We start from the raw sequence: 72089 nt of genomic DNA, 5'->3' as shown, positions 1-72089 counted from the left end.
ATACAAGGAAATGGAATAAGAGAAGAAGAGGAAAACAGCTGATTATGAAGAAGAGAAGGAGAGGAGAAGGGTCAAAGCTCCTTTCGTAGAGACTTCGCTCCTTGCTTCCTCCTATAACCTCTTCTCTCTCTCTCTCTCTCTCTCTCTCTCCAAAAAAAAAAAAAAAAAAACAGAACAGGGCTCTTTTGCTGTTTTCCTAAAATATCCAAAACAAAATTCAAGTTTTTCTTTTATTGGAAACTAAAAAAGGGTATATGGTTTTTTGAATACGTTTTTGATATAATTGCCCCGACGATTCTGTGATATTTCAGGGTATTGCCATTTGAATTTTCATTTGGTTTTATGCTCTTTTTCACCAGAACACCCTTCTCCCTTCCCTTGCATTGCAAGTCAACCAACGGACATACTATCGAACGTTCTTTGTTTTTCTTTTTCTTTTTTTTCCTTGTATATAACTAGATTACTCTTTTGGCCTTGAAGTTTGTTGTCGCTTGCATTTTGACTCGCTATGTTTTAAAATTTCCATTCTAGCCCTGATTTTATTTACATATTAGTCATTCCATAATATATTTTCCTGCCTACAACAATGAGAATTAACCATTTTAGAAATAATACTTCATAAAATAGTTAAAATGAAGAGTATTTAACGGTCAAATTACTGACATAAATGAAATTGGGCTAATGTGAAAATGAAATCAAACATGAAGTATCAAAATAACTTTTTTGAAATGTATGATCAAAATAAAAATAACCCCAAATTTTAAGTTCTAGAAGTGTAGTTTTTTTTTTTTTTTTTTTTATAATAATATTTTTAAATCTGCATAACACCTTTTCATATATTTACAGGTTATGACTTTGGTCTTCTTTTATTTTCCCCAATTTTACCATCATTTTTGTGGTGATATATGTAAGCGCACAAAAAAAATCATTTGGACTATCTCATTTACTATTTCTAATAGAAAATCAATTCCGCCGCATGAGTATCTCGATGGAGGATTCATTGGATTGGGCATATGATGTAAACCTAGATATTCCAAGTTTAATTTACCATCCTATTAATATATGGGGTTTTGGGAGTATCTCATGGGCATGAAGTAGAATAGTAAACCAAATGTTAGAACACCGCTTTTATATATATATATATATATATATATATATATATATATATATATATATATTCAAGCAAATTGATGTTTATATGATCTACTTCACATAAATCTTGAATCTACCTCTAACACCTACGTAAAGTTTGTGCGTGTGTTTTATGTCCATTTTTTTACAACTTTTTTTTAAGAAAGATTTTATTATTATTTATAACTAAGATTGGACAAGTTACGATAGAAATATGTTTTATTTATTTAAATAAAGTAGTTTAGATTAGTATTATTTTTATGAGAATGCCATATTTACAAAATTTTCAAAACAAATCTTAAGTGATAGGTTGTTGTTGGCTATTATTGGTGGGTAAAACAATAATTTTAGTGATAGGTTTAAATTAGTACAAATAACAACTTACCACCTAAGATGCGTTGTGAAAATATAGTGGACGTAGCACTTCTCCAAAACAAACTTCCAAATAGATAAAGATAAATTAATATTAATTTCTAGAAATCTATTAATAAAAATAGAGAAGTGCTACGTCTACTACATTTTCATAATTCTTTCACAACAAATATAAGTGGTAAGTTATTGTTGGTTTCAATTTAAATTTACAACTTAAATTACTTTTTGTTCAACCTGTAACAACTAATAGCAACCTGCCATTTATGAGTTATTGTAAAATTATTGTGAAAATATTATAGATATAGCATTTCTCGTTTGTATTGTATAAATTCAGTTGTTAACATGAAATAAAAATAATAATAACCATGAATTAATAAGTTACAAATTGTGTATTTAGTCAAATGTCGAGGTCTGGACTCCCTGGACCCTCTCTAGTCGTATATTTTATCAAATTTGAAGGCCTTGATTTTCTCAAAGTAACCAACAAAAAATTAGGTACATAACTACTTTCATCAAATAAGCAAATCAATAAGTAAGTCATCTAAACACATACATTTTTGATACACTAAAATAGTGATTACATTAGAATAGGAATTGGTATTTCAAAAATATACAAGAAGTTGGAATGAAATATCTAGTACAATTCATTTGTTTAGTGACAACATAGGAATTGATATATACCTAATTAAGTTTGCGTTCCATAGTTTAGTTAATATGATCAGCTGGTGGCATGAAATCATACCTCAGTCAAATTTCTTAAAACACCCCTATTTCAAAATTATATTTACCATTTTTGGGGGTTTAGATTAGCATTTTTTTTAATAGAATTCTTAACTTAGCATCTTATTATGTATAAATTAAATATTTTTAAATTATTTCTATTTTCCATTGTTCAAAATAAGTATATCCATAAATATAAAAAATTGATAATATATTATATGAACCTTAAGTCTACATTCACCTACTTTAAAAAAAAAATCATAATGTCATATAAAATCAGTTTAGATTTTTTTTAGAAGTGTTTCCTTAAAAAAATTAATGAGCCATCTTTCAGAAGAAAAAAAAAATGAAATCAACACTAATCATTAGAAACATATTTAAATAAAATACAAAAACTAGTGTGTGTGTGTGTTTTTTTTAAGAAAAGTCGTTAATTTTTTAAAAATACAATACACACATTTTTTTAATATCAATAACATAAAACGTATGTGAGAGAGAGACATCCTTTGGAGTTTTTATGATTTTTTATCTTTTAAATAAAGCTGTTACATGAGTTCAAAAATAGTTATTATATTCTTTTTAGTAAGCAATAGTAGACTAGTTATTTATAAGAATAATTATTCCCACGTGCTAAATGTGTCCTTAGTTTTTATTTGCTTGCAGTATTTTCTTTTAGATTTTTAGTTTATTTATTTATGTACAATATTTTAAAACATTATTTTTCTAAATACAACTACTACTAAAACTAATTTCAACATATTATAAAATTATTCATCCAAAACACACACTAAACTACCTTGAGATAAATGTCAAGAGTGTTGTAATTTAATTTGTTAGCACTTTTTGGTGTGTTGGTGTTCATAACATCCAAAGTTTCCCCCTCCTATGAGTTCCAGTTAACTCAACTGGTAACGTCACTTAATGTCGAATAAAAAAAATCTGAGGTTCTACCTTGCCTATATCAGAAACCAATTAGTGTCTCCATGAGCAATAATCAGTAGTGAAGTAGTAGAGTACTCCACAGTGGATTAGTAAGAAATGATATCCACAATTCATTGAGGATGTAGGATGTGGGTTGTGGATCATGACAATATGTGGACTGGTGGCATTACTCATTAGCATAAAAGACTTTTGGTGTACTTAAACCAGCAAAATAATTAGTGTTAAACAAAAAAGAATGGATATCTGGTACAACTAGAGACAACCATTATTTCAAGTGAGCGTTAGTTGAGATTTCTAGTCTATCGAATGCTCGACATGCTTTCCCAAAAGCTCTTGATTTGTTTGAGTGTTTCCGTTGGGTGAGTGATGAAGGTGTGCCCATCTTGTACGTAGCTCAGAATTACAAAGGAGGAGTTTGACCCCTCAAGAATAGGAGTTTGCCTTAGTGGCCCATTGGTGAAAAGTGAAACTATTGATTCATGACTACTCAAATTACTAACATCATTTTCGATGTTGTGGTCACCAAATGCATGATTACTTCCGTTAGGTTTTGTGCAAGTTCACCAACTAGTTCTTATGTAGTAGTAATTTTTCTTTCTTTTTTAATCTTCTATTTTTCTTGCTAATTATTTGTTTTACTTGTCAAGCCCTACGTATGCATAGTAGGTGATATAGGCAGAGAAATAACCATAATTTCAATTTTAGAGCCAAAGCTTGAACCATTTTTTTTTTAAGAATTCAAGAATAAAAAATTATAAAATTTAAAACCTAAATTAATACATAAAAAAAGTAAAAGTTTTATCCATTTAGAGTTAACCAAATATAAAACAAAAGGAAATACACAAAATAAAACATTCTTTTAAATCCCAAAACTCAACACATATATGGTTGATTACGCATTAAATTTTTCATGAATTTTCCTTTCAATGTAGAAAATCAAAGAGCCCTTCAAAAAATTATTATCCATTTGTTGCGAAACCTTATTTGTCTATATTTTGGCTGAAAATGTATATTCCACAATTTTGGTATGAACTTTAGAAGAGTAAGTATAACTTGTATAAGTACAGTCACTCTAAAAAATATTGATTGAATAAAAAAACATGTATGTGCCTTGGATCTATTGCCATCATTATCAAATTCTTGAGGGGAAAAAAACCAATATGAAATATATTGATTTTTTTTATTAAAAAAAGAAAAATTGAAGCACACATAATATGCTATTCAAAATTAAGGAAGGAACTACTTGCTTTAGAATATAAATAAAAGAAATGGAGTGTGAGTTTGAGTTTGATCATGTATTTTAATATTTTAGAGAGTAAAGTGTAATTTGGGATATAGTTTAAGGTAAAAAAAAATGTAATTTCTTCATAAAATTATTATACCCATGAACAAAAAATAGAAAAATATGATAGGTAGAGGAAGATTGTATATTGCATAAAATTATTAAAACCACCCCTGATCGAAGACCAAGGATTTAAGTTGGGTGTGAGGGTGAATAGCTTACGAGTGCTCTCCCAAAGCTAGTGGTGTCACATTCTTTTTGTTTACATTTATCACTTTGTAGTTGGTCTTCATTTTTTTTTTTTGGAAAAAATTAAACTTTACCGCCTTAAACTATACCTCATATTTCATTTTGCACGTTAAACTTTTCAAATGCATATTTTGCACCATAAATTATGAGTTTTATTACACTTTGCATCATGCCGTTAACTTTGCTGTTAACTTGGATGAAAATTCAAAGTTAAAGGTGCAAAGTGTAACAAAGAGTATAGTTTAGGGTGATAAAGTGTAATTTATCTTTTGTTTTTAAAGTATTGAGAAGATGGGCAATTAGGTCTTTTTATGTAGTGTCATATTTTTTTCATCTAAATTAATAGCAAACTTAATATTGGAGTGCAAAAACAAATGTTATAGTTTAGAATGTAAAAATTATATTCGAAAAATTTAGGATGTAAAATATAATATAAAATACAATTTAAAGTGATAAAGTGTAATTTTTTCTTTATTGGGTAGCTTTGCAGGCCCTGCTTCCGTCTTAGAATTATTGGATTCTCTTAAAAAAAAAAAAAAAGAGCAAAGGGTGAAACTGGAAAATACTACTTTGTAGTGTATAGGAAGGACAAGGGTCTGGTCAAGTTCTTTGCCAAACACATTGGTTCTTTCAGACGGCAAAAGTGACCTGATCTATATATATATATATATATATATATATATATTCTTAGACGTGTCAAGAATTTATTAGTGTAGGCTGGCTGTGACTACTGAGTAGACCTTCTAGAAGCCAGCCAATAACTTTGTAGTACATCCTACATAGTTTATACATGAGACCAATCGACAATCGTTAAAAAAGCTTTAATAGATGATCATTCAGCAAAACAAAAACAAAAAAGACTTTGATAGATGATCCAAGCCGATTGAGGAGCTTAATACATGCTGATACGGCTCGGTCGGAGAAACTTGAGGGATCATTTGGTCATTGCGATAATTATTTAAACAACCAAAAAACAAAGGAAAAACATCTATTTAAAAAAAAGGTTAATTTGTTCATTGTGATAGTGATATTAATTATTAAAGAGAGAATACAAATCGACAAGAGCTCAACTTGTTGGTATTTGCTATTCAGTGTTTCCAAATCAAATGAGACATCAGTTCAAATCTTCCTGATGGTTGAATTATTTAAATAAAACAAATGATTAAAGAAATTTTAGTTTATAGTTGTTTGCCTCTATTTAATAAAAATTAATAGAATTAGCTTCTTTTTTTCTTTTTTTTTAAAAGTTAACTTTTATTTTTGTCACACATTTCACGTAGCTACCAAAAACTATGTTACTATATCTTTTATCTTATATATAACAAATAAACTACTGAAAAATTGCGGAATATCAAACAAAAACGGGTTCTATTCTTAAATCTGTTGCCTATGGGAAGCATTTTAGCTGATTTTAGCTGCAATTGGGTGAGTCTAAAATTCTTTTTAGACAATGTGTGAATATTATCATGGACACTATTTAGAATACCACTAATTATACTTAAATTCTTTCTCAACAAAATTATACTTAAATTTTCATTTTTATGTTTTATAAATAACATATGTCTATAATCATTTTTCTTCATGTCTTAATAAAAAATTAATGCATTCTATCTTATCATTACTATATGATGTCGTTTTAGATTGTCATCAGTTCTTAGAACTACCTATATGTTCCGCAATTCTTGAAATCAAAACATGCCTAAGTTCAACTTATTCGGATAGCATGTGGACGATCCATGGCCACGTGTTATGAGTCGGGTCAAGTCAACCCAATTATTTACATTAACATAAGGCATGCCTTCGATAGTTGGCGGAAATAGTTTGTAAATTAGGTGTCATCGACAATAGAAGTTCTAATTTTTTTTTTTTTAAACTACAAAGGTGCAATTTGTTTAACATAGTAGTTTGGATTAGGATTCCTTCTATTTAATTTGAAATAGAGAGTTTGTATTTCGTAATCCAAGTTTAATTGTCATGAATATAGGATTGTATATAATGAGGCCTCATTCAAAATTTAGTTTTATCAAATAATGAATGATAATTGATTTTAAATGATGTAATAATATATTCACCTTTAAATTGTTTAATTATTAAATATTTATTATGAAATGTACTCCTCATATTTCAAATTAAATCAAATGAATGAACGCCATTTTCCCTTTAATACATTTTGAGATGAAGTGCTAATTTTAATCCATTGGCATTTTATTATTGGACTACTTGTTGATCTTATCTTTGCAAAAATCAATGATTCACCGAAATTTCTCTTGAAAAATTGTAAAATAAACCTAGCCTAAAGTCCACTTTAACAATTTTTATCTTGTCTCACCAAAAATTCACACTCTGTTAGGAACCTCACCTACTCTTGTGTTTGTATTGAGTTGTATAGCAGTTAGTATATTTTAATGGCATAGCAATTGTTACACGTGTGTGTTGTATTGGGATTGTATATCAGCTGATGTATTGAGATGATTAGTTGATTAATTAGTGTTGATTAGGAGTAAGTTAAGTAGTTAGTTAAAGGGGGGGGGGGGGGTTATTGATAAGTGAGTTGGCTAACTAACATTCTGTTAGTGAAGCTGGGACAGCTATAGATATAAGTAAGGTTCATTTGTATGAGGGGGTTAAGCAATAATACTCTCAAGCATTCTCTCTATTCCTATCTCTCTATCTCTTTGCTATGGAGGCCTGGTCCCCTTGAAGTGACCAATCTTTTTCTTCTTCTTTTTCATCTTCCTATAAGCAGAATCTTAACACACTTCCCTCACATCATATGTATTCGGGAGACACCAAGAATCCATTTGGTTGGAGTGAAAATAGGAAGAATAGAAAATGAGGTAGAGAAAGTATGAGAGAAAATGGGGAGAGGTGTGATTGGTTGGGAGGAGGAAAGGGAAAGAAAATGGCGGGGCCTGATATTTTTCTCTCATGCTCACTAAAACTCCATATTTCTAATTTGGAGAGAAAATATGATGAAAAATAAGGAATAGCTTTTTGTTATTTCGGAAAAAAATTACTCTAGTGCCAACACCAACTTTCATTTTTTTTTTTAATCTATTCCTTCTTTCTTTTTTTTTTTTTCTTTTTTTTTTTTGTTGCCTTTTTCTGTTATTGTCTCATTTGTTTCTCTCCTCTCTCTTTGTTTTTTGGCTCATCTATTTCTTTTCTCATTAGTTGTGTTTTTTTTTTTTTATTAAGTTCTAGGTTCTTGAATTTCTTCTATTTTTTAAATTTATAAATGAAGTGCCCATTAATGCACAGTTTTTTTTAAATAAAAATATAATATTTACTTTTTATTTAATCTAATAGGGACATAATGGTAAATTTGTATAAATTCTATTTTTTATCATCTCATTTTTCTTCACACTCAAACAAAATTTTTTTTCTTTCATATTTTCAATTTTCTACCCTTACAGGCAAACACCATGATGGAAAACTAAATTTTTTTCTATCCCTCCACTTTTTCCATTTTCTTCCTATTTTTTATCCCCCACTTTTACCTCCAACTAAATGGACTCCAAGAGTTTGTTAGACAAAAATATTTAGCTTTCAATTTTTTGTTTTGCGTATTATTATTATAATTATTATGATTTTAATTTAGAAAATTAGCCTTTTAAAAAAAACTAGTTTTTAATTTTTTTTATCATTCATTTACATAAAAGTTACTTAAAAATTGTGTTTTTTTTTTAAATAAATACTATGCAAAAGTTATTAAAATTCAGAAAGTAACGATACCTATACGGACACAAATAACATCTCCTACTATCAGTGGCGGCGCCACTCAGAGCCCCGTGTGTTCCTAGGAACACCTTGGACTTGAATTATATATATATATAATAATAATAATAATAATTTGAATTTTTTTATAAAAAATTTTATTTACCCTTAAAAAAAAAAACATAGGAACACCCTCAAAAAATAGCAGGAACACCCTCAAAATTTTTATGCCAGACAAAATTTGAACTGAAATCTAAAAAAAAAAAATTGAAACATGAATCTGAAAAAAAAAAAAAAAAAATTTGTTGTAACAGAACAAGCCAAAAAAAGCCCAACATCAATCTAACCAAATACCCAACAGGCCCAACCCAAACGTACTCTAAAAATTAAAAAAAAAAAAAAAAAACAACCAACCAAAACGGCAAAACCCAATACAAATATGTGTCCGCCTCAATCATCAAATGGTAAAAGCAAAACTTAAAAATCAAAAACCTTTCCTAACCTAAAGAAAAAAAAACCTAATCTGATGAGGCTCATCAACGACAATACACGCCTCTACCTGAAACCTCATCATCAAGCACCATAGGCGCGACACAGCGACGGCGCCTCCGCCTGAAACTCGAGCAACAGAGCTTGGATCGGCCATTGGAGATCGGAGATCGGTTTGATCGAATTAGAGCTTGCGACGCCGACGCTTGGCCTCGAATCCTTCCTTGCCTCCGACGCCTCGACGTGCTGCCGCGGCCCTCGGCGTCGCCCCTCAGGCCTCCCTCAAGGTATTTTACACTTTACTTTTCTCTCTTAATCTTTGGGTTTTGCTCATTTGCTGTGGAGTGTGCTGTTCTATTCTGAGAGAGAGAGAGCTCTCTTTCTTTTTGAACTGATTCTCTCTCTTTAAGTCTTAATATTTATAATTATTTAATTTATTTGCCTTTTTTTTGGCTTTATCCGTTGGTGTGTCACTGTGTTGGTCTGTTGGTGTGGGTGAGTTTGTTTTTAGTGTATTGTGATTTGTGAATTTATTTGATTGGTTCCTCTGGTGTGAATCTTATCAATTGTTGAGTGCGGGTAGATGGGGCCATGGGGCCGTGTGGTGTGGGTCAGGAGTAGGATATTTGAATTGGGGAATTAAAGGTATGTAGAGACAGGGGTGTGTGCTAGTGTTAGTAGTTAGTAAAAAAAAATTAATGAAGCAATTAAATACTAATAATTAATAATTTAATTAACTAATGCATTATAAAAGACAAACAAATTAAATTATGTTAGGCTAAATAATAATTAATAATTTAATAATTAATGAAACAAAAATACAACAAATTATAGTTTATAAAAGACAAACAAATTTATGAAACAACTAAACAATAATAATTAATAGTTTTATTAATATTTTAAATGAACTTATAGTTTATTGTACAGGTACCTTTGTCATTTATTTTCTTTTCATTTTTTTTTCCTTTTGAGATTTTTCGGTGTACAGAATGCCAATTTGTATTTGTTTTAAGAATTTTTTATTTTTTAAAGCACAAACTTCATGCTGGCCAAATCTTAAATTTCAGCTGGTATTTACCGAAACGTCCCGAAACACCCAAAATAGACCGAAATGACCCGAAATTTTTTCAAAGTGAAATAAGAACACCCTAGACAAAATTCCTGGAGCCGCCAATGCCTACTATGCAAATAATAATAATTATAATAGTATGAGATCGCCTACCTTAAATTATTGAAATTACTTACTATACTACGGACAGAGAGGCCTCTTGTCTAAGAGATTATTAAAGGATAAACTATAAAGGGTTGACTTCAAACAAATTTAAAAAAAAAAAAAAAAAAAAAAGTTAAGGAAACTGCAGAAGGGTATTTAATTTCAGTCGATTGGGGATTGATAATAGGGACGAAGAAGCAGCGTCAAAAGCGCCGGCAACATTCGAGTTTTAGGGTGCCGGTCAAACTCGACAATTTTGACTTCCGAAATTCCATTACAGACATTTCCCCCCACACGCTTCAAACTAGCCACCCCATTCAGATGCTTTAGATATTACCGTTAAAAGATTGAGTAATTTTTAATTTTTAATTTTTAATTTTTTTATAAAAAAATTCTATCTTATAGGATATGCGTTCCCTTTAATTAATAAGTTTTCTTTTTTGGCACAACAATAATTCATAAGTCAAAAAAAAAAAAAAAGAAGAAAAAAAGATAATGGTCAAGTTCACCCCAACTGTGTGTAATAAAAATATAATAAAATTTTATCGTGTTCGTAAACTTCCTTTTGTACTTTGCTTGCTTGGCGTTTTTGGATGACGTAGATTTTAATTGATAGTGACGGGAACATAGGGTCTGTTTGGATAGAACTTATTGTTGAAAATTGAAAACTGAAAACTGAAAACACTGTAGCAAAATAATTTTTAAATGTGTAAATAGTGATGCGGGACCCATTTTTAATAAAAAATTGATAAAAAAGTACATGAACAGTGTGCATACAGTGCATGCACAGTACGCGCACAGTGGCACACAGTACGCGCACTGCACATTGTCCCTGAAGCTGCAGCAGAAGAAAAAAAAAAAAAAAAGCAAAATGTGAAAACGAAAAACGTGGAAACGTAAAAGTTGTATCCAAACTCCACCATAATGTTTGAAGCTTATAACTACGGTGAGGGTTACATTTATTTTTATTATTGAGCAAATTGAAATTTTAATTTGTGAAGCTCTCTAAATCATTGTGTGGGAAATGTAGATGATGGGAGAGGACAATGGTTGACACCAATAAACACTATGAGGTGAATGGCAATCCTTAGGGGATTGTCTTAAATCACTCTAAACGATCAAATATGTTAATATATTTTAAATTAAACTAGTTGCTAATTTGTGCGATGCACAGAAAAACTATTGATTCTGAAAAAAAAAAAAATCTAACAATGAGTAAATTAATATTATGAAAAAAAAAATTGAAATTAATCCAAACAAATAACTAATCAACCAAAATATAGTTTTTAATAAGAAAACAAAAAATTACATGAACCTAAATAAAAAGTATTTAAGGTGAAAAATTAAGATCAAAATACTGAGACACAAATACCAAAAACCCCAAACCAAATCCAACAAATTTATATATAACATACTAAATAAAAATTTATTGTTTCCTAAGTTGGAAGACATAAGTTGCATCTTTATTTGCCATGTATAATAAAGAAAAAAAAAAGTAGAAATTTCATTTCAAAAACCAAACCCACGATTATCAACGTGAGTCTTTTTTTTTTTTTTTTTTTGAGTCTTATCATAATTTTTGTTTTTATATAGATTATTAACGTTTGAGTTTGAGTTTAAGTTGAACTCGTTAGAGAGATAGAATTTTACTCTTTATTAAGTTTTGATTAAACAAAAATAATTTTATTTAAAAAAATGATAATGATGAATTTGAGTTTAAGTTAGACTTATTAGAAAGATAGAGTTTCACTCCTGGTTAAGTTTGAACTAAAAATAATAATTTTATTTAAATATTGTGCTGGCGTGAAAAATTGTGAGAGTTTCAAAGGTTTTGGTTTTTATATATATATATATATATATATATATATATATATATATATATATATATATATATATATAGATTACGTTAAAACTTAAATTGTAATTAACTGAAGCTTATAAAAGAGATGAATTATTTAATAATGTGAAGTTAATTAAACAAAGAGTAGCTTTATGTACGTTAAATTGAATTAATAAAAAATGAGTTATCTGAACTAATAAATATTACGTAGGTTATAAGAGGATATTGAAGACTAAATATAACTACGCCTTCTGACATTTTTTTCTATCAAGACTGAGGAAAGAAAAAATTTAAAGTAAGGAGCTCTCTCTTATTTTTCTATAGTAATTGTGAGTAGTGTGTGAGAGTGAGTGAGCTCAACAATATTTCTAATCAATTGAGAGATTTCAGTTCAAAAAAAGATATTTCTTTTGGTGGAGTTTGAGCTCAACCATTTTTGCAAAATTGGTCCAAGTTATACAATGAACTGTTGGGCTGTTATATTTTGGAGGGGACAAGTCAAAAGAGAAATTTTGCTACATTATTTTTTTGGGTTTTGCCAACCGCAGGGGGCTTAGATCTCCTTAATAAGAGCGAGATTTTCATGTCTCAATCCGATATTTTTGTTAAATTTCTAATTTTATTATACCCAAAATATCATTTTATTGGTTTTTTCTCCAACATTAGTGTTTGTGGGTGAAGAGGATAAAATTAAGATAGACGGCCAGATTTTACAGAAACAAACATGGACGACTATGCTGGGTTGACGGACCAAAAGAGGAGGCAGCACAATGACATGCATGGTAAGTGGACGGATTACCCTTGTTGAACGGACAGGGAGGTAGACGGATACAAAGTGGACGGTGGCAATGCCACGTAACGCCCACATGGTTTAATTGATCCTTAAGGAACTTCAAATGGAAACGACTTGTGCTCCACGATTAACCTTAGTCAACAGAATCTCTATATGGAAAGGATCCTGTAAAATACGCGTATTTATGAGGATCTTTTCTGCATGGAAATATTCCTCTTTGCCAAGAAACTAAAGTCGGTTTTACACTACTATAAAAGCCCAAAACCCTCAGAGACCAAGGTACGCATAATTTACCCCCAGCTCTGGCACTCTAAAGTTGTGAAAATCTTCTAACTTGACCTTTAGAGGGTATTTGGCCGGTACCACACCGGTACTCTTTGTAAGGTTTTCTTCTTCTCTTTGTGTCATGCAGGTCTTGTCTAGGGTAAGGGAGGATTGTGTAGTTTACTGACGATTTTCAGCATCATCAGTTGGCACCGTCTGTGGGAAGCTAGGTAAGCCATACTACTGCTTCTCGAACAAAAAGTTGCATGGTGCTTACTCGCTCGATGGCAACCACCACTAACCACCAAGGAGACGAGCTCCGTACCACGACCCTCGAGAGATAGGTCCAGACTCTCGCCACAGCCGTTGAACGCCTCACCAAGTAGAACCATGACTTAGAAGAGTAGCTGCGCCAAAGGGACGCCGAGCCCCAAAATCAAGAGGAGGAGTAAGAGGGCGACAACCTTCAGCACGCTAACGGTAGGCAGAATAGGGAAGGGCTAGAAGGCAGCAATGTCGTGAGTAGGCTGAAAGCCATAGATATTGCCCCCCCGAACCTGGTCGAAGGTATGCAGATGATGAAGGAAAAAATGGACCTGATGATGAACACCCTCAGGGGACGGGTATCAAGTGATCTCGACAAACTGGTGCACCAGACGGATTCACCCTTCACTGCACCCATTATTTCGTTCCCTTTCCCGCCGAAGTTCCGTGTGTCGCAAGTAGAAGCCTATGACGGGTCAAGGAATCCTTTGGACCACTTGGAGACATTCGAGACCCTTATGCACCTGTAAGGTGTAGCAGACGAAATCATGTGCCAGGCTTTTCCCATTACACTGAGAGGTCCTACAAGGGTATGGTTTAGCAAGTTGACACCAAACTCCATTAGAACCTTCAAGGAATTGAGCGCGCAGTTAACCGCATGCTTGATGAACATCAAGCAACGTGAGGATGAGACGTTAAGGTCTTACATCACCTGCTTCAACAAGGAGGCCCTCTCGATTGATAAAGCAGATGACAAGATACTCGTAGCTGTGTTCACCAATGAGTTATGGACAGGAAGTTTTTGTTTTCCTTATCCAAGAACGACCCGAAAACCATGTCGGATGTACTTTACAAGGCTACCAAATACATGAATGCGGAAGACACGCTGCTTGTTCGAGAGGAGACGCCCAGGAAGAGAGAAAGACAAGAAGAGACAAGATAGGAAAGAGGACGGAAGGCCACGAGGACAGGAGACAGGCGATAGGATAGACGCTCCAGACACCCCACTAGAAGATTCGCAAATTTCACCCCATTAAATGTCCCTATCGATCAGGTACTTATGCAGATCAAAGACGAAGGATCCTTGACGTTTCTTGGCAAGCTGAAAGGTGACCCCAACAAGAGGTCCAAAGACAAGTACTGTTGCTTCTATCGGGACCATGACCTCGATATGTCCGAATGCTACGATTTGAAGCAGCAGATAAAAGCCCTAATCAGACGAGGGAAACTGCAGAGGTTCGTTAGCAAAGAGAAGACAGACTAACCATAAGAGTAGGGCACCCGGAGGGAAAACGAGCGCCCCAAACCACCCATTGGGGACATAAGGATGATTGCTGGGGGCACTGCAACTTGTTCAACCAGGAAGGCGCGCAAGACCTATCTCCGGATGGTTCAGAATGTCCAGTTGACGAGTTTGGTCCAGAAGATGGCGCGCATCGATGACCTTGTAATCGAGTTCACATAGGAGGACGCTCGACGTCTCCATCATCCACATGATGACATGCTTGTAGTGAGCATACAGATTGGGGACTACAACACTCATAGGGTCCTAGTGGACAACGAGAGCTTCGTTGATATACTCTACTACCCAGCCTTCCAGTAGATGAGGATTGGGAGAGAACGGTTGATCCCAACTAATGCACCTCTCATTGGATTCAAAGGAACAAGAGTGTACCCATTCGGCGTGGTCACATTATCCGTAACCATTGGTGGTTATCCTCAACTAATCACGTGGGACGTCACATTCCTGGTTGTGGACTGTTTATTCGCGTATAACGCCATCCTGGGCCACCTAACCTTTAATTCATGGAAGGCCGTAACATCCATTTACTATTTGATAATCAAGTTCCCCACCGAGTATGAGGTAGGAGAAGTACGGGGAGATCAAGTAATGTCGCGCGAATGTTACATCGCCATGCTAGAAATGGACGACCATTTACCAACAATGTGCATAGAAGAACAGTGAACAGTGGTAGAACCAATGGAAAGGTTGGAAGAGGTGCTCTTTAACGACTCTAAACTCGAGCGGACGACAAAAATAGGTACTCTTGTTAGCTTGCCAGTCCATCAGGCCCTAATATCATTTCTAAGGGAGAACTAGGATGTCTTCGTCTAGAGCCACGAAGACATGCCCGAGATTGATCCTTCGGTCATAGTCCACAAACTGAATGTATCGCCCTCTTTCTCTCCTATCCGCTAGGAAAAGCGGGTCTTCACTTAAGAATGGGACCAAGCCATAGCAGAGAAGGTTCGTAAGCAGCAGGAGGCAAAATTTATACGAGAAGTATACTATCCTGACTGGCTGGCCAACGTGGTGATGGTAAAAAAGGCCAACGGGAGGTGGAGAATGTGCGTAGATTTCACGGACTTTAACAGGGCATGCCCCAAGAACAGCTACCCACTTCCCTGGATTGATATCTTGGTGGATTCAACGGCAAGACACTAGCTGCTGAGTTTCATGGACGCATTTTCTAGGTACAACCAGATCAAGTTGGACGAAGCTGACTAGGAGAAGACTTCTTTCGTCACAAGCTAGGGTCTCTACTGCTATAAAGTGATGCTGTTCAGCCTCAAGAACACGGGCGCGACGTATTAGAGGCTTATAAATAAGATGTTTACGCACAAAATTGGGAGGAACATCCAAGTATACGTGGACGACATGCTGGTAAAAAAGCATACGGGAGGACGACCTTAAGGAGACTTTCGAAACCCTTAGGCACTATAACATGAAGCTGAATCTGAACAAGTGTGCATTGGGAGTGACGGTAGGGAAGTTCACAGGATTCATGGTATCCTAAAGGGGTATTGAGGTTAACCCGGACAAAATATGGGCCATCATGGAGTCAGCTCCACCAAAAACCATCAAGGAGGTACAGAGTTTGAACGGTAAGATCGCTGTATTGAACAAGTTTGTTTTAAGAGCAACGGATAAGTGCTTACCCTTTTTCCACACATTAAAAAAGGCCTTTGAATGGACAACCGAATGTCAGTGCGCATTCGAGGATCTGAAGGCATACCTTTCTTCCCCACCTTTGCTGAGCCCATCCAAACTAGGAGAGGAGTTGTTTCTCTACTTAGCCGTCTTCTCAGCCGCTGTCAGCACAGTTATAGTCAGGGAAAAAGAAGGGGTGCAAAAACCTGTATACTTCGCGAGCCAAGTGCTCCGAGGTGCAGAAGAGAGGTACTCCCTATAGAGAAGCTCGCCTTTTCAATGGTAACTGCAGTGCATAAGCTCAAACCATACTTTCAGGCCTACACTGTTGTTGTCTTGACAGACAAACCCCTACGGAAAGCAATGAGCAGTCCGGAGGCGGTTGGATGGATGACGCTATGGGTGATTGAGCTGAGTGAGTTTGACATATAGTATCGCCCATGTAAAACCATAAAAGGACAGATTATTGCTGATTTCATTGCAGAGTTCACCCATATAGATGAGCAAGGGGCAGGAGAGAATCCCCAATGGACAGTCCACACGGACAGATAATCCAATAAATGAGCAGAAGGATCTGGGGTAATGCTCTACAGCCTGGAAGGAGACGAGGCTGAGTGCATGGTTCGACTCGACTTCCACACAACAAACAATGAGGCCGAGTACGAAACTCTGATAATAGGTCTGGATCTCGCATAAGCAACAGGAGCCACGAATGTGATCATGCATTGCAACTCCAAAGTGATCACCAGTCAGGTTAATGACGGCTACGAGTGCAGAGGGGAACAGGTGAAGAAGTACCTTGAGCAAGTGAAGAATCAGATGGACAACCTTAATGTAAAGTTAGTTCAAATCCCAATGGTGGAAAATGAGCGGGCCGATTGTCTTGCCAAGGCAGCATCAGCAGAACATGTGCTTTTCCCTAGGCAGGTACTCTTTTTTATTCAGGCCTTACCTCTGATAAACATCGTTAATGTGCAGGAGATAGGTTCTGAGAACAATTGGACGACACCAATTACCTCCTACCTAAAGGACGGGGTACTATCGGACGATAAGGAAACTGCAAGAAAGTTGAAGGTCCATGCTGCATGATTCGTACTGATCAAAGATATCTTATACAAGAGAGGTTTTTCCCGGCCATACCTGAGGTGCCTTATCTCCGAGGAAGCAGACTATGCCATGTGAGAGGTTCACGAAGGAATCTGTAGAAACCATTCCGGATCTCGGTCATTGGTGCACAAGCTAATCCGTGTAGGGTATTACTGGCCCACTGTGCAGAAGGATGCCTTTGCATACGTCAAAAATTGCGACAAGTGTCAGAGGTTCGACAACTTGTTCTGACAACCAACAGATGAACTCACCCCAATAATGGCCCCATGGCCCTTCACTCAGTGGGGTTTGGATATCATGGGTCCATTCCTAACAGCTATCCGGCAGCTTAAATTCCTGGTGGTCGGTATAGATTATCTCACCAAATGGGTAGAAACGGAAGCCTTGGCTACCATCACATAGAAGAATATATATGGTTTCGTATGGAGAAACATCATTTGCAGGTACGGTATTCCTAGAGTGCGAGTCTCAAACAACGGGAAGCAGTTCGATAATGACGCATTCATAGACTTCTACTCACAGCTTAGGATCAAGAACCACTACTTGTCACCCGTTCATCCTCAGGCCAACGGGTAGGTTGAGGTCACGAATCGATCGTTGCTCAAAATTATTAAGATCCAGCTCGATAGGGCAAAGGGAATCTGGTTGGAAGAATTGCCAAGCGTACTATGGGTGTACAGGACGACGGCAAGAAGCCTATAGGAGAGACACCGTTTGGACTTGCATATGGAAGTGAGGCGGTCATCTCGGCTGAAGTGGGACTCACAAGCTACAGAGTGGCGAACCATGACGAGGAAAAGAATGACGACGCATTACACCTACAGCTTGATATGGTGGATGAGGTTAGGGCAAAGACTGAACAAAGGTTAGCATGGTACCAAAACCTCATGGCCAGGCACTATAACTCTCGGGTGAAACACAGGGACATCCAGGCCGGGGACCTCGTCTTAAGGAAAGTAACGGGTGCTACAAAAGACCCCTTTCTGAGGAAGTTAGGGCCCAATTGAGAAGGACCGTACAGGATTACATCATGGCATAGGAAGGGCACTACCACCTTGAGACATTGGATGGGAAAAAGCTGCACCATCCATGGAACGCGGAGCACTTAAAGAAGTACTACTAGTAGACAAAGATCACAAGTGACGACACTCCTTATTTTCCAGTTTATTTTTGTTTTCCAGTTTATTTCTTTTTTGGTTTTTACTATCTACAGTACTTTTTGTGGCCCAATGGTAATTTTATTATTTTCAAAAGGAAGATTTCTACTTGCATATTTATCACAATAAGAGGAGTTATTCAGAACATGTTGTATGTGTGTCTACAAAGTTATATTCATCCAGTCCATAAAGAGGACGGATCATCCTAAAAGGATGAGTTTTATTCGCTAAGTCCATAAGAGTGGACGGGTCCATCCAAAAGGAATGTGCTTTGTTTATCAAGTCCATAAAGTGGACAGATCATCCTAAAGGGATGAGTTTTAATCACTGAGTCCACAAAAGTGGACGGGTTCATCTTTAGGGATGAGCTATACTTATTAGGTCCACAAAAGTAGACGGGTTCATCCAAAAGGGATGTGATATGTTTATCAAGTCCATAAAGTGGATGGATCATCCTAAATGTATGAGTTTTAATCACTGAGTCCACAAAAGTGGACGGGTTCATCTTGAAGGGATGAGCTATACTTATTAAATCCAAAATAGTGGACGGGTTCATCCAAAAGGGATGTGCTATGTTTATCAAGTCCATAATGTGGACAGATCATCCTAAAATGATGAGTTTTATTCACTAAGTCCACAAAAGTGGACAGGTACATCTTGATGGGATGAGCGATGTTTACTAAGTCCACAAAGTGGACGGATTCAGCCGTTGAACATAAAGTAGACGAATATATGGCAAACATATGTTAACAAATGCGTAATCAAAATACCAATATAGTATAAAAACCCAGTAAAAGGAAAATGTCAACATGTCGGGCCTAAAACAAATAGGCGACGGTAAAATAAAAACATTGTTCTACTAAGAGATTTTTACATACAAAAAGAAAGGAAGAAAATTAAAGTCTAAATCGAGATAGAAAAATCTAGTTCTGGTCAGCAGGGTTTTCTCCGACCTTGGCCGTCAGGTCCCCCTCAAGTGGATAGGCATCATCTCTGACGGAGGTGGCTTGATTTGTAGGAGTCGTCTCCTCTTCTTCATGGGGGTCAGCGACGGCGTCATTAGCAAACAACTCGTTGGTGCTCTCGAAGTAGACGAGTTGGGCTGGTGTTTGGGCCTGGGGGTCGATGGAGATGTGAGAAAGATCCAGATTGGGATAGGACGCCTTCACCTGGCAGAAGAAGTCGTCAAAACCGTCGGCAAATGAGCTGCCGAGCTCCGCTAAGAGGGCGTCGGAGTCACGATACTTCTGTACCGCATCCTCCTTAGCCTGATGGAGCTGGTCTTTGGTTTCTTTGATTTCCTTCTCCTTATCCTTAAGAACCTTCCTCAACACCTCCGTTTGCTGCTCCAGTTCGCCCCTTAACTGTTTTAATGCAGCAAGCTTCTTCTTTTGAACTAACTTCCAAGCTTGCAACTCCTCCAGCTCCGCTACCGTCGCCTTTGCCCGTGCCCTGATCCAGCCCAAGGCTATCTCATGGGAAAGGAAACGGTCCATTAGACCCTTCATCATTACCAAGCCTTGTGAAACCAGAAAAGGGATTTAAAAGGGAGATGGAGACAATTTTAACGAGCAAAAGGAAATGGAAAAAAATTACATGTGCGACGCTGAAGAGACTCGTCTCCCCCATCGCCTCCGTCACGTGATTACTCAAGTCCTCATAATCGTTTGCCTTGATGATGGACGAAAGTTGTTCAAGGGCGTACTAAGGGTCCTCGCAGAGGAGGACAGGTGGCTTTGGGGTGACGAGGACCTGACCCTTCATCAAACCTTGCCCTTTCTAGGACCAGGAAGCGTAGCCGTCTTCTTTGTCTCATCTTTCGCCCTGATGGCTGACTCTACCACCTTGGGCTTTTTAGGGGGATGGTCAGACTTCTCCGATGGTCTTTTCTTCGACGGAAGAACTTGGGTGGCGAACTTAGGAGCCTGCTGCTTTATGTAAGCTCTCCTTCTGCCTTCCTCCATTTCTATATCAATGTGGACGGAAAGAAAAAGTTAGACAAATTACAATTAGAAAGAAAATAATATAAAGAGAGATGGGCTTATGTTTGCGACCTTGATCGTTATAGCGACGTGCAGCTTCGCTAGGTTTGGGACCGTCGCAATACCAATGGATTGTCTCTAAGGTGACGAGCTTAGCCCACGTCCTTTTCTTCAATTTAATTGCAAAACTTTTTTTCAAGAAGCTCCACTGCTCCAAGGTCACTTGTGGACGGTCTTGGGTTGCAAAGAAAGGGACTGTTAGACTAGAGACGGTAAATAAAAGATGTAATTTAAAGAGGACGAATTCTCCCCAGAAGGAAGCATTATGCCCCAAGTTTTGTCTACGGGAATGAACTTTTGATCGTTAGGGTGACACATCCAATCGTCACCCTACATAAAGAAGTAACGACTCTTCCAGTTCTTGTTGGAGTATGGAGTGTTGCACACCAGCCTAAGTACAGGCTTCCTTGGTAGGAAGTTGTACATACCTTTGGATTGGATGATCTCTGACAGATCTTAATAGTGTAAGAACTCCTCCACTGTCATCTTTCGCTCCCCATCGCTTAGGACTCCATATGGGGCTTCAGCACCAAGGAAGACCCTCCAAGAGTTTGGAGAGATCTGGGTGACGAAAACTCCGAGGTACTGAAGAAAGCAACGGTGAATAGCACTTAGTGGAAACCGAAGTCCCGCTTTAAACATTTGCTCATAAACACCGACGTCCTTGACCTTGTCATAGTAACATTTTTCAGACTTGCGAGGTAGACGGATGGGTATGTTGGCGGGGATCTGGTACCTTTCCTTAAGGGTCTCGAAATGTCTTTACTTGATGGATGAATTAAAATCATTCACCATCCACAATGGAAGGAAGATGAACTCCGTAAGGCCATCTGGACTTATGACAGACTGGACGGGAGGATCAACGCAGATGATGTTGGAACTATTTGAATCACCACCTGAACCTCCCTTTGATTCGACCACATCCACATTATTATCCTCCTCGGAAGGAGAATTGGCAGACGGATTCCTTTCATCATAAGATGCCGAGGTCATCATGACCAGACGGGTACACCTCATCATAGCTTGCTCCTTCGTGGACCTATGATTGATCACTCGACGCGTCACTAGACATCTGTCACCTACACATGACGAGTAAACCCCTAAGACTCTCTACAGGTCTATGAAGACGACGGGCTAACAATATAAACTAAAAGATGAAAATAAAAATAAGTAAGAGGCAACAGATGCTTACCAGTTGACGGTTTGAAGAAGAAACAAACACAGCTGACGGACGAAACTGGTGAACGAACACAGAGAAGTGACGGAAAAGGAAAAAGCTAAAATAGGAAGCCGATGGTATCGCTTTGGCTTTGAAAATTTACGAAAAGTAAAAATGAGAAAGGCAGACAACATATATATATATATATAGGGAACGACACGGAAGACAAAGGGACGCTTCGGTACAAGCAATTAACCAATAGGAACATGCCACGTGCTCCTGCTGCATTAAATGCACTAGGCTAGCTTGTCTAATCAGGACACATTCCCTAAAAAGTTGTGTTAAACCGTCATTCTACGGATTTGTCCAGGAAACATGGTGACAGACCCATAGAGTGAGGATGCAGCTGAAGAGGATAAAATTAAGATAGACGGTCAGATTTTACAGTAACAACCATGGATGACTACATTGGGTTGACGGAAAAAAAAGAGGAAGCAACATGACGACACGCGTGGCAAGTGGACGGATTACCCTTGTTGAACGGATAGAGAGGTAGACGAATAGGAAGTGGATGGTGGCAATTCCATGTAATGCCCACATGGTTTAGTTGATCCTCAAGGAACTTTAAATGGAAACGATTTGTGCTCCACGATTAACCCTAGTCAACATAATCTTTATATGGAAAGGATCCTGTAAAATACGCGCATTTATGAGGATCTTCTCTGCATGGAAATATTTCTCTTTGCCAAGAAACCAAGGTCGGTTACACACTACTATAAAAGCCCAAAACCCTCAAAGACCAAGGTACACATAATCCACCCCCAGCTTTGGCACTCTAGAGTTGTGAAAATCTTCTGACTTGACCTTCGGAGGGTATGTTTTGGAACGAGATTGCATACCTTTATAAAATGAGGGATGAGATATTTATATATGTAACTTCCCATGTTTCTTGCTCAGATATATCATCGTCACCTTTGTAATATTTCAATTTTTTTTTCGTATCCCATGCATGGTGATACAATTTCATCATCTCGGTCTATTACTCTCCTTACATATATAGCAGTTAACAATATCACTAGTTGCAACTTTTTAAGAGGTCTACTAAGTTTAAATTTTTGTCATGCTAATCCATTAATTATGACAACATTGTCATTTCAATTATTTCATTGTCTTTTGAAAAATACCATTAGTAATCATTGTTTAATATTAAAATTAGAACTCTCGATTATTTTAAATGAGTTAATTGCATTTTTCAAACATTAATGATAGAAGGACTACAAGTCTACAATTACAATGTTGTCAAAATTAACAAATTATAATGATAAAATTTAAATATAATAGACTAATTAATTAAACTGATAATTCACCAAAATTATAAATTGTATTTTTGGCTATTAGAGCATTTACAATGATGGTGCCAAATTGCTATTTTTAACATCCAAAACAACAAAAACAAGATTGCAATAGTGGTTCTATTGCTAAAATTTTGAACACTTGAGCTACAGTGAACTGCCATTTATGACAATGCATTGTAGCTCAAATCTAAACATAAATAATAATACTTTATTCAATCTTTTTCCTATTTAATTAAAATACTATTTTCCCTCTTCTATCTTCTTTTCCTATTTCTCTTCACATTCTTCACCAATATTTCAATTCTCCTTTCATTTTTTTTTCTTTCTTCCTTCTTTCTTCCTTCAGTCCTTGCCCATACCTTCTCCCCCTCCCAATTGCCTAGCAGCCGAACCCAAGCCCCAAGCCTGGAAATGGTTTTCGTCGAACCTAGGTCCTTTCTCTTCTCACATCTCTCACAAATTTCCTACCTATTTCTCTAGTCTCTCTTTACCATGGTGGTGGGACACACCGTGGGTTAATCAGTGGGTTGCCATGGGTTGATCAGCCTGTGGTGGTCAAGTCAGTGGGTCACTCTGTGGGTTGTTGTGGGTGTGGTGTGTCAGCTAGTGGCAGTTGGGATGAATTCCAATTGGGTTGTGGGTTGTTGCGGTGGTGGTGGGTTGTTGATGGGGCCATGGTGGTGGGTTGTGATGTGTTGGTGGTTTGTAGTGTCTTGGTGTATTGTGATCGTTGATCGACCTGTGGTTTGTGTGGTGGTTTTTGGCTAAGAGGAAGAGAGAGAAAGAGAGATAGAGAGGAGAATCAAATTGATTGTTATCTCTTCAAAGAAAAGAAATAGACAAACAAGAAGAGAGTGAATGAGATGAAGAATAAAGAAAGAATATTAAAATGAAGTGCTAAAAAAATAGAACCGTTGATGTTGTATATATTATAAAGGTGGAAATACTATTTTTGTCCTTATATTTTGACTCTATTCTTGAGTTGGTCTCTAATTTTTTATTTTACTGCTGTTAGTCCCTAAATGAAAAAAGTGTTCCATTTTGGTCCTTACCATTACCTCACTAAGGGTCCATTTGGTTGGAGGAGTGGAAAAGTGAGAGGATAGAAAAAATTTGCTTTTCCCTCATGTGTGTTTGGTTGGAGGGGTGGAAAAGTGGAAGGGTGGAAAACTTTTTTGTTTGGTTGGAGAGAAAAAAGGGAGGATGGAAAATGTAGTTTATATAAATTGACTATTATGTCATTGTGGGAAAGTGAGAGGGGTAGATGAGTGCCATAAAGTGAGGGTATTTGTGTAAATTACACTATTCAGCATATTTTCCTTCCCATTTTCCTCCTAAATTGGGAGGATAAAAAAATGTGAGCCCGCATGGATTATTTTTCTCCTCATTTTCTGTCTCTCTTGTTTTCTTTCCTGAACCAAACGGTGAAAAATGTCATTTTTCACCATATTTTCCATCCTTCATGTTTTCACCCCAACCAAACATACCCTAACGAAAAAATCTTACGTGGCAAACGGAGTATACATTTGACACACTAAATGCTGATGAGGCCAATAAAATAATATTAAAAATTTTACCACGTCAGCATTTAATTTATCAATTTTAACAAAATAAAAAAGAAAAAAAATTATGAATTTTGATCTGGTATCATCCTCAACAAGAAGACAAACCTAGATTTAATCACAAGAACACACACTTAGATTTTCTAGGATTTTCTTACCCTTTCTTGTCAACTAAACACAAAAAACACAAACACAAATAGATCTCACATTTTCTAGAATTTTCTTACCCTTTCTTGTTAATGAAACACAAACACAGATACAAACTAATCTCCAGTAAGAACACCAAAATATCTCAAACCCAGCAATTAGCAATCAACAATCAACAAAGCCACCCCAGATTTTCTAGGATTTTCTTAACCTTTCTTGTCAACCAAACACAAAAAACAACACAAACTGATCTCAAATTTTCTAAGATTTTCTTAACCTTTCTTGTTAACCAAACACAAGCACAACCATAAATTGATCTCCAAAACATCTCAAAACCCAGCAAGAACACCAAAACATCTCAAAACCCAGCAATCAACAATCAATCGAAAATCCAACTGAGATAGCGATCAGAGCTTCAACGTCGACGGTCTTTTGCCATTTCCAATCGGCGGTTCTTGTTGAGCAAAGGGCTTCCGTTGAGCTCCATGTAGAATTTCTTCCTAAGGTGTCGTTTCTTGACCAGTGGCTTTGCAACTCAGTACAAGAGAAAACAGAGTTCTGATCTACAACATTCTCTCCTTCTTCTTCCTTTATGGTCTGTTTGGATTGAGGGGAGGGAGGGAGAGTAGAGTATATTTATCTCAAAATTAGCCTATTTTTAGCCAACTCTACTCTACTCTCTTCCACTCCACATCCTTCCCCGTCCATCCAAACAGGCCCCTAGGGTTTATTCATAGAGCAAAATGGCCATGGATGCGCTCAGACGAGAGGGGAGGCGTTTCGCCCCTCTGATCTCTCCTCAACCCATCACTGCTATCGTTTGATCAGAGTTAGGGTTTTGAGGTGGTTCATCTTCTTGAATTGGGTCAGAGGAGTCATCTTGGGACTCTGAAATGGGGGTTTTGGGTGGTTTTTTAGGAGGTGAGGTTTGGGGATTGGTTTCTGAAGGTGTTAACTAGTATCAAATATCAATGCTAATTTAATCAAGGTTTCTTGGTTCCATGGTTCCATGTGGGTACCATGAGAGTTCTGGGGAAGAACACATGAACAAGTTCTTTTGAAAATTTGAATGAAGGAATAAAAAAAATTAATTTATTATTAAAAGATTTAGTAAAAATATGAAATACTTCCTCCGTCTCAGTTTGTTTATCTTCTATTCTATTTGGAATGTTCCAAAATATTGTCCCGTATCTAAAAATAAAAGTAATTAATTTACTAATGTTCCTATTATGCCCATACTTTATCTTCATAACTATTTGAAAAGAAAACTAACAAATATTTAAAAAATCAATCTAATCGTGGCATCTTTTTAGTTGCCTCCTTAAGAATAATTCTTTTTTTTTAAAACAAAGCTAATAAATTTATTTAAGGATAATGTTGTAAATTTATATATTTTTTTAATCATTATTTTATGCTGACGTGTAATTTTTAAATGCGAAATAAAAATTTTAATATTATTTTATTGGCCATGTAAGCATTTAGTGTGCCAGATGTATACTCTGTTTGCCGCATAAGATTTTTTTGTTAGTGGGGTAATGGTAGGAACTAAAATGAAACTCGTTTTTCATTTAGGGACTAAAAAGGGTAAAATAAAAAAGTAAGGACCAACTCGAGAATAGAGTTAAAATGTAAGGATGGAAATAGTATTTCTGCATATTATAAAATAGTGTGTTAAAATTGATAAAATGAATTTTTAAGATGCCCTCGTTTGGAACGTGTGTTTAAACATATGTTTTTAGTTTTTAAACAATATTACATGTATTTCTACACACTTTTTTAACCATATATATTTCTAAAAAAATTGAAAATTGTTATTTAAATACACATACTAAACGACCCTAATTTTTAAGTTTTTAGACAAACTCCTAAATTTTTTAGGTTTTAAGACAATCATTTAGGAGTTTGTCTAAAAATTCCTCCTCCTCAAATTCAAACTCAAACTCAAACTCGACAAAAATCCCAATGCGAAGTTCCGCCTACTGTTCTATACGTCTGTCAGTTAATAGACGAGTAGAAAAATGCTTAAAAGTTAACGATAAATGTTGCCAATTTCATTGTTCTAGATTCTAGAAGGTCAATTCTCAAAAAAAAAAAAAAAAAAAAAAAAAAGATTCTAGAAGGTCAAAAGGAAAGTGACAGAAATATATAAGAGGGAGAAAAAGTGTACCAATTAGTTGGAATGGTTCATTCATGAGATATTATAAATTTAATAGCATAGTCATAAAAAAGATAAAATTAATTGGATTGACTCACTCTGGGTGATGATACCACATGTCCATCTAGATAGATACATACCATACGTGTGTCATGCAGATGACTATTTTGTCCCAATTAACCCCCCACCTGGCACCAGCCACACTAAATTGGCCTTTCAAGTCCGAAAGAAAGAATACTTTAAGGTCACAATCAAGGCAATCCAACTTACATTTGTTGGATCTTCGTGAGCTTCAAGTGTTACAAAACAGGGTTAGACATATTGATATGTGGAAACTTGTCGTGTTCCGCATTCATGTCATTATATTGGTACCTTCAAATTCAATTATGGTAATTGTAGGGTCCTTACCATTCCAAGTCTCACAACTCATATCAGTAATTACCATTGCAGCCTTTAGGGAAAAAAGTCCAATAAGCCAAAAAGAGTAGCATGAACCATAAAATGGAACAATAACATTTTTTTAGCAGGAGTTAACTCGGGTCTAGTTTTCAGTTGTATTGAATCCAAAACTTATCATTTTTAGCAATAAAATGACATAAATTTAACAGTAGAGCTTTAAGTTAAATGAGAATAAATATGAGTGTAGCAAGGGAGAGAGAGTAAGCATGAGTAACTTGATATGATTCGTTTATTTTATCATCTAACAATGACCAGTAACTCTATTCTTCAATCTTCAAACATCATCCACTTAACGAAGGGCTGCCAGTGATCAAGGGATTATTGAAAATTTTCTATTGTTCTTAAGAAAGAACTCGAGTGATGTAGTGGCATGGTTTCTAGGTGATTTTTTTGTGCATTCTTAATGTTCTGACATTTAATTGTGTTGTCCAAAGGTTTTTTTTTTCAAGCAATGCTATATATAAAAATTTTGAGGACATTTTTGACACCTGTTTATGTGGCAAATTTATACTAATTTTTATCTAGATTCACTTCTGATATCATTTTTTTACTTACTATGCAGTAACAATCTGTTATACTAGTAGGTGTCAAATTTTTTTTTATATGTCTATAGAATTTCTTGTCTTTTTCTCCCATTCAAATAGAATAAAGAAAATTTATTCAAAAGGGAAAAAAAGAAAATAAAAAAAAAGAAAAGAAAAGGAGGAAGTGACAAGTGATGGGGGTAACCTTTTTGCACAGTGGGCTTGTCTATGAGTGAAGGTCCAGGCCCAAGCTTTTATCTAACAATAGCAACTTGGTTCAGTCATTCCCATTTCGTTTGGACCAAAGAGGTGGAAAGTGAGTTCATAAAACTTGCTCGTGCTAGGCCAGTCTCACTCGAGTGAGATGGTTACAGAATGCCCAACATTTGCAAAATTCTACAGACAAACCAAGGGAAATAGGCTTATTTCATCTCTAACATCTAGTAACTACTAGTGCACAAATTATAGAGCTTGTACCAGAAGGAACTTCCCAATGCCTTCTTAGGGCCATTCTCCATTGTATATAAATTGAGCTTTCATATTCTGTTTTTTACTGAACTTTACACCATTGAGGAATTCATAGGATTCTCCAAAATTGCCGCTTGAAGAATTTTGGATTAGTTGTACCATGGAGACAAATTTGCTAATAACCCTTGTTGACATACCCTGCGTGATCTCTCCTGAATCCCTTGAGATGGTGGGGGGAGAAAAGATGTTACAAGCATTCCTACCACCCACTATGTTGATGCAGAAAAAAAAAAGTGTGCGACTCTCATTTGTGCTTCGCGTGTGTGAGAAGGTTAGTTGATAATATGGGGATTTTTGAAAACAAAATTGCTACTAATCATTGAGATTTTGAGGTGTGATCACTCACCTATGTATGATTTTAAACTATCTTAAGGGGTTGATTATAATTCTAAATCCACTAAGATAGTTTCAAAATCATCTATTCACGTAAAGGATCAAGATCAAAACCAAGTCTTGAACTAGAAGTACTAGTTCAGAAGTTCGGTTATGCATGGGGAAGATATTGGGCAACCCACAACACTTGTTTTTTTTTTTTTTTTTAACGATATCTCATTTTAGTTTACTCATAACTGGTGATTTATTGGGGGGAAAAACTGGATTTTCTAGGTTAGATATGTGTGTTTGCATGTGGAGTAGGGGTCTGAAAATTGGTTTTGGAAAACTGTAAGGTTGATGAAGGTTGGTGTCAGGGTGTACTTGGGATCCTAACATAACTTGCAAGAAACTTGTGCCTAAAACATCATTTTAATCACTCTAGCCCATGGTGAATCGAGAGTAATGTGGTCTGTCTACTACAAAAGAAAAGGATTTAATTGATTTTTTTTTTTGAAAAGAGGACTTGCGTGGCCTTTTTCCACGTTTTCGTAGTACACGAGAATTCTTGCCAAATTTATGAAAATCGTCAGCATTCGGCTTATGTTGTGCACTAACATACCGGCAAGGTCTTAAAAGAGTACTGTGGATGTTGGCAATGGCTTATTCTTTGGTACATGTCAAGCCATTTGTATTGAGTATGCACATAAGCTTACAATATTTCCGCCTTGGGCATATGTGTGGACTCTAGTATCCATATAGCCCACCCAAATAGGATCAACCATTCATTGGGTGGTGAGATCTCTGTTCCTTAAGCATATATTGGACATACATGAGCAGAATCTTTTTTTTTTTTTTTTTTTTTTGATGAACAACATGAAGAATTTTATTTAAAAACAGAGTAAATACATCAAAAGGATTGCTCTGCTAAAATAACATTAGTAAATATTTGCGGGGCAGAGCCTATAACAAAAGAACCAGATATCCTATTTAAAAGAGCCCAGGATGCTAAACTGTGTTCTGCATTGTTAGCTGATCTGGGAATCCAACTAAATTGAATGCATGAGCAGAATCTAAACATACACAATAATTGAATTTAAATGCATTATTATTTAAACACATAATTCTAATAAGGTTAGAGCATTCCCATTAAGGATGCTAAAAGGAGTATATGCTAAATTCTACCATAAAAATATCCAACAGTTTGTGAATGGGTGAATGAAGGAATGAAAGAGTTACAAAGAATGATTGAAGGAAAATGAAAGGAAAAAAAAGAAAAAAGAAAATAAGTCTTTGGATAATGGGGTTTGCCCATGCCTAGCAAAGTGAAGAGTGTGCTTGGAGTGTGAAGTGTGAATGAAAAAAAAAAGATGAGAGAGGTTTTTGTGTTAATGGGTGAATGAAAATGAAAGAAAAAAGAAAATATAGAATAGAAAATAAAAGAGAGAGACTTGTATCCTTGGAGTGTTATTGAATGGGAAATGATGAGATTTTTTTTTTCTTCAAAATAACACCATTTTGCTCACAATTTCGTTAGTTAGAAACGTTTCCAAATTATTTAAGAAACTAGCATCTCGAGTCTTTTAGACTCAAGTTTTATGTGTTGGCAAGGCTGAGATGGACCTAAAATCCATGCGGAACTCAAGTTACTGCTACACTATCTTCTTCCTTTGTTCTTTTTTTCCTCTCCATCTTTTTTTTTTTTCTTTCTCCATCTGCCGTCCCATTCTCTTCTTCCAAGTCCCAAAAACCCAACACAGTTCTTCCCTTAAAAGAAATTTGCTGTCCCATTTCTTCTTTCCAAATAGTTCTTCCTTCTTCTTCTCCCTCCTTAAACATCTAAACCCATTTCTCAGAAACTCAAACCCAAAAATCACTATCTCGGCACCGAAGTGGCTTTGGTTTATCGATCTTGGCACCAAAAGTTTGTTTTTTGTGTTTTCTAGTTTGTCTTTGAATTTTTTTTCAGCGTTTTCTAGGTTGTTCTGTCTCTGATGGAATATTTTCTATTTTGGGTTTGTGTTTTTTGGGTTTGTGTTTTCTGGGTTGTTGTTTTGGGTTTTTGTTTTCTGCGTTTCTGAGTTGGTCTATCTTCGATAGAATATGTTCTATTCTGGGTTGCTGTTTTGGGTTTGTGTTTTCGGCGTTTTTGAGTCGGTCTGTCTTCTGATGGAGCATGTTTTGTTCTTGTTTGAGGGAACTCAAGTCTCAAATACTCGAGTTCCACGTGGATTTTTTTAATCCACCTCAACTTTGCTAGCACATAAAACTCAAATTTTAGAGACTCGAGTTGCTATAGTGAACTCGATATGTCAGTTTCCTAAATAGTTTAGAAACGATGCTAACTAATGAAATTTTTAGCATTTCGATATTAAATTGTAAAAAATCCAGAAAGGATATATGTGATAAATGAGGATATTTTTTCTTCTTCAAATGAACACCATTTGGTAACAATTTTGTTAGTTAGCATATTTTCAAAACTATTTAGGAAACTAGTATCATGAGTCTTTAAAACTTGAGTTCAGCGAAAAAATAAAACTAGAGTTCAGTGAAGAGGTGGCAAAGTTGATGCGGAAAAAATTCTATGTGAAACTTGAGTTCTCCAAAAGAAAACCAAAAGAAGAAATAAAAAAAAATTGATCATCTTTAGATCTGATGCTTGGATGGGGGACCAAAAAAGCTGAAGCAGGAAGAGTATATTGTCACTTGTTATCTAAAAAAAGATAAAAGGTCGCTATGCTCAGTTTGTTTTGATTGGACATCACCTTCTCTTCTTTTCAAATTGGTGGGACACAGTCACATGACATGGACCTCTTTTCTTAGCCTATGAGAATTTTTTTTCCTTTGTGGAGTTCAAGTGGATTTTTTTTCACATTAATTTTGCTGGAACTCAAGTCTCTAAAACTCCAATTTTTCACTAAGATCGAGTCTTAAAGATTCAAGGTGCTTATTTCTTAAATAGTTTTGGAAATATGCGTTAATGAAATTGATAAGAAATTCGTGTCAAATGGCAAAAAAAAACAGATAAATGAGGCTATCTCTTCTTTGCTTTCTCACGACATTCTAGGAGAACCTTTGTAGTAATGCATTTACTATTTAGGGCCTCGTAGCTTATAAATATATTCTTGGGGAAGCTTTGCAAAAAGCAATTTTCTTTGGCTTTCGTGTAATTCGGTTTTAGGTGCACAATTTGATGCATACCCAAGTGGCAACCTCCGCTTGGGTGTTCTTTTTGTGTTTCAACGATTCCAAATTTGTGCAACTTTGGTTGTTCAATTTTAAACTCAAATCAAATCAGTTTGAGGGTACAGGTTTTTCAATGATTTTGTGGTATCTTGTTCATCTCGAATCCAATCCAGGGTTGTGACCATTTGTTTTAAAGGAATTTCCACCATCTTTCCAATGGCAATTAGTTTACTCCAATTGTATGGTCAGATTTCTAGCAAACTCAAATCCTAGCCTAATTAATTAAGGTTTTACCTAATCACACGTTCCTAATCTGTACAATTTGATATTTGGTCAATCAGCTTAAATCCATGGTTTTTAAAACCAGATTAAGGGCAAAACCATTTTTGCATTTGGTTCCCCATTTTGACCGGTTTTGGGCATTTTTATTGGTTTTGCCCGATTCTTGGTTGGACCGGTCAGTCCGGTTAGATTTTTGAAAACCATGCTTAAATCAACTCCATTATCAATGTCACACTGAATGATTTTTCAAAAATTTTAATCTAGGTTAACTTGGGATCAATGACATACTTTTTGGGGATATCGAAATCATTCTTGCCTTTAAGCCATTAACATTTTCTTGTTTTCTTTCATTGTTCACAACATCATCCCCAATCCATCTTTTGTAACTTCAGCAAATGAAAGAGAATAAACATCACAAACTCTTCTTTCACCTAGGTTATCCCGAAGAAAAGCAAAAAAGGTATTAGATTGAATAATAGTGCAATACGCTATACAATTTGGATAATATGTTGCGTACTGAAATATACATGACATTAGCAACACCCAAATATAAAAATCAAGAAGTGGTCACTTGTTTTCAATTATCTTTGAATGTATTCGGCTAGATTGGCCTCTACCCAAAAAATTGACCAGTTGTCCATTAGATGAGTGACATACTGGGAATCTCCATTACAAATCAATGTTCAAAATGTTAGTGGGCCCATCTCCTTGAAGTACAATTCACTATTTAACATCCTCATCCGTTATACATGTTCATGTACCCTTTTACCTCTAACCAATTCAAATTAGTAAAATTACTATAAGGGAGGTTTTAGGATGTAGAGAAAGAGAACCAGAAGTGGCATCAGATGGTGTGAAAGGGGAGATATCAATCTAATTGCAAGAGCAGATCCAGACGCTATATTACTAAATTGAATGTCTACTTTCTCTTTGAAAACTTCGGATTTTTGCACATTCGGATATGTAATGGAGTGACCTCCACTAGTTCATCCTCTTGAATGTACTCAATGCAGTCGTCCAAGCTATAAGCCAATGGGGTATCAAGAACCACTGCATTAGGAGAAAAATATGGATTAGTAAATGCAATAAACAAAGCCTTGCTGCTGCAGATGTACAAAGTTACATGATTTATACTATATTTAATCATAAGGACAAAAATAACAGACAAATACCATCATATTGTAAGAATCTTGAGTTTATTTGATTATTAAATGCAATAAACAAAGCCTTGCTGCTGCAGATGTACAAAGTTGCATGATTTATAGTATATTTAATCAAAAGGAAAAAAATAACAGACAAATACCATCATATTGTAAGAATCTTGAGTTTATTTGATTATTGAACTCAAGGCCATTTAATATAGGAGCTACTTGTCTTGAAACTAATCATTATGCATACTCTACAAACCCTTGGTCAGTAATTATGACTTCAGCATTATGAATATGGTCAACATGCACCCATGTACCTAATTCGAGATGCTCCCTCTTTTCTTCATTAAGTATTTATACACAGCAGCTATTAAAATATGGGTCTAACTGTTTCTTTGACAAAATTATCTCTTTTACTGGGACATGAAAAATATACAGTTTAAAGGAATGAAAATTCTAACTCAATCCTACATGGCATAGGATTCATATGGCAATTCATTTTTGGCTGAAAATTGGGTTCATGTGGCGATTAAAAAAGCAAAAATCTGATTTCACATCTGCTTATCAGTCAACATACATAACTTGGTAAATATAACTTCTGAGCAAAGGGGAAAAAGGGTAAACGTAAACTCGACAGCAAAATAAAAGTGACCAAATTTCATTCTTCAGTGCAATAGTAAGGAGAGTAATGACTAGAGATGGTTCTGACCTGTTTGCTCTTTGTTTGAACGGATATTAGTTGCAGCCTTTCTCTTGCACACATTAAGGGACAAGTCCCCAGGCCGCTGATGAATGCCAACTATTTGACCTTTATAAACGTCCACCCCAGGACCAATAAACATCTGCCCTCTCTCCTGTGAACTAGAAAGGGCATAAGAACTAGTTGTTCCATCCTCAAAGGCAACCTGAAAATCAATCACTTGTGATTTTGGTATTATTGGCACTAACCTTCCCAAAATTCATGGGAATTCACATTGCATCACTACAAATATGACTACAAAAAATACAGGGTGTGATTATTGTTGTGATGGCCTTTACCCTTCACAATTATTTAGATTATTTATTTTCAATAAAATAGTAAGATACATGAGAAAATTGCAATAAAGTAGCTTCAAAGCATATATTAAAATAGAGTAATCACTGACATAACATCTGTTGTAAGTATAGCAACAGAACGATAGCCAAAAGCCTTCAACATCAAAAACATTTCCACAGATGCTATATAGGAAAGAATCTCACAAGTCTGAACTTACCAGTGAACCCTGATCCCTGGTAGTAATATCACCAGCCCAAGGTCCATAGCTATCAAATATTGTGTTGAGAATCGCCGTGCCACGAGAAACAGTTAAAATTGCATTTCTCAAACCAAGAAGGCCACGTGTTGGAATTTTGTATTTAAGAAATGTTGTTCCTTCCGACCTGGTACACAAATTTCCAGATTATTAGATCAAAGTAACAAATAATCAGGGTGCAAATTCAAGACTGCCATTATTCACTGGCATAACCATTGCCCCGCATCACCAAAAGCATGTTTGATTTTGATGAACCATTAAAAATAATAATGAATGCATATGCAGTAACAAAAAATTGAATGCCATCTATCATGTCCACAACTGATGTGAGAATGCATGCATCCTTTAAAATAATCTTGGTTCGTGGACAAAATTGATCCTTCTCATATCTGTAATTTTTATCTATGGCATGTTAGGGAAATATCATAAGCAATAAATTGATACCAATAGCAGGGACCATTTGTGGGGAAGATAAATCAATATCACAAGAAGTATGGCAGATATGGCGGTAAAGGGATTTCACAAGAGTTAATTATGGGCTATTTTATACAATACTGGCAGAGGAAGAATAAGCTTTTATATGCAAATACCATGACTGTGAACAAGTATGCATATACGTGTGCACAATGTATGTATGCCCACATGCATGAGCTTGCAATTAATCCTAATAATCTATCTCAACTCTACATTATATGAACCTTTTCTTTTCACCTCAACCTCATCAAATAGGTACACTGTTCCTGTGCTAAAAGACAATAATGACCACACAGAATTATGATATCATTCCTTTACCATGAAATTATGCTATAAATTATGAAAAGTTCAATTAAAACTTGGAAAATTACAAAAAAGAGAACTGGGAAAAGAGAATGTTACACACCCAACCCCTTGCATATCAAACATCTGCCCGCGCCTTTTGCCTAGAAGTTCAACCACAGACCCCATGTGCTCTTCTGGTACTTCTACAGTAGCAATCTGCGATCAATTCATATTTAGTAACAAATTCTTCCTGAAGAGTGGATAACTTTGTCTTTTTTTCAAAATTGATAGCAACAACAGCTTAAAAAAATTATCAATTTATTTATAACTACCAGAAATATCTGTCTTTTGTTTGCTTGATGTTCTTAACTCTTGCGTATGATGCATAAGCAATACCCACTCGTATTAAGAAAAATGAATATAATTGAGCTACAAATCCACATCATCTTCGGCCTTTATATTATCATCGTCATCACTTATCCATGCCAATTAAAATGTTCAATGTTATAATCATCATCCAGGGAAATTATACTAAAATGTTCAGTCTTGAGGGGGGGGGGGGGGGGGGGGGGAAAGAGAGCAAAAAAATACTCTTCATTTGCACTGTTTCCTAGCTACCCACAATGAGCCTTTGCATGTAACCAATAACAAATTGTATAAATTTCAGACTATTGTATGAGTATTAATATTTTGGACTTGGTTTATTTCAAAGTAAAAATTTTCGAGGGAGAATATTTTCAGTAGGAAAAATTTTCAGGAAAAATGATTTATTTTCTGTTGTTTCGTTGAAACATTGAAATTCATTTAAAAACAATTTATGTATCTTTTTTTTGCTGAAAATCTTCACGAAAATCCCGAAATTTCAAAGTTCCCACCACCTCAATCACCCAAATTCTAATAGGCCAGCTCCAGCTTTGTCAAAAATATCACAAAAGAACAAAATCATGGCAAGGTTGGTGTTAATTGTGGAAGGGAGGGATAACGCACTGTGTGGAGAAGGATGTGCTTGAGATGAAGAAGTTGGGACTTCTGACCAAGGATGTGCTTGAGATGAAGAAGTTGAAACTTCTGACTGAGTTCAACTTGACCAAGAGCAAGCCATTATCAGGCCCTGATAGATGTCTATGAGCAATCATTTCCCTGGAGGAGCATTTGGAAGCCAAAGGTCCCTTGTAGAGTAGCATTTTTTTTTTTTTTTGGATTGCAGCTTTGAGGAAAATTTTGACAATTGATACTTTACGCAAGAGGAAAGTGTGGATCCTGGATTGGTGTTACATGTGTAAAAGCAGTGGGGAGTTAGTAGACCATCTTTACTACATTGTCCTATTGCATTCAAGCTATGGTCTACGGTTTTTTATTATTTGGTATCTACAAGGTAATGCCAAAGACTATGGTTGAGCTTTTAGCCTGCTAGCAAGGAAAGAAGTTTGGTGCTTGATGCGGTGCATTTGGTAGGAGAGAAAAAATCAGTGCTTTGAGGATTCTGAAAGGATAGTAGCAGATCGAAAACATTTCTTTTTGGAACACTATCCAATTGGATGTCTATTGGTAGGAAGCCACTCTACTTTTTCAATGTATGATTTGATGGATGTTTGCATAGTTTTGGAACCCGGACCGTTCAAAGAACCGTAAAAGGAAGAAGTTCAAGGTTTTTGAGGTCGGGTTGAGGTTCAATTGAGGTTGGACCGTGATGACATCATAATTAATTAATAATTAACTAAAATATAAATTTTATATATATATATATATTGTCAATGATGTTTTTATTTTTTTACAACTTATATAAGAAAGTTTATAAAAATAACAAAGCATAAAAAAATTAAAAGATAATTAATTTTTAAGTATAAGACTGTGAGTAAAGATTACAACTGTACTTACAAAAAAAAAAAATATATATATATATATATATATATATATATATATATATATATATATATATATATATATTACAACTGTCAATAAACTCATCAATAAAGAAAATCTACTCTTGAATTATGCTTTTACATATCCAAGTATTACTTTTTGATAAATAACTTTATGTACACTGTACCATTTGATTTTATTTTTACATAAATAACCCAAGGGTCAAAAAAACATCTTTTTTATTTTTATTTTTATTTTTTTCCCTTAAGGTCAATGAATTTTTGAAGTTCTAAAGCATTGGACAGCATTTAATCGTTGACATGTATTCTATAACTATAATAGAGTTTAAAATGTATGCTTATTTTGAACAAAATTATTTTATTTAAATGTTACCTTTTTATGTATTCTATTTAAATATTACTACTTTCTTAATTTTCAACTATCAATTTTGTGCTTTGATAATCTTAAAAGTTTGATCTGAGATATAAAACGTGAATCCCATTTGAGATTCAGAACTGTGGTCTAGATATGGCAAGTTATTGGCCTGAGTAATCTCATCAAAGAGAACCCACGGAGTGTGGCCTTAGCTAACAGGGGTTAAGTTGTAAGCCTTTAGTATTGATGCAGTGTAACAAGTCCCAATCAAGTAAGAGAAATATGTGGCCAGTCCAGGACGAGTATTGGCCTTTGGTTTCTAATGATTGAACCAAAGCATTTTTTGGGCCTTGAGTGTCAAATAAGATTAGTTGACCATAGACTTTGATTTTCATAATTGTAATGAATTGTGTATATGGTTTATATCTGAAAATCAAAGAGGTACTTTCTAAGGTTCAGAAATAATTTATAACGTCCTCATTGATATCGTTTTTGTACATGCATTTAATTGGCATTTTCAAATATTTGATTGTTTATGCATATTGATATTCATTCAAAAAATGCTCATTCTGGAAAGCTGATTAGTGTTTTAAAGGTTAATCTAGCCCTATGATTGACTCCATCCATTGTCTTATATATATATAGCTTATTGGGCCATTAAGCTCACTTTTTTAATATCTTAAAGATTGAATAGGCACGGTAAAGGGCACAAAGTGGTTTAGCAATCCGTGAAGATGGAAGAAAATCTCTAGTACAAGGGTGTTAGTTAGCAGCAAAATTATTCCATGATTAACTTTTTCGTTAACTAGAGCTATGTGATTTAGACTTAGGAGGTTTTACTGTTTAGTTTGCAATCTTCAATTTGAGGGATTTTAAGGATTATGTAGTTAGTTATCAGATGTTTAGATTTTGCGTTGGGATTAGTCCATTAAATTTGAGGATTGTTATTCAATCCTGATACGGATACGAGATACATTACATACTTCTAAAGTTTTGGACATTTCAAGTTGCTCTATTTAGCCATGATACTGAGGTTGGTAGGAGAAGTTAGTTTTGGATATAGTGTGCCTTGATTTTGTGCTTATCATTCTCTATTTTGTACTGACCTGTTCATGCTAAACCAAAATTTAGTGTTAATCAGATTAGTCATGCCTTCAAATTTCATAGGGTTTGGGTCGTGGCATGGTCAATATATGAATTTCCATGCTGGTTTAACCTCCTGTTGTTGCCAAGCGGAAGCTGTGGAACTAGTGAAGAATTTGCTGATTTGAAAAATTCAGGCTCATGGTTCAATTACATCTGTGCTCTTCTTTGTTTTGCAGATTTCAATGGAGATTTGAATTTGATAAAGTGTGCTCAGATAATCATTTATGCTTTCCAAAAGAGTAATATATTTCCAGCCTGTTTTGCTTAGTTTTCTATTGACTGGGGAAAATATTTGTTGTCGAAAAAGGTTTTCAGCTACACCAAACACCGAAAATGTGAAACTTTATTTTTTTGGAAAACGTTTTAGCCAAAGAAAAAGAAGGCTTAAGTCACTTCTCAATTATTTTAAATGAACCACAAGGAAGAAGATACAAGACTGTTGATAATAGAAACATTGAACTATGTTATACCTACATCAACCATAAAGCATGCACATGAATGTCCTTTTTCCCAGACATGAAACAAAGGAAAATCTCTACTTGAAATCTCTATTAGAAACTAACCTCATATGGTTCCAGCAAGCGGTCATCCACCTTTTTGTTAATAACTTTGGGGGGTCCCACCATAAACTCATATCCTTCCCTTCGCCTAAAATGCATGCTTATTTTAAAAACATATGTGCAGAAGAAAAACATGAGCAACCAATAGCCTATACTTACATGTTTTCTATCAATATGGTGATATGTAAAGTACCACGACCACTAACAACGAATGTATCTGCCGTTTCTCCATCTTCAACTTTCATAGCCAAATTACGCTCAAGCTCACGGTAGAGCCGGTCTCGCAAGTTCCTACTAGTGACATACTTTCCCTAAAAAGGAACAAAGAGACTTTGAGTCATAAGGTCATTCCGATGCAACACTTTTCTAATTTAGCAAAAAAAAAAAAAAATTCTAACTAAAATACTAAATACAGACAAGCTACAAGATTAACAAGAAATAGATGGAATGCAAGATATTTGCAAGGAGAGATGAAACCAATCAAATTAGGATTTATCTAACCACTCATGAAGGCATGCACACTTAAAGCAGAAAAGTGCTACTAAAAGGCTTGCATACTTAGGCCTTTTAGCTTGCCTACAAGGACGGCTTTGCACAAGCCTCATCAAATGGCTAAAACTTTACTAAGAAAGCCATGTAAACTGTTTTATAGAGACACACCTCACGTCCAACAAATGGTGAAGTATTTATAGAGAACGCCATTTTGACAGTTGGTTCTTCCACCTTAATGGCTGGTAAAGGCCTCCCAGATATTTTGTCAGCAATGGTCTCCCCAATCTGAGTAAAGAATTTAAATAAGTGCCAACAAATTCTTACAAAAAAAAAAAGGGACAAGTTTGTCCTTTATTGTTAAATGTTAACTGAAAACTATCTTAAAAGTTAGGAATCCCTATATTACTAATGGAAAAAATAATGTAACGTTAATGTCAAGATATCAGTTGATGTACCTGTACATCATCAATTCCACAGACAGCACATATGTCACCTGCTTCTACACGATCTGCAGGAACCCTATTGAATTTCTCATACACAAAAAGCTCAGTGATTCTTGCATATCTACAGGAATCTTCTGAGGTGCACACCTAAAAGAAATGTTAAAATTATTAGTAGGAAGAGAGAATGTCCCTTTTTTTTCCCTGTAAAAGTGTCCAATAAATATTTGCAAGAGCAATTTGTTTCCATTAAATGGATTTGACTGCAAGCAAAAGGAAAACTACCAAAGCCAAAAACTCAAAGATGCATAGTTATAGTCAATATTTTTTTTTAAATTATTGGAATCTTTTATGCTGAAATGGGATATAAAATTTTAAACCCAAATTAGCAAGATTGTAAGATAACATAAAGACAAGGCCCCCCGAAGAGGTGGGTGGGGACTCTAATATTTACACTTTCAAAACAAAACAGCCAAAGTTGATTTAATATGCACAATTATATAGTAATAAATACAAAAATGTGCAGCACGGACCACCTTCCTGATTCAAATCAAACTCACCCTCACATCCAATCCTCTACGCAGAAATCCAGCATGCAAGCGTCCAATGGCAATACGTCCTTTATGTTCATCATACTCGATATTTGTAACCTAAAACATTATTTTGACAGTGCAAATAAGATTCTGTTAAAAAAGACACACACACACACACACCAACAACAACAACAACAACAACAAAGATAAAACAAATATAAAACTGAGCTCTATAAGTTAGATTTGTTTACTGGACATGACAGCTTGTTTGGATGAGCTTATGTCCATGGCTTATTTCTTAAGTACAGCTTTTTGTACCCCATAAAATAAGTGTTGAATAGAAAAATTTGCAAAGCAGTAACAAACCAATCTTCCATGACTGCATCAGAAACTTAAAGCATTAAAGGATGATTAGAAGGAATGAAATGCATGAGTTTAAGGATGTGGGATTAAAGAAAGGATCTTGTAGAATGACATTTGGAATCTCAATGAGGAAGGAGAAAAAAGGCTATCAAAAGAGGAATATATTTAAAAATAAATAAATTAATTAAAGATGACAAGTGAAAATTTAAAATCATAGGTGGGAAAGTTGGCAACTTTGGAAGAAATTTCATGGAGACAGAAGTCAAGGGTAGATTGGTAGTATGGTTTAAAGAAGGTTATGATAACACAAGGTTTTCCATAAGATATAACTGACATAGGAGAGCAAACCACATTGGGAGCTTGGAGGTGGATGGGGAAATCTATCAAGACTAGAGGTATGAAACCAAATTGTTCAATGGTATGAAATTTATATGGACAGAGGATTGGAGACCAAAAGTGGATGGGTTGGATTTTTCATCGATTGGAGAGGAAGACATTATGCCTTTCTTCAAAGAGGGTCATGAGTTCTGTAAGTTTGAAAATTCTCCAAATGCCTCTTTTATTGCATTAATTCCTAAAAGGAATAATGGTATATATAATAGAAATTTTCGGCCTATTAGCTTGATTGGGAGTGTTTATAAATTGCTGACAAAGGTGTTGGCCAACAAATTGAAGTTGATGTTAGATAGCTTAATTTCAAAATCTCAAAATGCATTTGTGAGAGAGGCAGATTCTAGACTCAGTGTTCGTTTGGGAATAGCTTAGCTAGCATTTTATTGAAAGATTTTTGCTAAAAGTGTGCTAGATAGTCATATCAAAAGAGGACTACCAGACGTTATTTGCAAACTAGATATTGAAACACCCATAATCACGTCAATTGGAATACGGTAGTAGATTTGATGGAGAGAATGGACTTTGGTAATCGGTGGAGATGCTATATTCATTTTTGGGTGACAACAATACATTTTTTTAATAATAAAAGGTTTTTTCAACAGCCCCAAGGGTCTGAGGCAAGGTGATCTTTTGTCAACTTTGCCTTTTATTTTGGTTAGGTACTAGGTAAAATTTTGAGAACTAAGGATGGGGGATTCATCTTTGGGTTTCAGGCAGGAAATCGTCCTAACAACAACCTTTTGTTTCTCATTTACTATTAGCCAATGGTAGCACTTAGTTTTGTGATGCAAATTTTTTATATTAAAATGGTTTTAATTTGCTTTGAAGCTTTGACAGGCTCTAAGCAAAAGTGAAATTGTTCCAATAGGGGACATGGACAACATTGATGAATGGGCTAAAATCCGTGGGTGTAAGGTTGGTTGCTAACGAATGAATTACCTAGGTATGACTTCAGACTATAGATTGTTGGGATGGAAGTGATTGTACTTGTCAAAAGGGAGGAGGTTGACCTTACTTAAAGGAATTTTATATGGAATGGAGGCAGTGATGAATTTAAATTCCATCTTGTAAATTGGAACATCATGTGATCTCTCTTTTTTGTAATGGAGGATTGGGGGTATGCGAATTGGGCACTGTTAATCAAACCTTGTTGGGTAAGTGGCTTTGGCGGATTGGGGTGGAAGATACTCATTTGTGGAGACAAGTGATTTCAATGAAATATGTAGAAGAATGGGACAACTGATAAATGAAGATATGAATTGCCCGTAGTTACAACTTATAAAGAGGTATAAGAGGGTTGGTATATGTTTATGAAGTTTGTGAAATTTTAATAAGGAAACAACAAAGAATGAAGTATTGGCATATATGGTGTGGGGATTATTCTTGATGTGGACTTCAACTTCGGTGAAGATATCAAATTGTGATAATCTCATGAAGAGAGGAATTCCTATGGCAAAATTGTTGTTGCATTGTGACACACAAATCTACTTTCTGTGTTTGGTTTCCATTGGGTAATGCGTAAAACTATGTTTGAGCTCCTAAGTGGATGGAGGAATTGGTGCAGTAAACCCTCTGGTGCTTGAAATTCACCCCTTATGCAGACAATATGATAGAGAGGAGCCGACATCCCTTTGAAGATGTAGGGGTTTCATTTGTTCATTTAAAATTGTCTTTTGTAAGAACTTTGTTCGAATGGGCTCATATAATGGGTCATAGCAAGATCCATGATTGATTTTATTGACTCTCTTTCCTTTTGATCATAATTTGCATTTTTGTAATTGTTTAGGACAATCCCTTCAGACAGGGGCTAGTTCCCTCTCATTAATAAAACTGATTAATTATTATAAATTTTTTTTAAAAAAAGAGGTTGAAATTGCTTAGTCACCTACTAGTGACCGCACAGATATCCGTTGAAAATGTTTGACTAAAATTACTTTAATTAGTCTGTCCTCACACTGATGTAGAGGGCTAGTATACTGCATGAAGGAATAGTCTCACAATAACAGTCAGCCCTATAAGCCCCAAGGGAAGGGGAAATGGGAGATTTGAACTACTGAACCCTGCTTCATGAGGTCATGAGGTGTGGTCCACAGCCAATTAATCCAACAAATTGCTGTTATATAGTATAAGGTGCTATGTCACATCCAAATAGACAAAACACTAAATAAATAAATAACATTAAAGAATTGAAAGAACAACCACTAACAAGCATTTGCAGTGCACCATCTCTGTCAATACATGGCCCAGGTATGCATCTGATTATAGACTCGAAAAGTGGCCCAAGATCTTCTGCCAAATTATCAGGTGACAATCCTGCCTTTCCCTTAATACCGCTTGCATATATTGCTTGGAAATCACACTGCAGGCAAAATGAAAGTTGCAAGTAGATTAAACTTTAGATGGTGTTTTTAGACAACATTGAAGCATCTATAAACCTTTAATGAAATAAAGGATTAAATTATGAGTACACATCTATAACCACATTTTTTTGTACATATTTTTCCTCTAAACTGAATTGGAGGAATCAACTCCAACCAATTAAGTGGTGATTCAGGTGTTCATCCACGTACATATTAATCACAATATCTATTAAGTCATCTAAACAAGTCATATGACTGTTAAATAGTTCAAATAATTGATAGTGCAAATGGTTAATCATTTGAATTGCCATGTAGTGGATAGGAGGGATTTTTTTTTTTTTTTTTTTTTTTTTTTCTGGCTTCCCCATTCACATCCAGATTTCCAAGTGGACAAGGAAAGACTTTATTCATCCTCAATGTTTATAATAACTACCTGATAATTCCTATCATAAAGATGGACCATGGTGGTCAACAGACCATTTTGATGCACACCTTTTATCTATTCAGGCATGGATGGAGGCAGAATATAGTTCCTGTTTTGAATAGCAAGATAGTTTTAACCCAATGTCCAATGCGAAACACATATTTGCCACTTCACAATATAGAAAAGGTACCTGTTCATCTGACGCATTTAGTTCAATAAAGAGTTCAAAAGTTGAATTTACGACATAATCAGGACGAGCAGATGGTCTGTCAATCTTATTGACCACAACAACAACAGCATGGCCAAATTCTAGGGCCTTCTTTAGAACAAACCTCGTTTGAGGCATTGGACCCTCAACAGAATCTACCTACAAAAAGGAACAGCCATATCAATTAAGTAACAGATCACATGAAACAGAAGATAACCAGGTAAGATTATCTAAAGAGGTATCATAACAAAGCAAGCCAATAACCAAAAAAAACAAGGTCACTATCATGGAAAATTCTCCCAAGACATCATTTATAAGAAAAAACACTTCTTTTGGAGTGATTATTAGTATTAGTATGTTCATCAAGAACTTTAATTTTATTAAGTGAAGAAAAGTATAATTCTGAAAAAGTTATTCACTTTCCTATGAAGAAAAACCCAAACCCAGAACTCTTATAATGCATAATCCCCAAAATTATCCCTAACAAACCCCATGTGAAGTAATCATAAGTTCCTGAAGTCGAGCACATCCATGCAATAAGAAAATGGGGAAAAAGAAATCATTAAGGAAGAAAGCATGGTATAAGCACATAATTCCAGAGTCCTATTTCACAAGACAAAAGCAATTTATCATGATTTCAGAGTATTCTCTAGAAGACCAAACTAATTTAAGTGAGGAAACAGATGCCGTTATTTATCACCAAAATTTTACATGAAGATTCATAGTCATAGCCTCCTAAAATTTAGAAAACATATTCTCTCCCTCTTGAATGGAAAATATCACATACACATAAAATAGATGACTAATAGCTAATCCTAACAGCACTATGACTCCTTAGATTTGATATCTAAGCCCCAACTAAATAACTAAACTCAGAAATACAACTGAATATGAAACTTGAAAGTAACACCCCAATGGAGCCATCGGACAACCCAATCTAGAAACTAAAAAAATTACAAAACTTCACATGACATTTAAATATAAATAAAATAAAGAATACCTTTTGAACTGGTACTTATTCCTAGAGTATTTGTATTATTCATGACAAGCCAAACTAAAGGGAAAGACAAAAGGCCCGCCAAGCTGACATCTAGCCCAGCGCATTACTATTTCTTTTCACCCAAATCCCTGCTAAGTGTTATTTCTAATCTAACTGTTAACAGAAAATGGGCAAAGTTGCGGACACACAGATCACAAGGCAAGAACAGAACAACAATTTTTATCTTGGACAACATTAAAGCTTCAGCTACCAAAAATGATATTAGCCCTTGAAGGGCTTTTATGTGAGTGGGTGGGTGGGGGGGAAGCTGTATGACTTTAAATCCACAAACTGTTCGTTACTTCATATATATATATTTTTAAATAATAATAATAAATAGCGAAAGACCCATTGTGACCTTTAATTAACTAATGGCAAATAACAACTACCATGAGAATCACAAATGTTAATATCAATACTCATAATCATCTGCATAGGAATCACACGGTCAGAAAGCATATCACTCCCCCCCCCAAAAAAAAAGTTCCAAAGAAGTACCACTAGAAGAACCCCTTCCACCATATTGAGGATGCGTTCAACTTCCCCTCCAAAGTCAGAGTGCCCTGGAGTATCTATTATGTTAACCTTTGTGTCTTTATAAGTGATAGATGTATTTTTGCTAAGTATTGTAATTCCTCTTTCACGCTCAAGATCATTGGAGTCCATTATCCTTTCCTGTACAAACTGGTTGTCCCGAAAAACCTGCACAGTGGAATTAGAAATATATATTACTAACATTCATCTTTTTCTCCTTTGTATTGGGGAAGGAGGAAGTGGTAAAGTTTGATGGCCCACTTCACAATTGTAAGTCAAAAGTGACCAGTGACTACAATGGTTTTCACAAAAACACTGTCCTATTTAGGATATTAATAAATTTATATGATTCTACTTTCTCAATGGTAATAATTCAATTTCAAGGGATTGATTGATGTAAATATATGCAGGCTTCATAATTTCTTATTTATATGCCAGCAAACTCAGCGCATCTCAAAAGCTAATTAGTTGGTGCCATGCATGATATCGAAATCTGAATTCAATGGGCATATGAAATCAAAATTTGCATAAAATTTATCACCTGTATCGCCTTACTATTAACCATTATATGTATGGTTATTCAATACATAACTAGGGTTGGTGATCAAATCTTGTCTTGCACATTAAGATTATGATTTAAAGTCTGTACATGAATATAATTTATTTATTTATGATAGATAAGAAAAATTGTATTAAAAAGAAACTACTCCATCAAAGAGATGAAGTAAACGAAGGAAATATGTACATGAATATAAATTGAAAGTTTAAATCTGCAACATTGGCCATAATGCCAAAAGCTACCATTCAGGGATAGCGATATGGATCATGCGCTGGTGTTCTAACACGTTAACATCCAAACTTTCATATAAAAGACTCCAATTAAATCCAACACCACTCATGTCTCTTTATGGTTAATTCCCACACCCCCCCCCCCCCCCCCCCCCCCAAAAAAAATCTAATCACAGCAAGATTATACAATTTAGTACTAGCATAAGCTTCAGTTGTATAAATAATGTACCAATCTGGATAGGTAATCAATTACAGAACGGAACTTTTGAAAGAAAGAAAAGAATTATGACCATAATCAGCCATGCTCTATGTTACTAAATATATGGGCTGTTAAGAAACAATATATTCATAAAATGAGTGTAACTGAAATGGGAATGTTAAGATGGATAAGTAGAAATACACGGACAGAGACACAGTATTCAAAATAAGAAAATTGGGCTTGGTTGTTGTTGTTGTTGTTGTTGTTTGATATGTGAAGTTGACTGAGGAGACAACTAGTGTCATTGTTGAATTATGCAGAGGACAATGATTAAGGAAGGAGTTAAAAAACCTTAGCTTGCTTCAACATAGAATCAACCAAAGTTGTCTTTCCATGATCAACGTGAGCCACAATCGCTATATTCCTTACATCACTTCTCCTCATCAACTGGCTCTTCTCTAATAATAAGAAACAACATCAAAAGAATGAAACATTAGATATTTCCAAAACACACTAATAAGGTAAAAAAAAAAAAAATTATGAATCGAAACATACGAAATTACGATAACAGGAACCTAAAACGAAAGAAAGAGAGGAAGTGGAAATCAAATTACCAGAGATATCGGGAGTGGGGGTGTCTGTAGCTTGAGAAACTGAGCATTTGATTGGTGTGAGAGTTGGAGAACGGAGTTTGAGAAGTCGTTTAGATAAGCTTAAGGCGTTGCCAATGAAGAGTTTATTAGAGAGTGGGGAACGATGAGGAAATGAGGTTATTCTTGAGTTGTTGTTCACGGAGAAGGTCCAATTGCGGAAGCTGATTGTTGCCATGTTTTTTTTTTTTTTTTTTTATCTTATGCTTCTCTTCTCACTCTCAGTCTCAGGAAGAGAGCAGAGAATGTGAGTAAGGAAGGGATTTGGTTTTGGAAAATGAGGGTGAGGCTGGTATTGGTATGGTATTGGAGTTGGAACTTGGGATTTCAGAAACTGATAATAGACACTAGTGGCTGGTGCTGAAGCTAACACCGCTACTCCTATTCAAGGTATGCTGTGGTCCACGTCCTCGATAGAAATAATATTTTAGGCGAAAGTATATGCCTCTTGATCCCGAATGATATTTGGAATGGGGCTATCACCGGACATCCGATCAAAATCTCTCCTCTTTCCACTATTGAATTATATAAATAAATGGTTAGCAAAACAAAACAAAGAATTATATAAATAAATAAAAATAGTGTTTCAAATAAATAAAAAAGAGTTTAGTTTCAAACTACTGCTAAGTTGCAATTATCTTCCTTAAATTATGTGACGATTGAAAAGACTATATATGTGTAGTTTTAGTCGCATTACTTTTCTAACGAGTTAAAGACATGTTTCAATAATACACATTAATAATCTTATATAAATTGTCACATAGTGATTTAAAAAAAAAAATTTTAAATTTGAAACTAAACTTTGTCCTTAGAAACATATGTATCTACAAGCTCACGATGTATTCATGCCATAACTTGGTAAGGATTACATTCAGCGAGATATGTTTAATAAGTGAATTTGAAAGAAACAATATGTCTATCGACATGGATACTTCATCCAATTTTGCACACTTCTCCTTCAATGTGTTTTTGCATTGTAGAGGCCCCAGAGTGAAGCGGCAAATACTATGTGAGAGAAGGTGTGACTACTTCAGTGAAAAAAAAAATGATGCTCCTAGCAAAATCGTAAGCGAAAGGAATCCTATGTTTACGCCCAATTTTACACTTTATTGAGTTGATATTTTCAACTTACTAGTTGCTAATCCGTAGTATGCATGGGAATCTACCTGTTTGTGTGGTAGAAAATGATTTAATAAAATTTTAAATTGATTAAGAAACTACATCATTACTTCGCTCTTGTACAACTTCAATTTGTGTTAAAATTTAATGAAGAAGTCATTGTTTGAACGTGCGATGACTTACGAAAAATATTAAAGAATAATTCATGACTATAAGCCTATAACTATTGAAAAGAATTAAAAGATTAAGAGCTTACAAATTATAGAAAATATATATTTGTGTGTGACTACACAACAGAGAAATATAAGAGAAAAATTTGTTACACTCAAAATAACAATTCATGGCTATAGTCATTGAAATTTTCCAGATAGTTTTAGATATTACAAAAATATAGCTCAAAAAGTCAGATGTTAAACTTCCAAAAGGCCAAAAAAGTATTAAGGAATCATAAGATTTACATCCTATAAATTATTGAAACAAAACTATATATATGATTATACAATTGAGAAATATAAAAGAAAAATTGATTACCTTCAAAAGAATAATACATAGTATAGTTGTTGAAACCTGCTAAACATGTTCATATATTGCAAAAATTAACACAAAAATTCAGATGTGAAAACTTCCAAAATTCCAAAAATATGACTATTGAAAAGAGAAAAATAAGAAGAAAAAAAAAGTACATGAACCCATAAAGTAATAAGTTTTAAATTTTAATGGGTCTAAACTTTAAACAATGATTCTCAAAAAAAAAAAAAAAAAAACCTTTAAACAATGAAAAAAAAATCACATGTTAGGTTGTGTTCCTAGCAACCTTGAAAGAAAAAGTAAGGGAAAAAAAACCATGAAATACCATCATGCAATAAGTTTTAATGGGTTTAAACTATAAGCAATGAACAAAAATAATCATAAACAATCATAGGTGCATGGTTTGGTTACCAAGATCAGATGGTTGTAAAACACAACCTTTCAACATTGATTTAGGGTTATGCAGAAGGCAACATAAATGACAGAAAATTGTTTTTACATTGTCTGCCATGCCAACCATCTAAATATATTAATTCCAAAAAAATTAAATAAAATAATTTATAGAATTACATGAGATAATTAAGAAAAACATCAAGCCCTTGCGTGGATGTTATTTGTGGACAACTGTCCATCACTGCAATTCATAGACTTTGTTGTTAATAAGACAATCGAGTTCAAAATTAAAAGCGATTAGGTGGCCTTTGTACAACAGGATTTGTTCTCGTTAAAGAATCAACTTGCTTCCTACTATGGCTTCAATTGATATGTGTGTTTTCTTTGTGAAAATTTGAGTGAGTATGAAGGGTTTCGACCTTTGCAGGGGTTTATATTTGTTGAAATTTTTGTTATAGAATTTTAGTTGAAGTATTTTCAAGCATTTAAAACATATATCTAATAGAGTTTTACTTAAACTAAACTATTGTAACACTTGATAAGATAATTACACATTGAAGAAAAACAATAAATATATAAGATATAAAACCAAAAAATAAAAAGAATCTAAAAGAAAAATAAAAAGAAAATAGTGGTGACGTGGAAAATTGTGGGAGTTCTAGAGGTTTCGGTTATATATAGATGATAGGAATAATATTACTTTCACATGAATCTACTATTAACACTCAACTTCTTATGCATAAATTACAGCTTACACATTAATTTGGTGGGAAATTGAATCTGCCCTATAAATATTGATTTTCTCCATCAATATAGGCCTACTAGGATTGGTGTGTCAATGTCCGTAAGTTAAATTTAAACACAAATGCCATTATTATTATTATTATTATTATTATTATTATTATTATTATTATTATTATTTAAGGACCAATATTGGCCCTCAGCCCAACAAATGTGAGTGATGGCCCAATAAGCCCACAACAATAAATTTGTTAGAGCGTAAATTTAACATGTGTAGACTTAATGAATCAAGTATGGGCTACAATGGATTGATTTAGTGCTATAATGATTGAGAAGTATAATTTGAAGAGAAAAGCACTCCTCGGTTAAATCTGAGGAAGGTATGTTTTTATATAAATTGTAGACTTTTGTGAATACACAAAGTTCTTAGTTTACAGAGTTCTTCTCTTTCTCTTTCTTTGTTTTTTTTTTTTTTATAGATCAGATCCCCATTTCTGTCAAGGAATCCCTTCCTTTATATACTCATCCCCCTTCTCCTCAGCTTAGTCTTCCACTTGTTGATCAAGTAGGTGATCTCCTAGATGCTTGTCCCATCAGAACCTTCCTGAAACCTCTATGTGTAGCTGTAAGGTTGAATACCACTGTTCAGGCATCACTTTCACATAAATGTGGCCAGTTGGTTAGGTGCAGAGCATTCAATGTGGTGGTAGTAGCCTTCCTTTCAGATATTTTTTAGTTCACTGTTGACTCCTCTCTTTGAAGCTTATCCTCCTAAGCATGGTTGCCTCTTGCCCAGTATTCACTAGGTGGTCGGGCTCTAGACCCCTGCTCTGCTTTTCGTAAGTTTGGCTCCTCGGGAAACATTACTTGTTCGTTGTTATCAACCCTTGTCCTCGGCCCACTAACCCACTTGCCCTTTGCCCTATTAAGGCTTGGTTGTCCTCGGGTTCCTTGGTATCCTCAAGCATAGCCCACGACCCAATTCCCCTACTCGGTGATCTCCCCACAATAGCCCGTCGAAACTCTAGTCTTTCTCTTTTCTAAGAAAAATGGGGTTTTGATTTTATGTTATTGAGTGTCTTTTCACTTGCAGTGAGCACATTCCTGAAACTTCAGCATCTAAGACACCTCATTAATTACTTCACACGGCGCTCTGTCCCCCACGTTTTGCGGTGTGATGAGAATCCTACGGTATAGGTTTTTCATAGGGACTCGAGCGGGAATTTTCCCGCTCACTCTCTCTTCCTATATAAAACATTTTAAGAACCCAAATCCTCCATTTTCTGAATCTTCAAACTCTCAAGAAGCGGTCCAAGGTGTTCATTTCTTATACTTTTGTAAGTACCCTTTAGCCCACATACTGACTATTAGGACCCTTTCTTCCTCAACCCTTTGTTTTTTGCCTCATTCTTTTAACATCCCTTTCTTACTTCCTAGATTGGTAGGTTTGCTAGTTCGGTAAATACCCCTGATGGCATAGAAAACTTTAAGGCCCAATATAATGTACCACCAAGGGTCTCTATTCGGCATTGCCTTCAAGGAGAATGACATGTTCTTAGGTCAGAGGGGGAAGTGGTGATCCCTATGATTGCCTTTATAGAGGGAGGGATGAGGATCCCTATGGGTAGAGTGACTAGGGATATCTTGATTGCCCATAGACTTTGATCGACCCAGTGTTCCCCAAATGTATTTAGGATTCTAGGTAGTGTGGATGCCCTTAATGAAAAGATAGGTGTAAATCTCACCCATCACGATGTTAACTGGGTATATAATTGCCAGCTCCTTAAGAGTACGAGATACTATCTTAAAACTAGGGTCCCTGAAGTCAGACTCATCTCGTGTCTCCCCAAATCTAACAAGGGCATGTACTAGGATTTTTTGATTATCTCGGGTGAAAGGCACGGTGGACTTCATTGCCCAACACGAGAGGGGAAACTAGGTGGGGTATTTAGGCCTAGGTTCCCTATTTTAACAATGAACACTTTAACTTCCTAGCCTGTTGTTTCTTTTCTTATAACTCAAAAATTTATTCCTAGATGCTTACCAAACTCCTTTTCTCTAATTATGCTTTTGTTTCCTGATTTTTTGTTTTGTTTTTGCAGATAAAAATTTCATAGCTCCTAATCTCAATCTTGTTAATGAGCCTAGTCTCACAATGATACTCAAGTCCAAAATTTTCTCCAATTGGATGGATAGCTACAGGCCGCCCATTTCATCCTTGGGTGTAAACCGATCTCAACAAGTTTCTAGTCCCCCAAGTACGTCATAAAGGCGAAAGACCCTCGATTGCACCAAATCAACATCGTAGTACCCGGCATCCTCGGTGGTCCTTCCTTTGCAGACACTCAGCTAGTTAAACTGCCCATTCAATGAGCCTTCGGGGAAAAAGAAACCTCCTCGCACCCAGCTCCTAAGGAAGAGGAGAATAAAGTAATTGAGGTTGTAGATTCTGAAGAGGACTTCGAGGTTTTTGACCGGTCGTCCCCCCTTGAATCTCCTCGCACTTCCTTTTCCTACTTACGCCCTGCACAAGTAAGCAGTAACTAAGAGCCCTTTGACGTTCCTGAAGTTATGGTGATCCAAAGGAAAAAGAACACTAACCTGCTAGAGCTCTTGGAATCACATGCTAGAGGGTCTATTCTCGAGGTGGCCATTCAAACTCGGCCTTTAACTCCCTTCCCTTCCCATACTTCCCCTTTTGAACCAGTAGGTAAGAAGAGGAAGCGAGACAACAAAGGTAAAGAGGTGTCCGAAGAGGGCAAAGTGGTGACCACCAAAAGAGCTTGAACCTCAAAAAGAGGCAAAAATCACCAAAGGGGCGCAAAGGAAGACCTCGGCCGAAGGTGTGGGCACAGAGAAGGTGTTTAAGCGTCGCCCTAGGGTTTCGATCTGGAACCCCCCACTAGAACTGGATGGAGCCCCGCTCCCCCTAGACTCTTCTATTAGGGACTTTCAAAAAGGCAAAGCTAGCTACCTGGCTAATGCACTGGAACAGCCTCTGCTCCTGCTTCAAGACATGGTTGACTTGAGGACTCTAAACAAGCACGAGGTGTTTCTAACCTTGAAGAGAGACCTGGTCATGGTAAGCCTTTCAATCCATTACGTGTATTGAATATACCTACCTCTCTTCCACTTGAAGGATTCAATTTGGTGTTTTCTTCTAAGCAATCCAAACAATAAATATCGTCGAGGAATGGGTAGATGATGCCCATAAATAGTTTAAGGATTAGGAGGAACGACATATAGCTACTGTCCAAACTCTTGTTATAGCTAAAAAAAGGATCAAAGACCTCAACACCAAGTTGACTAAGGCAGACAGAGAAAGGAAGAGTGCTGAAGCTGCACTAGCTGGCGCTGTAAAGTAGGCTGAAGACCAACGTTAGCAACTGCGTAAAGCTGAGGATCACTTGCAATTGATAATGAGCAAATAGAGGCTCAGAAGAAAGAATTAGAGTAGGCTGAGGAGGCTGTAGCTCAGGTCGAACAAAATGATTATGACATCGGGGTAAAAGAGACTTAAGAAACCCTAAGAGCCCAAGTTATTGGAGTCTGCCGAGGTTACTGCCTCCAGGTATGGACCGAGGCATTAAACCTGGCTGGGGTGGGCACTTTTTCAGAATTGAGGAAGGCCAAAAATATTTTCTATCCCCTAGCCCTAGGTGTAGCAGCTCCATCTAGCTCACGAGCGGACACTGATCCTAAAGCACATGAGTCTGGCCAGCCCATCCATGCTGGTACCCTTCTAGCTACTTCAGAGACCTCTAAAGAGCTTGATAGAGTAAGCACTAAGGGTAAGGAGAAGGAGGTGACCAAAGAGAGAGTGCCTGAGCAAGCTAAACCTCTACTAGTGCCTAAAGAAACTTCCAAGGAGAAAGAGGCAACCCAGGGCAAAGTGCTTGAACAAGCTAAACCTCTATCAATGACCAAGGAGGTTTCCAAAGAGAAAGAAGCAGCTCAAAGCAAGGCGCTTGAACCTTCTGCCCAACTAGCAGCTAAAACCGACCCCTTTCCATCCATTACCAGTTAGGGCATTACCCTTATAATATGCACTTGTTTTATTGTCATTTTTTTAAACATGTATTTCCTTTGCCTTACCAAGGCATCGCTTAATGAAAAGTGCCAGTTTTATTTATATTCCCATTATTTATATACGACTTGTAATACTATCTGTCTACTATTAAATATGGCCAAATTGTTTAACTATGAACCCAAATTGTAGGCTTTACCAATTAAAAATAAGCACAACTTTGCTCCCAACATTGACATACACCTACACAATTAATAATCTAACAACTTAACGCACAGATAGAATTAGTGTACCTTAGGTGTTCAGTTCAAGGGGCCACGTATGATCAAGGCTCCATTCATCATTTTAAACAAATAAAAGGCATTGGTTTGCTCAAGGCATATGGTTCGAGAAACCAAACATGGCCAAGGCTTTGTTCGACACTTAAACATATAAGAAGCATTAATTTACCCAAGGTGTGTGGTTCGAGAAACCAGGCATGACTAATGTTCTATTTAACACTTAGATAAATAAAAAACATTAATTTACCCAAGGTATGTGGTCCGAGGAACTAGGCACAACTAATGTTCTGTTTAACACTTAGATAAATAAGAAGCATTAATTTATCCAAGGTATGTGGTCTGAGGAATCAGACATGACCAGGGTTCTATTTAGCACTTAGATAAATAAAAAGTATTAATTTACCTAAGGTATGTGGTCCGAGGAACCAGGCATGACCGAGGTTCTGTTTAACACTTAGATATATAAGATTAAAGCACGTAATAGTAGAAACAAAAGATGGCAAGATTTCCTTATATTAAGAGTAGTACATTCGAAGATTATTTACATTACACAGACGTGGTACAATATTTTCATCTAAATCTTCCAAAAAATAAGCACCTGTCCCAGCTACCGAAGTGATGCAGTATGACCCTTCCCAATTAGGTCATAGTTTTCCCTAAGATGGGTTCTTTGCAGTCCCCACCACTTTTCTTAACACCAAATCACCTGGTGCCAATGGTCTAGCCTTCACACCTGTATCATACCCCTGCTTAAGCTTCCACTGATAATGTGCCAGCTGCACCATGGTCGCTTCTCTTCGTTCGTCAATCAAATCCAAACTCCTTTCTAACAATTGATCATTATTGTCTGGGGTAAACAAGCTTGTCCTTAACGTTGGAAACCCAGTCTCTAGAGGGATCACAGCCTCAGACCAATACATCATAAAAAAGGCGCTTCCCCTAGTTGACCGATGAGGAGTTGTTCGATATGTCCAAAGAACATGTGGTAGCTCTTCAACCCATCTACCCTTCACTTCATCCAACCTCTTCTTAAGCCCACTGACTATGACTTTGTTGACTGCTTCAGCCTGTCCATTCCCTTGCGAATAGGCCGGGGTTGAATTTTTGTTTCTAATGCCCAGCTCATAGTAATATCTCTTGAAGGCCTTACTATCAAACTGAAGCCCATTGTTCGAGATGATGGTATGAGGAATCTCAAATCAGGTTACAATATTCTTCCAAACAAACTTATTTACATCAATATCCCTAATGTTGGACAATGGTTTAGCCTCGACCCATTTTGTGAAGTAATCAGTTCTAAACAGAAGCCATCTTCAGTTTACCACGGCTTTGGGGAATAGTCCTACAATATCTAGGCCCCACTGAGCAAATGACCATGGAATAAACAAAGGATTGATTACACTCCTAGACTAATGAATGTTCGGAGCAAATCTCTAGCATTGATCGCACTTTTTAATATACTCTTGCGCTTCTTTTTGCATACTAGGCAACTAGTAACCCTGAGTGAGAGCTCTGTGCAATAATGATCTGCCCCCTGTATGACTTTCACATATCCCTTCATGCATATCCTCCAAAAGTGGCTTCACTGCCTCGGGATGGACACAAATCAAGTATGGCCCTAAGAAAGAGCGTTTATACAACTTTTGTTCCTCAGAGAACCAGACTTGAGGAGCTTTTCTCTATATCTTTTCCGCCTCACCACTCTCGAGAGGTAACACGCCCTCCTTCAAAAATAGAACTATAGGATCCATCCAACTGGGTCCAACCCTAATCTGGAGTGCTTGGATATTCGTCACCTCCTCCTCGACAAAACCATTCAGATCTTCAACGAGGATGACTAGAGGAAGGTCTTGTCCAGAAAAGGTTGCCAACGTTGCCAAAGAATCTATATGTGCATTTCTATTTCTCGAAACCTGTTGTATGGAGAAAAACTCAAAACCTAATTGCAACCTCCGAGCTTGATTCATGTATCCTTGCATTCTCAAATCCCTAGATTCCAAATCTCCCTTTACTTGCCTGATGACTAGCCTTGAGTCTGAGAAAACCTCAACAGCCTTTCCTACCATTTTCTTGACCATAGCTATCCCAATGACTTGCCCGATGACTAGCCTTAAGGCTTCATACTCTGCTTCATTTTTCATGGCCAAGAAGCCCAGCCTCAAGGATTTCTCAATGGTGATTCTACCTGGAGACACTATCACCACTCCTACCCTAGATCCTTTTTGATTTGCCGCACCATTAACATATAACTTCCAGGGTGAGGGCCCATGAAGAGAAATTGTTGAAACTTGTTTTCCCCTAAACCTGTGCTCCTCGACTTCAACCTCTATTGGAGACTTAGTAAATTCTGCCACCAAAGCTACAAGAACTTGCCCTTTAACTGTGGTACGAGGCATATACTTTATATCAAATGCTCCCAAAATCATCCCCCATTTGGCAATTCTTCCCGTATAATCAGACTTTTGAAACAATGACTACAAAGGGAGTTGAGTTAGAACTACAACTATATGTGCTTGAAAGTAATGGGGAGCTTTTGCGTAGCATGCACTATGGCCATAATGGCTTTTTCCAAGGGCAAATAATGAACTTCAGCTTCTTGCAACGATTTGCTCACATAATAGATTGGTCTCGGTACCCCGTTTTCTACCTTTACTAAAACCAAGCTGACTGCTTGAGAGGCCACAGTAATGTAGGCGAAAAGGTCTTCTTCCTTTTTGGGTCTAGACATAATGGGTGGCTGAGAAAGGTAATCCTTCAACTATTGGAAGGCAAGGGCACATTCTTTATTCCATTCGAATCCTTTCCACTTGTGTAAAAGCTAGAAAAATGGTCTACATCTGTCTGCTGATCGAGAGATAAACCTATTCAAGGCTACAGTCATTCTAGTCAACTTCTACACCTCTTTAGGATTCCGAGGAGGTTAATCATTGATTGCTTTAATTTGATCAGGATTAACTTCAATCCCATGATGGGTGACCATGTAGCCCAAAAACTTACTTGAGCTAACGCCAAAAGAGCACTTAGAAGCATTGAGACGTAATTTATGCCTCCTCAGCACCTCAAATATACTTCCAAGGTCATTCAAATGCTCGGCCACCACCTTTCTCTTTACAACCATATCATCAATATAGACTTCAATATTTTTGCCAAGTTGGGGTTCAAACATTCTAGTCATCATTCGTTGGTAGGTAGACCCCGCATTCTTCAATCCAAAAGGCATCACTTAATAATGATAATTCCCTGTGGGTGTCACAAAAGCTGCTTTCTCCTGGTCGACTAGAGCTAGTGGTATTTGGTGGTACCCTTGAAAGGCATCCAAAAAGCTTATCCGAGGATGACCAACTGTCGCATCCACCAATTGATCTATTTGAGGTATCGGGAAGGGGTCCTTGGGAAAGTTTTGTTTAAATCTGTGAAATCTACACATACTTGCCACTTTCCATTTTTCTTTTACACCACTATCATGTTGGCCAACCACTCAGGGTAAAAAAGCCTCCTTAATTGCCCCTATATGCTTAAGCTTTATCACTTCTTCCTTAACAACCTTAGCATGTTCTCTAGAAGAGCGCCGATGTGGTTGTTTCTTTGGAACAATGGTTGGGTTGACATTCAAATGATGACAGATGAAATTCGGATCCACTCCAGGAGCTTCATAGGCACTCCAAGCAAAAACATCCACATTCTTTTGAAGGAAAGCCATCAATTCCTCTTTCTCCTGAAAAGGCAATTGGACTCCAATTTGGAAATACTTTTCTTCATCAGTATCTATTGTGACCTTCTCTAACTCCTCGCACTTCACCCCTTCATCTGTGGCATCCGAGGATACTTCCACCTCCATTAACTTCTACAAAGCCTTTTTAGGGATTCCCAAGGATTTGTCCTCGGACTGGTGTCTGATAGCAGCAACCAAGCATTGCCTTGCTATGACTTGGCTTTCAATCAGCTCCTCAACATGGTCCCTAAAGGGATACTTCACCTTCAAATGCAGAGTTGAAGATACAGCTTCCATGGCATGAAGCCACGATTTTGCCAAGATGGCAGTATAAGGTGAACAAGCATCCACCACATTGAAATTGACTTCTACTACTCTTGACTCCACTTGAATGGGTAGTCTAATCATACCCCTTGGGACAATGGTCTTCCCATCAAACCCCACCAGAGGGGAATCATAACTAACCAGATCCTTGGGCTTTAGCTTAAGTCCCTTATACAAATCAGGATACATGATCTTAGCACCACTGCCCTGATCTACCAGGACCCTTCTCACATAATAACCTCTTATCTAAAGGGTAACCACTAAAGCATCATCATGTGGCTGATAAGTTCCAACCTTATCCTTGTCAGAGAAACTCAAATGGGTTGAGCTTGCATCTTTCCCTGTTTAGGCTCAAGGAATGGAACCTCGGTGTGTGGACTTGATACTGACATGACCTCGGATGAGCACATGGCCATCCGACCCAGAGCTACTAGGATTACATTGATTGTTCCTAGGGAGGGTCTTAAGGGATTCTCCCGCTTATATACTGATCCAACTTGACTTCCCTACCCAAATGGTTGGTATAAGAACTGCTTTAGCTTCCTGACCTTGACCAATTACTCGAGATAATCTCGTAGAGTTTAGCATTCCTCCATAGTGTGCCCATGATCTTGATGATACTAGCAATAAAGACCTTGGTTACGCTTGGTGGGGTCTCCCCCCATCTTATTCAGCCACTTGAAATATGGTTCATTCTTTATCTTATCTAGGATTTGGTGCACTAGTTCTCTGAAATTTGTGTTAACTATTTGTGGAGTAGAATGCCCTACATGTCTTGGGAAATCTCTCCTAGGTCTATTGTTGTTATACCTTTCTGACCTAAAATCCCTTCAGTTAGTAGGAGTCACCTTAGCTTTCCCCTTCCCTTGCTGCTGATCTTCCTCAACTCATTTATACTCGTCAATTCGGTCCATTAATTTAAGCATACTCTGCGCAGGCTTCCCGGTCAAGGATTTTCTTAACTCATGCTCAGTAGGGAGACTAACCTTAAAGGTCCTTATAGCCACGCCCTCAAAGTCTCCATCTATCTCGTTAAACATTTCCTAATATTTGTTAGAGTAAGTCTTTAAAGTCTCACCTTCTCTCATTGCCATTGACAGCAAGGAATCTAAGGGACGAGGAACTCTACTACAAGTAACAAATCTAGCCCCAAAGGCCCTAGTAAGCTCTTGAAAGGAGCTGATGGAGCCTTTCTCTAGTCCATCAAACCATCTCATTGCTACAGGTCCCAAACTAGACGGGAATACTTTGTACATCAGGGCCTCATTCCTCGAATGAATAGCCATCCTCTGATTCAAATGGCTAACGTGCTCCACTGGGTCTGACCTTCCATTGTAAATGGTAAATGCAGGTTGTGTGAACTGATAAGGAAGTTTTGCTATTTCAATCCTCCGTGTAAATGGTGACTTTGAGATTTGGTGCAGAGCTTTACTCGTTGCATCATTTCCCATGCCTCTACAGGCCATACTTCTACTCCTTTGCCTATGATATCGTTCCTCCCTATAGGAAAAAGGATTCACTAGGGGGAGTTCTTGACTCTGGTCTATAACTATCATCATCACTAGACTCGAACCTTGAGCTTGAAGGGGACTTCTTCCTTTGCTCGTGACATAATTTTCTACGTAGATGATCAATATCCAATTGCAAGTTTCTAGTTTCTTCCCTATGCGAGACATAGCTCCCCGTTCTAGAGTGACTCTTGCTGGTGTATGTCATGTGCATACTTCACAATCTCTCCTTCATTCCAGATTAAGAAAATGGTCCTGGTTGAGACCCCATAGACTCTTATTGAGGAAATTTCGGTGCTCTTAAAAAAGAGATTTGGGTGGTTTTTCAAGACACTTCTCTTTTTGGGTAAGTGGTGTGGAGTCGCCACTTATTTTTTATACAAAAAAATAAGAAAAAAAATTAAATACAACTTTACATGACTGAATTGTTCCATTCTTATTGATTGAATAAAAAATACAAACTTGATAATTTGGGTATTACATGGCTTTAGGTCCTAGTTACAAATTACCAAAAATACATGGCTTTTTGTCCAAGTTACAATCTATCCAAAATAAAAACAAAGATAAAGCCTAGGTCTACCTATCCAAAGATACTAAATTCGGAGGCTAGGTTACAGAATGGGAAGGTGTTAGGCACCCATTCTGCCCAGACAGAATCTGGTCTTCTAGACTCTTAAGACCAATGTACCCCTTTATGCATAACATGAATGACATGTTGCATATATGAAACACTTAACTAAACTAAGTCACATAAGTCTATTTATGAATGTGTCCTCTTCTTTGTTAAAAATTCAAATCTGTTGTTATGATAAAAAATTTGTTTTTTTGATTTGTATGTAAAAAAAAAAAAGAATAGATCGGTTTAGTTGAGTAAAAAAATAGTTTTTTGTGAAGAATAAATCAGATCTTTTTTGTTAATTAAAAAAAAATAGTTTTTGCTACAAAAAATGTCAGATCTGTTTTGAAGTAAGGTAAAAAAAAGGTTTTTGGTTACAAAAAATGTCAGATCTACTTTGAAGTAAGGTAAAAAATTGGTTTTTTGGTTTGTATGTAAAAAAAATCAGATTAGTTTTTTTGTGTGAAATAAAATAAAAGAAGATTTCCTTTTTAGAAGAAAACCACATAAAAAAAACCTACATTACTTGCATCAAACAAGACAAACAAAACAACACTATTCATAACCTTCTTTTTAATTTCAAAATTTGCTTTATTAAAAAAAAAAATTCAGATCTATATCTAAAGAAGATATAAATTTGTTTTTTTGTTTTTTTAAAAATTCATATTTGCATCTAAGGAAAATACAAATAAGTTTTTATGTAAAAATCCAGATCTGCATCTAAGGAATATGCGAATCAGTTTTTGTTTTGAAAAAAAAAAAAAAAAAGATTTGCATCTAAGGAAGATGCAAATAAGTTTTTTGTTTTGAAAAAAAAATTCAAATTTGCACCTAAGGAAGATACAAAACTGTTTTTGATAAAAATTTCAAATTTGCATCTAAAGAAGATACAAATCCATGTTTTGTAGAAATTCAGATTTGCATTGAAGGAAGATACAAATTCGTTTTTTGATAAAAATTTCAGATTTGCATCTAAGGAAGATGCGAATCTGTTTTTTGGTTTTGAAAAAAGATGTGATAATAAGCAGACTTTTGAAACTCAAAAAGATAGATCATGATAACAAAAACATCAAGAACATATTTCAACAAAACAAATATTGACAACACATGTTTCAAGTATTAGAAATTAAAACTAAAAGACTATCTACATCATGCATCATTAAAATAAAAAGAAAACAGAAGAAAAGGGTAAAGAAAAACCACCTCTTGCATGGGTGTACTCTTCTTCTCGAGGGAATATTTTAGGGTTCAAAGAAATTTGTTCAATTATCTTTGAAACCTAAAATACCTTACTTACAAAAAGAAATTCTTGACTCTAGAGCCTCCAGAATGTCTTTATCATAAAGGAGAGAATAATAGAAAGGAGAGTCAAAAAGAGGGGAAATCTGAGAGTGTGAAAAAGTGTGTCGAATTCTGAGATCCAGATAGGGGTTGCAATTCGTGTTCGCGTGTCGGGTTCGTGTTGGGCTGAGGTGTAAGTATTATGTTATATGGGACAACTTGAACCTGACCTGTTTAGTAAATAGGTCAGGATTCCTCAACTTTAATACGACCTGTTTATTAAACGAGTAACCCGACACGACATGTTTAACCTGTTTAATTAGTAGGTCACGTTAGGATCGACACAAATAACCTGTTAATAACCTGTTTGATTATGACCTGAACAACCTGTTTAATTAAACTTAACCTGAATAACTTGCTATCAACTCCCATATATCTAAATTTATAATTCAGCCATAAATCAAGTAATAAAAATTCAAATAATAGCAATAGCAAATAATTCTTTCATTCCTTCAAAAGAAAATTACTAGTCCAAAAGGTTCCAACCTCCATACTATCAAATTCAATAATATGTCAAAGTTACATATTAAAAAAGCAAAATTATTACATGGCATCCAAGTGCCATATCTGTAGACACTCAATTTTGCACCCATTATTTAATCAAGGAGAATGACTCGAATGACCATTTATGTACCCCCAAAAATCATAATTGCATCACATGCATCAATTTGTTCTTGCATTACATGCACCAATTTATCTTTGCCTTACATGTATTAATTCATTCATTACATATCATAAGAATGATCTTGAGATTCTAACAGTCGCAATGATGTTTCCAGTTTTCAAATCAAACTATCGGATCGAAAGATATCGCATGATCAAGTTTGCACGGTCCATATGCATTGTGTCTAGGAGGAGTCGACTACATACGATTAATTTAAATTAATTCTGATTGGTCAAACAATTAAAATTAATTAAATAATTTTTTGATTGATTGATAATTACTGTTTAAGATAGAGATGCATGCATAGGAATAAAAGGGATGATTGGATAACAATAAAATTGTGGATAATCTGAACTTTATCAAGGTCTATTTTAAGGGATTTATCCACAAGATAATGGGTCAAGATAATGGTTCAAGATATTTGTTCCTAAAAAGCTTGAATTATCTAGAAAAGAGATAAAAAAAATCATGGATGGAGAATGAAAACACATCTAGGTACAAGGATTGGCCAAAAAACCCTAGAAGAGGAGTCCAAATGGCACCTGAACACGAAAGCGCGTTCGGCCTCCAAGAGCCAATTCGGCACATTTGGAGTGTCGAACAACACTCTAAAAGTGCCAAATTGCACTTGATTGGGCTTTGGCCTAACAGCCTTCAGGTGACGATAAAGCACACCCTTTTTGACATTTTTACAAAAGGATGCATCCGGATTCAAACCCTAATCGTCCATACCTATTTTTTAGGGATTTCTAACCTCTATAAATAGAGGCTGAACCTCATAATTCAGGACCTTTTTTTCTACGCTCTAGGAGGCATACGTTTTAAGCTCTTAAATTGTCTATATTTTCTGATCCCTTCTCAGAGTGTTACTGCTTCAATTAGCATTTTTAGGTTTCAAAGAGAATTGAAGAAATTTCTTTGAACCGTAAAACATCCTCTCAAGAACAAAGAGTGCTCATGCAAGAGGTTATTTCTTAACCCTTTTTTTATGATGTGATGATGCATATTATATCTCTTTCTTTTTCAAATAGTCATAATATGAATTGTCGATTGTTGTTGTTTTTTTTATATGATTGTTATAATCTCTTTCTTGAATGTCAATAATTTGAATTTTTCTCAATATAAAAACAGATCTACATCTTTTCTAGATGTAGATCTGAATTTTTCTTGATAAAAAAACAGATCTGCATCTTTTCTAGATGTAGATCTGAGTTTTTCTCAATATAAAAATAGATCTTCATCTTTTCTAGATGTAGATCTGAGTTTTTCTCAATATAAAAACAGATCTACATCTTTCTTAAATGTAAATCTGAATTTTTCTCAAACAAAAAGAGGTCTGCATCTTTATGAGATGCAAATCTAAATTTTTCTCAAATCAAAATTGATTTGTATCTTTCTTAAGATACAAATATGATTTTTTAATACATGCAAATTGTTGAAATAAAGAAAGAGATCATATACTACTATGTTTGTGTTTGTTTTAATTTATGATTGCATAAATTCATATTATGAGTGAAACTCTCTTCTTAAATAAACCTTTTTCATTCTTCTTTTTTTTTTAAAATACATATAAAAAACAAATCTGATCTTTTACAAATCAAAAAACCATTTTTTTAAGTTCTCAAAAATAGATCTGATTTTTCTGTCATTAAAAACCATTTTTTTTATCATCACAAAACAAATCTGAATTTTTATCTCCAAAATCCACTTTTTCTACATACTACAAAATAGATTTGGTATTTTGACAAATCAAAATCAATTTTTTTTTAACCAACAAAAAAGTATTTGAATTTTCAAACAAAAGAAGACATTTCAATCATAAACTAATTTGTGTGATTTAATTTTTGTTTCACATGTTCAACATATCATACATGACATGCATAAAATGATACATTGGTCACAAGAGTCTAGAAGACTAGACTCTATCTGGGCGGAATGGGTGCCTAACACCTTCCCATTTCGTAACCTAACCCCTGGATTTAGATTTTTGGTTAAGTAGACTTAGCTTTATCTTTATTTTTGTTTTGGGTAGATTGTAACTAGGAAAAAAGCCATGTATATTTGGTAGATTATAACTAGGATCCAAAGCCATGTAAAGTTCAAATTTTCGAAATTGTATTTTTATTTATTCAATCAATGAATGGAACATTTAGCCATAAAAATTTGTATTTAGTTTTTCTAATTTTTTGTACATAAAAAATAAGTGGTAACTCCACACCACTTACCCAGAAAGAGAGGTGCCCTAAAAAGCACTCCAAAAATATCTTTTTTTTTGAAAGGCAAATTTTCCAGTCTCTCACAATATCACAAACTAAAAGACAAACAAAAATAATTACATGGTAAATCAATATTTCCATGATGGCAAAATCCAAGTCCAACCATCCAAGTTTCACATCAAAAAGGAAAAGACATCATTGATTAAGAAACTGGATTTTAGAAGAGATTGAGGGTCCCATTGAAGAGGTGTTTTCCATGTGCTCATCCTTAGTGATATTCATGTTCATTATATCTTCAGTGAGCTCTTCCAACTGTGATTGTGCAAGTTCTAAATCAAAAAAATTTAATGAAACATTAAAAAGTTATCATTCAAAACAGAAAAAAAAAAAATTAAGAACAAAATAACTTTCATCTCAGCATAGAATAAGGCTATCAAGAAAACAACGAAGCAACAAACAAAATATGATGCTAAATCGCTTTTACTTTCATCAAAATATGGTTAGTACATTCCTAGCACAACATAGAACCAAAAACCATTCATCCAATAACACATATTCCTCCGGAAAATAAAAATGAACCTAAACTCCATTAATTCCCAATGAAATTCAGTACACAAAAAACACATGGATTTTCTGCACAGTGGTGTTTTCTGCACAATTTTATTTTTCTGCAGTGTAGTTTTCCTGCACATTGGTGTTTTTCTGCACAATGTTATTTTTCTGCAGTGTAGTTTTTCTGCACAATGTTATTTTTCTGCAGTGTTTTTTTGCACAGTATTATTTTTCTGCTGTGTTTGTTTTTTGCAAAATAGGTTTGGTCTTCCCCTATTTTGATGTTACATGTTCTATTTATCATATAGCATCTAATAAAATTTCTATCTTTTATCTAAAAAAAAAAAAAAATCAACATGACAGTGATTAACAAAATAAACGAACGGATCTACAATTATTTTATTTTAAGATGACAGATACAAAGGAACTTGAAAAGAAATCATAGAGCAAGACCTAGTTATTTTAAAATCAACAAAAAGAATGCAAACAAGTCTACTATTAGTACTAAATAATCAACATGATAATGATTAACAATTAATTGAAGTCCTCCACTCTCTCCACGTTCATAGTCTTCAGAAATAAAATCTACAATTACTGATAATTATTAACTGTTAACACAATAAACAAAATCTAAAATAACTTAACTTTTAACATCTTTACTACAATAAGTGACAAAGAAATAAATGTAAAATTTTCATGGCAATAAAAGAAAATTGCGAATTTATAACTTAGCTTTCCCAGCCTTTGTGCATTTGGGGTGAAAGGAATTGCTGCATTTTCAAGGACAGAGAGTCCACTGCACCAAACTTCAAGTTTTTATTTCTGAAGACCCTTTCCTAGCCTTTGTGCATAAAGAATACAAACAAAATCTACAATTACTAAAAATTTCATAAGTAAGAAAACAAAACAAAAATATATAGCACGTATACCTTGCTAGGGGATTCGATGGTTGAAATTTGAAGAAAAATAATTGGTGAAGTCATGAAGGAGAATAGAGAGTAGAGAAGGCAGCCACAGTTTTGAGGGGAAGAGATATTAGAGGGGTTGACTAGGGATTTGAGGGGAAGAGAGAGTAGAAGGTTGAGAGACATGAGGCGGCTAGGGTTTTGATTTTATAGTGTAGATTGTAGAATTTGTATCTGTAGGATCGGCTAGAGTTTTGAGGAGAAGAAGAAGAGTTGGAGGAGATAGAATATTGACTGTTGATGAAAATGAAGAGACACAAGGTCTAGAGAGGTGTGAGGTCTAGTTTTGAGCAGGAGAATAAACCATAACTAAGCCTATACACCTAGGTTTTAAGGTAAAATTGTAAAATTACCTTTAAAAGCTAATCGGGTTAAACGAGTCAAACAGGTTCAATAGGTTGAACACGAACACAACCCGTTTAATAAACGGGTCAGTCGTGTCAACTCGAATTTGACTTGAACCTGTTTAGCCTCAACCCATGACCTATTTATAAATGGGTTAGCTGTGTTAGGTTCGCGGGTCGTGTAGGATTTGCCACCCTTAGATCCAACCTCTTAGAGGTTGTGGTGTTCAAAAAATTAGCTAGATGATCTAAATACGAACTTGAATGCGTCCTTATCTCTAAAAAATAAAAAAGGATGGATTTTATCTCAATCCAAATGCCCTCAGGCGAAAGCCTGAGATTGTGCCAATTAGCACTTGCAAAGTGCTGATCGGCACTCCAAGAGTGCCAAGCCCGCTTTTTAGTTCTAGTCCATTTTGGACTCATTTTTTGAGATTTTTTTAGTCAAGACTTGCACTTAGACGCGTTTTTAATCCACGTTCTAAAAATTAAACTCTTTTCTAGATAATTTAGGTTTTTTCAGCAACAATTATCTTATAGATAAATATTCTAAAAAGTCTGGATTATCCACAATTTTATTGTTATCCAATTATCCTCTTTATTCCCATGCAAGCAAGCCTATTTTTGACACTAACTAACAACCAATCACAAAATTATTTAATTAATTTTAATTGTCTACCCAATCAGAATTAATTTAAATTAATCATGCGTGATTGATTCTACTTAAACACAATGCATGTTGACCGTGCAAATTTGATCATGCGATATCTTTTGATCCAACGGTCTGATTTGGAAATCGGTCATACCTCCGTGAACTTTAGAATCTCAAGATTATTTTTATGATATGCAATGAACAAATTAATGCATGTAATGTAATCATGAATTTCGGGTACATGAATGATCACTCTAGTCATCTTCCTTGGTTAAATCATGGGTGCAAAATTGAGTGTTTACAGAATGCTCCTCATTGACAAAGCTTGGAAAATGAATGTCAATGTAAAACAAAGACATTGATTTCAGTGGCCATGATTTAATTGAGGTTGAATTTTTCAAAGATTACCTAGCCCAAAAACTTAAAATCTTGGAACATAGAACTAGTGCCTTATCATATGTTGAAACTGAAAACTGTGAGTATTTGGCCTACTTGATAACTGACGAACTCTGAAATGATTCTTGATAATTGATGTGTCTGAGAGGTTTCTCTATCTCAGTCTGAATATGGAGGCTCGATCAAGGGGTTTTCTACCTTGAATCTTGAAGAAAGGTAACCAAGGGGCTTTTCTACCTTGGAACCATAGCTGCGATGACCAAGGGGTTTTTCTACCTTGATCTTGAAGAAAGTTAAACAAAGGGCTTTTCTACCTCAGAGCCAGAGCTGTGACGACCAAGGGGATTTTCTACCTTGATCCTTGAATAAAGGTAACCAAGGGGCTTTTCTACCTCTGAATCAGAGCAGTGATGACCAAGGGGCTTTTCTACCTTGATCTTGAAGAAAAGGTATCCAAGAGGCTTTTCTAGCTTGGAACCGGAGCTGTGGCTACCAAGGGGCTTTTCTACCTTAGAATTGAAGCTGTGGCGACCAAGGGGCTTTTCTACGTCGAAACCAGAGCTGTGACAACCAATGGGCTTTTTTACCTCAATCTTGAAGAAAGGTAACCATGGGGCTTTTTTACCTCAAAACCAGAGCTGTGGTGACCAAGGGCTTTTCTACCTCGATCTTGAAGAGAGGTAACCAATGGGCTTTTATACCTCGAAACCAGAGCTGTGACAACCAAGGGGCTTTTCTACCTCGATCTTGAAGAAAGGTAACCAAGGGGCTTTTCTACCTCGATCTTAATGAAAGGTGTCCAAGGGGCTTTTCTGCCTTGGAACAAGAGCTGTGACGACCAAGGGGCTTTTCTACCTCGATCTTGAAGAAAGGTGTCCAAGGGGCTTTTCTACCTCGGAGCCAGAGCTGTGATGACCAAAGGGTTTTTCTACCTCGATCTTGAACTGTAGGCCTGCAAAGAAGTCAAAATTTAGGATTAGACTTTAAATGGTGAGGGCTTTGTTGTCCCACTGTTTTTGAGATGTGTGATTTTTATTTGTTCCTTCTTGATTTGAATTTTTATTTTTAACAAGAAAACTTTGATTGATTTCTGTAGTTTTTTGAAAAAGATTTTATCTTTGGAATTTGAAACTGGGAATTTAGAACCTAAATCTTGGAATTTGAACTTGAAATTTGGAAATTTGAATTGAAATTTGGAACTTTGCATTGAAATTTGAAAGTTGAAAATTTGAGACTTGAAATTTGGAATTTTGGATTGGAATTTGAAACTTGGGATTGAAAATTTGGAATTTGGAATTTGGAATTTGGAATTTGAAATTTGAAACTTGAAATTTGGAATTTGGAAATGTATGTAATATGTGGTGTTGTTGAATGAATTTTGGCTTGAATGTTGGGGGCATTGAAGTTATGAAAATTTTATTTTATAGGCTTGGTCGAACAAATTCATGATGAGTGCGGAAAATTTGTTGGCATGGGTAATTCTTATTTCATGAGCATGAAAATTTTTATGGATATGGGTTTGTATTTTTATGTTGGACATGAAATTTTGGACATGGAAAAGTTTTGTTGGTCATGGTAACATTTTGGTGGGATATTGGAAAAATTTTCAGTTGGACATTGATTTTTGATCATGTGAAATTTTTGAACATGTGAGCTTGGTCATGGGAAATTTTTGAACATGTGAAATTCCGGTCATGGGAAATTTTTTGAACATGCGATCTTGATCATGGGAAAATTTTGTTGGCATGAAAATTTTGGCAAGGGAAATTTTTGTTGGCATGGGAATTTTGTCATGGAATGAGATTTTTTGTTGGCATAAGATTTTTTTTTGAACATCTTGATGATGGGCCAAATCTTTGTGTTGCAGAATCTTAAAAGCCATGGTAGCCTTCAAATGCTGAAAGGCATATGGGAAGTATGGTCTCCAGATATCAGGAACATCATTAATAATGCGGGCTTTCAGACTTTGTTTGAGGCTTTATTGAATCAAGAGACTCATTAGTACAAGGACCTCTAGTTACTCCTTGCTTTGTCAAAGCGTTTTGGGACACCATGTGTACTCTCCATTTTCTGGGCATTGGTGAAGTGATGTTGACACCTTACAACTTCTTTGTCATCACCAGCTTGAGATTGGGTAGTGAAAGAATCAGGGTTAATGACTTCCTTACTCCAAAGGAGATTAAGAGTCTTTTAGGTGTAGTGCCTTCAAAAATGAAGAGCAAAAATGTCCATTTGATGTGGCTGTATGAGAATATAAAGAGCTGTAAAACTATGGCAATGGGTACATGCATGTTCATGCTCCTCTTCATTGGGACCTTCTTGTGTCCAAACCTAGGCAGTACTGTAAACCTGCGCTATTTATGGAGCCTGAGGGATATTGATCAAATAAAAAATTATGATTAAGGTGGCATGACTTACGCTACCCTTTTGCACTTCATGAACCAGTTTTCTCCTCGTAGCCTCTCAAGCTTAGGGGGTGCACCATTTGTCTAGCAAGTGAGGTTTGGAATTTTCGGCCCTCTGTGGGTTTTGTTTGAAAATTGTTTTGGCTGTGTCATAATGATGTGTGTTGATTTTTTTTTTCCAAATTTGGATGTATGAGTATTTTGGATTTGGTTCTTAGGTTCACGAGGATATTGATGGCATATATTCGAGGTTTCTCCGTTGGTTGCCCAAATACCGTTTGTCAACACCTTCCAAGCGTTCTTTGGAAGTTTAGCAGTTTAACTGTGGCTGATGTGAGCTTGTCATTCATTTTTTTGTGGGGGTTTTTGATGTTTGATCGTGGTTTGGTCTTCTTTTGATTTTGGATTCTTTGTGATTTTTAGATGTCTTTGAATCCTTGGCTTGGATGTGAGGAGTATGTGGAATGTGAATGGGCGCTAGAGCTGAATAACCATCAGGTGTTGTTTGAATGTGGCCATGGAAGGTATTGGTATCTTAGTGATCAGGTGTTGCCTCAAGTTCAACGTGTATCCTCCTCCAACAATTCTAGTTCCTCCTTGTCATTCCATCCGGTTGGTTGACCTTCTAGCTAATGAAGAGATTGCTCGTGCCCGTATTGGCCATGTTGTTTTAGGGACACCCGAGATTTATCTTGAATTTATTCAAACACAGTAACAAGGTAGTCTAGTTGGCATTTGTGACATCAATATTTCCTTCCCTTCCCTCCTGAAGTCAAATTTTCATCTTGTATGTTCATCCTCCATATCTTGGCCTTGTGACAATATTTGCATGTTGGATTTTCAGGCTTCATCTTTTGAAAAAGAGGAGGAAGAAGAAGAGAATCCCCCTTCTTACCACGCTGGTGACTCTTCTAGCTCTTTCATGGAAACTTATCCTTATTTTCCATGGCAATATGAAGTGATGAATCTTGATGGATCATATAGTTCCATGCCTTTGGATAGACTAGAGCACACCCCAAATGTTCCTTGGCCTGATGCGGTGTGTTCTTGAATCTTTTAGTTCCTTGGTTTCATTTCTTTTGGATCTCTGAGTTGTTCATGAATTGATGCATTTATACTTCAGGTCGGTGTTAATCTTGCGAAGGAAAGTATGCAGATGATTGGGGGCTTGCAACTGGTGGCCTGTACTTAGTCTTCCCAATATGTGATCAATGAAGCGAGCTGGGTAGAAGACGATACCCTCTAAGTGTCTCTTGCTTGGACTTTTCCTGATAATGGATCTAACACCTGTGTTTGCTTGATTGTTTTTTAGATGAGCCGACTGGAGTTGGCTAATGCCCAAAGAAGATCCTTAGAGGAAAGGATCAGGACTCTTGAGCTTGAGAACCAGCAGCATGATTCTCAATTCTATGTGAGTCAAGAAGGAAATACTGAATGCGGCTCCTCTAGAGGTAGATCGAGGAGGTCTTCACGTAGGCAGACTTGAAGTCCTAATGATGTTTGATTTTAATTTTTCCTGCAAAACAAGAAGACATGTTCCTTAGACAATCTTGTA

The 72089-nt window shown here is 35.8% G+C and overlaps 3 protein-coding genes across 3 annotated transcripts in view; all 3 read right to left on the bottom strand.

The window, feature by feature from the left end:
- Nucleotides 1-167, bottom strand: part of LOC142610621 (calcium-dependent protein kinase 32-like) — a 4711-nt gene extending 4544 nt beyond the window's left edge. The window contains 1 exon segment of the mRNA XM_075782484.1: nt 1-167. This exon segment is cut by the window's left edge and continues 714 nt beyond it. The gene's annotated coding sequence lies outside the window, so the exon portion shown is untranslated.
- A 32566-nt stretch (nt 168-32733) lies between these two features.
- LOC142611155 (putative elongation factor TypA-like SVR3, chloroplastic) lies at nt 32734-48257 on the bottom strand. Its single transcript, XM_075783205.1, has 14 exons — nt 47715-48257; nt 47452-47558; nt 46077-46280; nt 44522-44698; nt 43754-43906; nt 40819-40908; nt 40274-40408; nt 39987-40103; nt 39486-39637; nt 39330-39414; nt 35504-35598; nt 34585-34750; nt 34041-34236; nt 32734-33233 (listed from the first exon to the last, which is right to left on the bottom strand). The coding sequence occupies exons 1-14, from the start codon at nt 47926-47928 to the stop codon at nt 33103-33105; spliced, it is 2022 nt and encodes a 673-aa protein (XP_075639320.1). The 5' UTR covers nt 47929-48257; the 3' UTR covers nt 32734-33102.
- Nucleotides 48258-55495: 7238 nt separating this feature from the next.
- Nucleotides 55496-58677, bottom strand: LOC142609018 (uncharacterized). The gene is made up of 4 exons (XM_075780663.1): nt 58345-58677; nt 57898-58041; nt 56636-57313; nt 55496-55996 (listed from the first exon to the last, which is right to left on the bottom strand). Exons 1-4 carry the CDS (start codon nt 58675-58677, stop codon nt 55496-55498), a joined length of 1656 nt encoding a protein of 551 aa, XP_075636778.1.
- Between the last annotated feature and the right edge of the window lie 13412 nt (nt 58678-72089).

This window comes from Castanea sativa, chromosome 9, assembly GCF_040712315.1.
Source record: "Castanea sativa cultivar Marrone di Chiusa Pesio chromosome 9, ASM4071231v1".
NCBI classification, from domain to species: Eukaryota; Viridiplantae; Streptophyta; class Magnoliopsida; order Fagales; family Fagaceae; genus Castanea; species Castanea sativa.
This window is presented reverse-complemented; position numbering and strand designations above follow the sequence as displayed.

Coding starts and splice junctions, on each gene's coding strand:
- LOC142611155 (XM_075783205.1), bottom strand. CDS start 47,928: ATGGCAACAATCAGCTTCCGCAATTGGACCTTCTCCGTGAACAACAAC. Junction 34,751..35,503: donor TTTGATATGCAAGGGGTTGG/GTGTGTAACATT, acceptor TTTGTGTACCAG/GTCGGAAGGAACAACATTTC. Junction 34,237..34,584: donor CCAGGGATCAGGGTTCACTG/GTAAGTTCAGAC, acceptor ATTGATTTTCAG/GTTGCCTTTGAGGATGGAAC.
- LOC142609018 (XM_075780663.1), bottom strand. CDS start 58,677: ATGGAGGTGGAAGTATCCTCGGATGCCACAGATGAAGGGGTGAAGTGC. Junction 58,042..58,344: donor TAAAGCTTAAGCATATAGGG/GCAATTAAGGAG, acceptor TTTGGATTGAAG/AATGCGGGGTCTACCTACCA. Junction 55,997..56,635: donor ATGGTTTTGTCGAGGAGGAG/GTGACGAATATC, acceptor AATGGGCTTCAG/TTTGATAGTAAGGCCTTCAA.